Below are 72,089 nucleotides of genomic sequence, written 5' to 3' on the forward strand. Positions count from 1 at the left end.
TCCTTCCTCCGATATGGTGCCCAAAACTGCTCACAATGCTCCAAATGCGGTCTGACTAGCACCTTATAAAGCTTCACATTACATTCCTATTTTTATATTTGAGTTCTTTCAAAATAAATACTAGGTGTGTACTCCTGCACTCACTACACTCCCCGGGGATCCACTTTATCCTGACTGCCTAAACTTGATGTATGCCTCAATATCTCTCGACAACCAGAGTACCCTAAACTTGCCAGCCGTGGCCTTCATGCTTATGTGAACATGGTGTCCCTGAACTCTTGCTATTGCAGCTATATAAAATCTTCCCACTTGTCAGATCCATACTTGTGCAGAGCCATAAGAGATGGGTGAGATACAATTAACAATCAATCATATCGGCCCAGATAGATTAAAGATAATTAGTAAACTAGTCAATTTTCACACCAGTTAAATATTAAATGAATATTTCTCATTTATTTTAATGAGTAAAAGATAATAGAAGCAAAGGAAAGATACAAAACACTGAAGCACCTCAGCAGGTTCAGCAGCATCCCTGGAGAACACGGGTAGGTGACATATTGTGTTGGGACCCTTCTTTCATTCAGTTCAAGCCTTTCACACTCCCTGCACATCTCTTCCTGCATCAGCTCTTCCTGTCATCTCCCAACTTCTATTGTTTATCACCTTCTGACCCGTGTCCCCCCCCCCCCCCCCCCCACCACCACAACTCAATTTCATTACTAACTCTAATTTTCCCTTTCCGAAAACATCACAGTTGTTGTATTGTTGTATTGATCTTATTACTGGAAAATAAGGTGCTTTTGATATTTAAAACAGTTTAATAAATTTGTTCAGCTTATCTATTAATAGTCCATTCTTCAGATTAGTGCTCATAAATCTGTAGTTTTACATTTACCATCAATTCAAAACATTTCTCCACACTTCAGAATTTTTCTTCAATAAATAACAATTGATGTTCGGTCAGTTGCTATCCTAAGAATTGAGCTTTATAGATTTTCATTTACACTAGCTTGGTAAGGCTAGGAGATAAAGTATTTGAAATTAAATCAACCAAGACTAAGGGAATAATGGAACAATAGTCTATCTTCCGCCAAATGACTTGAACTGGATTATTAGTTCATGTTTAATGGCCCAGTATAGATTACTTTTGTATCTTTTATCCTATATTGCTCACTTTCTCAAGGAAGCCTTATTTGTTTTCAAAATTCAATTTCTTAAAAAGATAGATCAACTTAAAATGACATTAATAAATTGCCTTAGTGTATTTATGATAATCTCATCAGTCTTTTCCTGGTCTCTGTTACATTTGTTATATTAAAAGTGTGTCATTAACATTGATGTTTTCTAAATGTTTACACCAGCGGTTCATGAAGCCACAGACCCTATGAGCTCAGTCTAACAAGCTGTCTTTTAGTAACATTATTAGAAAAGCAAAATGCAGCAAATTTGCTATCTCGCTCTAGAGAACAGATATACAATGGGTTTAGCACTTAATCGCAAGTCTGTTTTAACAGGCTGGGTTATGTGAAAGCTGTTATACATGGCTTGTTTGCTAAAATCTAATGTATGTCTTTGAACAAGTGACAAATGTATGTAATTTTGGCCTTTTGATTTGCATGTTATCAAATATAGATTACACTTTCTTTGTACAGCTAACTCATAATCACTGCTACTGCTTCCAATGTTCCTTTCTACGTTACTAGGTCTGATGGATGGAATGACATTGTTATTTGGGGTAACAAATTGAAGAGATTACTAAATAATATTCATTATTGTAAGGTAAATGACTAGACATTACTCAATTCACAAAATATTCTCAGATATTGCATTGATCTGATCAGCCAGGCACATTCAATACAATTTTCTGACTATAAGCAACAAAGCATACTGACCAACAATTACCAAAAAACACTGGTCAGTGTGGTTGAGTTAGACCAAACGTCCTGTTCCATGTGGCAATGCTTATCCTACATAAAGTACACATTTTCTCATGAAGGACTGAGATCTTTCAAATATATCGAGGTGGGAATGTTGTGACTCAGTTGGATGGTAGTTCTGTTATAATTATCTGATGTCTTTTAGGTAGCATACAGTCTCAAGGGACTATCATCTCTTGTGATGTTTTGTTGCTTTTGGTGTTTCTCTTTCTCCTCTGTGGCTCTTCATATGCTCTTAGTTTTGATGCTCCCTTGATGCTCTTAGTTTTATTTAGTTTCCATCTCTGTTTTATTTTGATTTATTGGATGTCAGTGTCCCTGGCTTTAAGCTCTTTACAAAGCCTAAATGATGTGGGTAACTTTCTTGAGGTACTGGAAGCAGTTTGATGAGGCCAAATCAATGGTTTGCTCCAGCACCTCAAAGAACAATTAACAATTAATCATATAGGCCCAGATAGATTAAAGATAATTAGTGAACGAGTTAATTTTCACACCAGTTGAGTAGCTTAATAGACGCTTACTGATGAGTTTTAAACTGTTTTACTTCAGTTTAAAAAAAAATGTATTGTTCTCAAACTATTGTTTTCAGTACTGCTGAAGCTATCATGTGGGGTGGGGTGGGGGCAGCACAGTGGTGCAGCGGTAGAGTTGCTTCCATCCAGCGCCATATCCATTAAATCTATCATTAGGAGAATGTTCATGAACATTAGAGGGAAATATGGGTAAGTATTCTGTTTTGCTTAATATTGAAAAATTCAATTATGAAATAGAATTATGAAATAGTGGGGGATGAATGTTACCATTGGATCCATGCTGGTTGGAAAAGAACTCTTCAACCAAACCACAATGTCTAGCAATAGATGTGTTGCTCTGCAGGTCATATGCACATCTAAGTATTATATTAATGTATATTATAACTTAATCTTACAATTGTGCACTCCAGCTAAGAAAGGCGTGATCAATCGAATGCTGGTTAGACAATATCCATTTTAAGTCTGAAGAAGGGTTTTGGCCCGAAACGTTGCCTATTTCCTTCACTCCATAGATGCTGCTGCACCCACTGAGTTTCTCCAGCATTTTTGTGTACCTTAGACAATATCCATACCTTTTCTATATGGCATGCTATCTACAAAGAGGCGATAGCAAAGAAATGGGTAATGAATGAAACAGCACATCAAAAGTGATCATTATAATTGAAGAGCCAACTTTTAAAAAGTAAATTGAGTGAAGGGGGCTTGACGTGGCCTTATAGCTGGAATCGGCACATGTGTAGACTTGCCTAGATGTCCAGGTCTGGATGCGCCAACCCTATATGCCCATGTGTAGCAGGCTCCGAGACACAGTAGGCCTAGTATTTACTGCAGAGGTCCCACACCAGAGGTGGTGGGAGGGAAGGTGTAGGAACAAGTGTTGCAACTCTTACAGTTGCACAGAAGAGTGTTATAGTATGGACAGAGATGAGAGAACCAGGGAGTCATGGAGGGAGTAATCCTGGCAAAAAGCAAAAACGTTGAAAATGATGACTGATGGTGAAATTGCATTTGGAGCTGGCTGAACTGGCAAAGGATAATATGCTGGGCAGAGAGGCTAATGGGGTTAAAGGCGAAGGAATTCTACCTCTATTCTGTTTGGGGGAATTGTGGGGTGAGAGCAGCCACATGCCTTTAATTTGCACATGTATCACCGTTGCCACCATCCACCTCCTTGTCCCACATCCCCACCATTTACAGAAACATGACTGGATCAGCCACATAGGTACTGTGGCTTCTGTCAGCTACTCATGACCAGGCAGGAATGTGATGGAATAGTTTTCTCATGCCTGAATGAATGCAGCTCAACCAGGAAACTATATAGTTCAGTAGAAAGCAGCCTCTTTCATTAGCATTGGATTCCACCACCAAAAAGCTCTGCTCAATCTCTCTGTCACAGTGCACAATGGCTTCATTATCTCACTTGCAGACACTGAAGATTAACTTGCCATGGTGTTTTTGTGATAGCAACTCCCAAACAATTGCCTGAAGAACAAGAGCATGGGACTTAAAGGAACATCACTCCCAAAAATCCCTGCAAATTTTGCACAGATATTGCTGTTTCTTCTTCAAACCTGGGACAGGATCCTGGAATTCCCCAATCCAGTGACACTGTTGAAAGACTTGCTAATAGAATTTATAGCTGTGTAGGCAGGTGGAAAACCACCATTCTTGCTGCCTTCAGTGGTTTAACATAAAGGTTTGAAGGTTTTAAATTTCATTCGGACCAATGTATTAAAATCCTTCTCCAAATGTTTGTGTTACTACACAAATAATATTTAGCTTTGATTTTGGTGAATATGAGAATATGAATGAATGATACGTTATTATCACATGACAACAGCCGGCGTTCTGCTCTGTCTGGGGGGAGAGGGCGAGTGGGGGTGAAGGGGAGAGGAAGGGGAGGATGGGGGAGAGAGGTGAAGTGGGGGGAGGGTTCGGGCGGGCGGGAGTCGAGTTGCCGGAGGCGTGTCGCGAGCGTACTTGGCATGGTGCGGGCAGCGGGGGGGGGGGGTGGGGGGCGGAGGGGAGCCGGGCTGCCAAATGAAGAGAGAGAGAGAGAGAGAAGCGGCTTCTGACTCTGTAAACCCACAGCTGGAATGAGCACGCAAGGCTTCATGAGCTGTGCCAACAGTGATGATAAGGGTCAGCGCGTGAGAAGTTGCTGTCCCGAGATGTGTAGAACAAAGAAGCTACAGCGGAACGGAGCTGTAGAATGTTTATTCTGCAGAACTTTCTCGATCTCTCTGCACCTTTAGGGGGGGAGAAGGGGGGGGGGTGAAGGATTAGTGAATGTAAAAGTGAAATGGCTAGCGAAATGGAAAAAAACACGAAATTTCAGCATGTGGTTTTGGCCAACCAAGGAATCAAAGGCCAAAAACTAAATATCTGAAAATGGAATCTGACATACACACACACACACACACACACACACACACACACACACACACACACACACACACACACACACACACACACACACACACACACACACACACACACACACACACACACACACACACACACACAAAGTTTTAATATATAGAAAGATATATTATTCAGCTTTGTCCTTCAGATTAATCTAAACAAAGAAATTTACCACAATAAAGAAAGCGAGTCTAACAAGAGATAACGAGAGAACAACATCAGCTGGGATGCTGCTACTGATGTGATAGATATGTAACATAGTTATTTATGCGCAGACTTGGACTTACAGAAGCTACAGAATTGTAATCTGTGGACTGAGGGTTTATTATAAATCTTTGATAATTACATTATCTCAAATATTTTTACTTTAATAATTTACAAGAACAAGACTGTACTTGACCGCGCCAGCAAGATACAGAATGATATATTTAAATGTACCATCTGCAGGTTTGCAGTTAACACAAATTGATCACATGTTGAAGATATTAGATAAGAAAAACAAATGTCAGCAAGGTGTGCTTGAATATTTGTACTTGATGTATAAAGAGAATAGGATACTGACTCAATGCAGGGTTGTAAGTGTAGGATTATAGTTTGGTAGATATGGATGATGTATTGCAGAGAATCCTACTTAAACCTCTATTACTTTACAATGCTTTCCCACATTACAATCCCTGTCCTGCTGAGTTACTCCAGCATTTTGTGTCTATCTTTCATATCTTCAGTTGGAAGAATTAACAAAACTAAGCTTCAGTTTAAAGGGTTTTAGAAAGTTCAATGCATTGAACTTGTGGTGTGGCAATAATAAAGTTTTACTAGTTGCTGCTTTGAAGATATAATTGTGATCCTGAAGTATAATTGTGCTTCCTCCTTTAAGGGTTAATTGCATGTTCATTTAACAATAAGTCAATGTCATACCCTTAACCTGCCTTGAAGCATATGAAAAGAATATTCAAATTAGATGGGTTAGGAACGGCTGCAAGCTCCACAGAGAGCGCAATGTGTTGCTGAGAGCAGCAAACATGATCTCGTATTTAAAGGGTGAGGAATTTTCTCCATCTTTGGGACATTTCCAGACGTGTTCTTAAACTGATCAGAGTAAGTTTTTAATTTTTCCTTTAAGATGGAACAGATGTGATATGTAGTGCAGCAAATTTGTGCTGCGGCACTTCCTTGCAGACTTGTTGAATCATGTATTGTAGGCTAGTGCTGGCTATGTAATTCTGAGCTGCTGTCATTTAAATAGCATTAAGAGCTGGATTTACGTGCATACATTGTGAAACATGGAAATTCCTAAATCTACTGACTGATCCAGAGAACACAATTTGTCTGTTAGCTCTGCTATTGGATTGTATATTTTAATAGTGGAGCTTAGTCTTGATGAAACAGGTTCAGTATAATGAATGCTAGTGACTCATCCATTAGGTCCTGTTCTCAGGAACTTGCGAATTTGCATTGGAAATGATGAGGTTTTGGATTAGAAGGAAGAAACAAGGAACTGATGCTGGTTTATAAAAAAAAACACAGTGTAACTCAGCGGGTTGGGCAGCATTTCTGGAGAACAAGGATAGGTGAGGTTTTGATGTTGGGACCTCTTTTCAGACTTAATGTGAGGGGTGGGATAGAAAGCAGAACGAGCGGAGAGACGGGACATGGTCAGGCAGGTAATAGATGAGTGCATGTGGTGGGGGTGGGGGGGATTGATGGGCAGAAGTTTGGACAAAAGTCAGAGACGAAAAGGCTGATGGTGTGAGACAAAAGGATTGGAGAGTTGCGAATTGAGAGGCTAGAGAAAGGAATCTTGGTAGAGGTGGAGGAGAAGAAATAGGAGCGAGAGAGGTGAAGAAATAGGAGCGAGTCTGGGTGAGGAGGGAGAGAGGGAAGTGAGTTTCAATTACCTACAATTGGTAAATTTAACGTTCGTGCCATTGGGTTGTAAGCTACCCGTGGAATATGAGGCGCTGTTTTTCCAAAGGTAGAAGATGAATAGCTTTCATTATTTTCCCTTGAGATGACTGTTAAATTATTGTGTTTAATTGTTTATAAGAGACCTTAATTATTTTGTTTACAATGATTTTATTAATTCAATAGTTTTTCATTTCTGTTAATTAGAAAATTTTATTTGGCAACTTGTACTGCTACTAAAGCTTGAGAGTGACGTTTTGTTACGTCAGATTTTTCAGTGGCATTTTCGGGATATTGTTTCCTCACTGCCTTGCTGGCAAAGCTGAGCTTTTGTTGCTAAAGATAATATGAGTGGGGGAGGAAGGCCAGCATGATCTAGCCCTCGGTTTTGTACACCTCCACTGCTGGGATGTTTAAGCATTCAAGTGTTCAAGTGTTCAAGTGAGTTTATTGTCATGTGTCCCTGTATAGGACAATGAAATTCTTGCTTTGCTTAAGCACACAGAAAATAGTAGGCATTTACTACAAAACAGATAAATGTGTCCATATACCATGATATAAATATATACACACATGAATAAATAAACTGATAGTGCAAATAACAGAAAGTGGTTGGTAATAATCAGAGTTTTGTCCGAGTCCGAGTTTACTCATTCTGTTGGTTCTGAAGGTGAGATCTGCATTGAATAAAGCACCGAATGGACATCGTTCCTTAACTTAAGATGAAGCTAAACTGACTAAATTTTTTTTAACGGCAACGGAAGGCTGATCGATTTTTCTTCATCAACTAGCAGCCCGAGGAAATCCCTCTCCGACATGCAATACAAAACTGCATTTTAATCCCGCCCCCCACCCTCAAAGGCTCCGGAGCCGCACACACTGCCAGTGGCAGATCTGCAGTGCCGCTGATGCTGGGTTTTGTAACATCGCTATCTAATGCCTGATTAGCTCAGAAGTGAAAGTGAAATTCAAGTATTTGCTACCTGGTGATACAGGCAGATTACAAAGCTGCATATTAAATGATGAAGACATTTACCCTGCTATAGCTGAGCTGTTCTTTATTTTTAGAATTTGGAACTGTTTGCATGAATGTGGTTCTATAAGAGCCGGATCTGCTCTGCTACCACATTACCACCAATTAAGTGGAGAGCAATATTTATCGCAATTCTTATCACATTTATCACAGCTAAAGACTGCATCAATATAATTGAACCATACATTGCCTTTGTTTTTTTTAGTGGTAGGCTGGTGATGCTTTTACTTATCATTTGGTTTAACTAATATAATTTTGTTGGTTAATAAATTAGATCTATACTGTTGCATTTGCGTTGGCCATTTTAATACATCTGTGTCTGGGGACCAGCATTGATTAGTTATGATTTATGTAGGTAACAATGCAGGGATGAATAACATAGAAACATAGATGATAGGTGCAGGAGTAGGCCATTCGGCCCTTCTAGCCAGCAACGCCATTCAATGTGATTATGGCTGATCATCCACAATCAGGACCCCATTCCTGCCTTCTCCCCATACCCATTGATTCCACCAGCCCTAAGAGCTCTATCTAACTCTCTTTTGAATGCATCCAGTGAATCGGCCTCCATTGCCTTCTGAGGCAGAGAATTCCACAAATTCACAATTCTCTGTGTGAAAAACATTTTCCACATCTCAGCTCTAAATGGCCTACCCCTTATTCGTAAACTGTGGCCCCTGGTTCTGGTCTCCCACGACATCGGGAACATGTTTCCTGCATCTAGCATGTCCAATCCCTTAATAATTGTATATGTTTCCATAAGATCTCCTCTCTTCCTTCTAAATTCCTATGAATAAATGCCCAATCTCTCCAATTTTTCATCACATGACTGTCCTACCAGCCCGGGAATTAACCTTGTGAACATTCGCTGCACTCCCTCGACAGCAAGAATGTCCTTCCTCAAATTAGACCAAACTGCACACAATACTGCAGGTGTGGTCTTACCAGGGCCCTTTACAACTGCAGAAGTCCCTCTTTCTCCTATACTCAACTCCTCTCTTTATGAAGGCCAACATGCCATTAGCTTTCTTCACTGCCTATTGTACCTGCATGCTTACTTTCAGTAACTGATGAACTAGGACATTCAGGTCTCGCTGTACTCCCCCTTTTCCTAACCTGACACCATTCAGATAATAATCTGCCTTCCCGTTCTTGCCTCCAAAGTGGATCATCTCACATTTATCCACATTATACTGCATCTGCCATGCATCTGCCCACGCACCCAACCTGTCCAAGTCACTCTGCATCCTCATAGCATCCTCTTCACAGTTCACACTACCACCCAGCTTTGTATCATCTGCAAATTTTCTAATGTTACTTTTAATTCCTTCATCTAAATCATTAATGTGTATTGTAAATAGCTGTGGTCCCAGCTCTGAGCCTTGTGGCACTCCACTAGTCACAGCCTGCCATTCTGAAAGGGACTTGATAATCCTTACTCTTTGTTTCCTGTCTGCCAACCAATTTTCTAACCATGTCAATACTCTATCCCGATACCATGTGCTCTAATTTATTCCACTAACCTCCTGTGTGGGACCTTATCAAAGGCTTTTTGAAAGTCCAGGTACACTACATCCACTGGCTATCCCTTGTCCATTTTACTTGTTACATTCTCAAAAAATTCCAGAAGAGTTGTCAAGCATGATTTCCCTTTCGTAGATCCATGCTGACTTGGACTGAACCTGTTACTGCTATCCAAATGCGCCGCTATTACATCTTTGATAATCGACTCCAGCATCTTCACCACCACTGATGTCAGGCTAACTGGTCTATAATTCCCTGCTTTCTCTCTGCCTCCTTTCTTGAAAAGTGGGATAACATTAGCTACCCTCCAATCCACAGAAACTGATCCAGAATCTATGGAACATTGGAAAATGATTACCAATGCATCCACAATTTCTAGAGCCACCTCCTTGAGTACCCTGGGATGCAGACCATCAGGCCCTGGGGATTTATCAGCCTTCAGCTCCATCAGTCTACCCAACACCATTTCCCTTCATGGCTATGGAGACGTTTAAGAAAGTATCTTCATAACCACTTAAGTTTCACGTTTCAAACATGAACAGTTCTCATCGCAGCAGAACATTTCCAATAATGTACCCACAATTCTAATTATAACCCCTCACAAACCTTTGTTCCAAATTAATACGTATAGCTATTTCTAAAATATGGTGGTAATAATTACTAAAAGGGATTTTGGAAACAGAAAATTTCTGCTCCTTTTTGAGTCTGCTCTGCCATTCAGTGCAATCAGTGCTGATCCTCTTCCTTAATACCATATTCCTGCTTTCTCCTGCTGCATTGTTGTGTTGAACCAATTGCTCCTCATACCCAAGCTCTGCCACTTTAATTATTGATGTTTTATTCAATGAGTTACAGAAGAGGATATGTATTTGATTTTATATTTCGTAGTGAACATGGCCTAATCACTCATTTCCATGTAATGTGCTATCTAAGTATTATGTGGTGGCTTTGATTAATGCACTAATGCTACTAATTATTTACAATAGGCACTTTAAATTTAATTCAGAATAAGATCAAGTGTTTCTCTGAGGCATGTTCAGACTATAATAGACTATGACAATGAAGAGGTATTAGCCATTCTAGTCCAGGAGATTTAATGAGGGGTTTTAATATTGCAAGAACTGAACTAATGTCTTTGGATGATCCTTGCCAGGTGAAAAGTAAGGAGACTATAAATAGAACTCTGATGAATTCAATAGATAATTGAACAAAATGTTTATACTTTTAGTTGTGATCATTAGTACTGGATTGGAAATGCCTGATCTCCCATCATTACACATTTATATATCATTTAAGTGGTGCTTATGTTTTGGTTTTCTATAGAAATGTCTCCATTATCAGTTATTGTTTTCAGTTATTAAAGTAGTCCAGTGAAGATGCAAATACGTTTCAAGGGTAGGGCAGTCATTGCACCCAATTCAGTGGTTGTGATGGTGTTTAAAAAACACAAATGATTGTCATTCTCTTTGAAACGAGTGCAAGTCTAGTTTATTGGTTAACTGTTGTACAGTTGAGTATAGGATTAACCTGAAGTGGAACAATATAGTCCATTTCCAGTCCTCGTCGCTCCATGCATGAAATTAAACTCCTGACATTCTTGCTGGATCTTTTACACCAGAAATGTTTCTCTTGGGTAAATCCTCCTCAGATTATATCAACGGTAACAAAACACAAATTTCACCTCCAGTCTTGCTGGTCAAACACATCGGTCTTATTTACTCACTGAAAAATTAGCTTTTAAACGACTTCTATTCTTTTTCCTCTTTGAGGTCAATGAATCTCACACATATATGGGTTGCCTTGTACGTTGAGCAGGCTTACTCGTGCATTCATCTGCTGCTTTCTGGCCTTAACATTATTCCAGTCTACTGGCACACCTCTCATAGTTTACTGCCACATTAGGAATGTCATCCAAAATCCATGCTCAACCAGAGAAGAATGCACATAAGTTTCCTTCAGCCAATTCAGCAGACAGAGCAGACATTGGGATTTGCCAGGGCTGGAGGCTTTCCCAAAGTGTAGGCATTCACAGATTTAATTTGTAGTACATTCTTTACAGAGACCTGCATGGCACTTTGTTTCAGGAGAGCCTGAACTTTGGACCTAAAGGGTCTTGGATCCCTAGAAACCTGGTCATACGGCAAGAAAACAGGCCATTTGGCCCATCACATCAGTATTAACCAGTATTAACCAACTGAGCTACGACCACTTGTCTGCACCTGGCCCCCATCCTTCCAAATCATGTCTTTCTATGTCCTTGTCCAAGTGTCTTTATAATGTCATAATTGTACCATCCTCTACTGTTTCCCCCGGCAACTTATTCCACATATATGCACCACCCTTTGTGTGGAAAATGTTGCCCTTCAATTCCTTTAAATCTTTCCCCTCACCTTAAACCTATGCCCTCTAGCTTTAGAGTACAGTATCCTGTGGCTATCTAGGCTTTAGCTATGATTTAACAAGCCCCAGTCAGCCCTCAGCGGGGTGGAAGATTGCAACCTTCACGTGGTCCACCCTGTTTCAACGAATGCAATCAACCTGGCGTGCACAATCAAATAAGATCAAATAGAACAAGTTGTCCCACAACTTTAGGCTGTGCATGCCATACACAAGACGAAGAAGCCCTCAGCCTCCTACAATGGTGGGGAAAATAATCCTTTCCTATTGAGCCTCTACAATTCAAATCTTCCAGACCCGGCTACAGATTTGTAAAAAATTTTTGCACCCTTTCTAGTTTATTGGCATCCTTCCTACAGCAGGGCAACTTGGTGTACTCAATACTCCAAATGTAGCCTTACCATATTTGTTTCATGACATCCCAACTCTTATACTCCATATCCTGACTGATGAAAGTAAGCATCCTAAAGGACTTTTTAGATCCCAGCATCTGCGGTCTCCTGTGTTGTTGCTTCACCTTTCTGTCCGCCCCATAGCAGAAGCGTCCACGTTGTGGGGCTGGAAACTGGAAGTATCCTGAGCTAATTCTACTACCACCATCATCTATTGCGACAAGCGATGGCTTCCACTGATTGTCGCCGGAAGCTTGCGTCCTTTTCAGGACGGATGATAACAGCGAGGCCAACATTTGTAACAAGATGGACACGGAAAGAAGAAGACCTTTCTGTCTACCTGGGTACACAAAAATGCTGGAGAAACTCAGCGGGTGCAGCAGCATCTATGGAGCGAAGGAAATAGGCAACGTTTCGGGCCGAAACCCTTCTTCAGACCCTTCTTCTTTCTGTTTACCTGTGTTGCCACATTCATGTTCGACTACATTCCCCAGAAACCTACTATTTACTATGTAGATCCTTTACAGGGGGCAGTCTCTTACTTTAATACTTTGAATAGCAAGATCTGTCTGTTGAAAAATAGTTGGACATTACTTGTTTGCAGGGTTCCCCTTTGAGCTGGTTCTACATGTTATAATTATCAGGCTAAGTTGTGGCCATTGGGAGATCCGACAATTGATCAATATTGTATGTAATATTGTGGTGTTTCTGCTGAATGAAATAATTTCAAAGCTACATATTCTAGTAACACTGAGTAGGGGAAGGGAGGGAGAGTGCCTTCTCATAATTTTGTCCAGATTAAAGGAGGTGTGGACCACAAGTTGCTGGAAAATCAGTGGTGGACCTATATTTTATATTTCCACCCTGAGGTGGGGGGGAGGGGGGGATGTTCTGTCTACCCCACCTATGCCTCTCATAATTGTATGTACCTATCAGGTCTCCCCTCAACAAATGGCATTCCAGAGAAAATAATACAAATCTGTCCAGTCTCGCCCTGTGGCTAACACCCTTAATCTAGGCAGCATTCTGATAAACCACCTCTGCACCTTTTCCAAAGCCATCCTTCCAGTAATGGGGCAACTATGGAACTGCATGAAATAATCCAAATGCAGCCTAACCAAAGACCTATAATAGTTGAGCAAGTTGCTCAAAGGCAACAATTGTTGTCATCCCCAGAGACATCCACAATCTATGTACATTTTACAAAAATAATGGAATATCATTTTTGTCTGAAGGTGTTGAATTACAGGTGGTTCAGAAACAAATTTGGAATTGTTCTTGAAGAAACATTTAAACAGGGATGGCTGTTAGAATGGCTAATGAGATCTTGATTCAGTTTTATAAACAGTTGTAGACAGCACAAAAAACTATACTAGTTATGCCATGTCTGGAGTACTGCAAACATTTCTGGACTTTTTACTGTATTTACAACATTAAAAGTCAATAGACAGAAAGGACAAATTTAGGCAGCAAGATGTTATGATTTAAAATGGACTTTCTGAAAGGATGGTGAAACAAGTTCAAGTGAAAATAAGTAAAACAGTAGACAACATTTTGGAAGAGATACAGTGCTCTGTGTAGAGTATGCCAATAGAATTAATTGCATAACTAATTGAATGGGCCAGCAGAGGCCAAATGGGCTGAATGTTCCTCTGCTGATTGTTAATTATACAATTTACGTCCCTTTTGCCAGCTTCTGCTGCACCCTGTAGAAAAATGCCGAAGTTCGTTATCTCATGCAAAATTGTTACTCATTATCTCAAAATGGTGCCCCTTTCATTGGATATTTGTGCCTGTGAAAATGTCTTCTCAACATCTACTTGATCGGATATCCTTAGAATCTACTTTTCTTAAAAAAAAAATGATATGATGTCACACACAGGTTTGGCACACAACCAAACTAGTGGGGCGTGTGTGTGTGTTTGGGGGTGGGGAGGAAGTGCTCAGTGCTGGTTGTAATAAATTCCCTCTAACTCGTGGTTTCTGTGAATGCAGGCGTATCCCTTTGCAATCTGTCCTCTGAGGCAAGGACAAAGTCCAATGCAATTGTTACAAGGATTACATATTCTTGTACTTCATTCCCTTAAAATAAAGGCTTTTATACCATTAGTCTTCCTAATTGCTTGCAAAACCTGCACATTAAATTACTGCATTGAACTCTATCTGCCATTTATTTGCCCAATTGCTAAATATGTCCATATAGATTTGCAGATTATGTCCCCATCACAATTAACTTTTGCACTCAGCTTTGTATCAACAAATTGCTATTTATAAGTAATTCGTGTAGTTTGTAAATAGTAACAGCTTTATATCTGCTGTTGGGATTCGCGTGACAGTACACAGCCTGTCATTCTGAAAATAGTTTGTATTATTCCTGGTATCTTTATCTGTTATATTAGGTTCCTTGCAACATTTTGCATGACATTTCATTGAACGCCTTTGGAAAATCCATAAAGAACACATTCACTCTTTAACAACAAACAAATGGCTGGAAGAACTTGGCGAGTCAGGCAATATCAGTGGAGGGAAATGGACAGATGATATTTCAGGTCAGGACCCTTCTTCAGACTGAATAGTTCTGACCTGAAACGTCATATGTCCATTTCCCTCCACAGATGCTGCCTGACCTGCTGAGTTCCTCCAGCACTTTGTTTTTTCTCAAGTTTCCAGCATCTGCAGTATCCTGTGTCTACATTTCCCCCTCTACCTGTGTTGTTAGTTATATCCTTAATTTAAAAAATCTCACTCATAGCAAGTACTTTTTCATGGTGCCCTGTTGCTGTCTGCATGTGAATGCATTCCAGCATTTCCAGGTCAACTGCTAAGTAATTTGCTAATTTTTACTCTCCCCATAAACAATGAAGTTGTACTTGGAAGGTTCCAATGCATTTGAATTGTTACACACTCTAGCAAAGTGTGGAAGATCTCCAGTAATACATTCATACCAACCACTATTTGTTCTGGAAGTTTGCAAGGTGCCCATATGGAAGATGATACAATGGTCCTCAAACTTGCATTGAGCCTTGTTATTAACGGGCCCAGTCAAAAGGTCAGAGTGGGAGATAGATGGTGAACTAAAGTGCTAGGTAACTGGGAACTCAGGACCATTCCTGTGGACTGAATGCAGATGTTCCTCATAGTGATCGCTCAATTTGTGTTTGGTTTCTTCAATGCAGAAAATATTACATTCTGATGCAAATGAAAGAAGTGGAAATACATTGTGTTACTGCTTCACATAGAAGGACTGCTTGAGTTTCTGGATGATGGTAGTGGAAGAGGTGAAAGGATAGACGTGCATCTCCTTCTGTTGCATGGGTAAATGCCATAAGACAGGAAACATCTAGTGAGGTCAACTGTAGAGTCAGGTGGGAAGTGATCCCTTCGTAATTCTGAAAGATGAGGTGGTGGGGTTGGGAACTGGGCTGGCAGGGAGGGAAATAAGGATCAGAAGAACTCAGTTTCCCACCACTGCCTTTGTCCCTTCTTCTGGACAGAACAGTCTGTTCTATTCCAACCAGACACTTGGATAAAGCCCCTCTAAATTGAACTATTTGATCATGTGTTGTTAATGTGAGCACTGGTAAAGGGCCTCAGTGGATCGAATTCAGGAATTGTAAAGGTAAGAATGGGAGTTATCTACAGGCCTTCAAACAGTAGCCTGGATATAGGGTGCAAGTTGCAGCAGGAGTTAAAACTGGCATGTAACAAAGGTAATGCCACTGTGGTAATGGGAGATTTCAATATGCAGGTAGACTGGGAAAATCAGGTTGGTTCTGGATCCCAAGAAAGGTAGAGTGCTTCCGAGATGGATTCTTAGAGCAGCTTGTACTGGAGTCTACCAGAGAGAAGGCAATTCTGGATTTAGTGTTGTCCAATGAACCAGATTTACTAAGGGAACTCAAGGTAAAGGAACGGCTAAAACTTACCATAATATGATAAGTTTTAATCTACGAGAGGGAGTAGGTTAAATCAGAATTGTCGATGTTGCAGTTGAACAAAGGGGACTATGAAGGCATGAGAGAGGAACTGGCCAAGGTCGACTGGAAAAGGATCCTAGCGGGAATGACGGTGTAACAGTAATGGCAGGAATTTCTGGGCATAATCCAGAAGACGCAGGATCATTTCATTCCAAAGAGGAAGAACGATTCTAAGGGGAGTAAGAGGCAACCGTGGCTGATGGGAAATTTTGGATGGAATAAAACTGAAAGAAAAGGTGTATAACATCGCAAAGAGTAGTGGGAAGCCAGAGGATTGGGAAACTTTCAAAGGACAACAGAAGGTAACAAAAAGGGCAATATGGGGTGAAAAGATGAAGTACGAGGGTAAGCTGGCTAAGAATATAAAGAAGGATAGTAAAAGCTTAATTAGGTATGTTAAGAGAAAAAGATTAGTAAAGACAAATGTGGGTCCCTTGAAGGCAGAAACAGGTGAAATTATTATGGAGAACAAGGAAATGGCAGAAGAGTTGAACAGGTACTTTGGTTCTGTCTTCTCTGAGGAAGTCACAAACAATCTCCCAGATGTAGTAGAGGACAGAGGATCTAGGGAGACTGAAAGCAATTTGCATTTGACGAGAATAGTATTGGGTAGACTGATGGGACTGAAGGGTGATAAATCCTCAGGGCTTGATGGTCTGCATCCCAGGGCACTCAAGGATGTGGCTCTAGAAATCGTGGACGCATTGGTGATCATTTTCCAATGTTCTATAGATTCAGGATCAGTTCCTGTGAATTGTTATTCCACTTTTCAAGAGAGAGAGAGAGAGAAAATGGGTAATTATTGACCAGTTAGCCTGACATCGGTGGTGGGGAAGATGCTGGAGTCAATTATTAAAGAAGTAATAATGGCGCATTTGGATAGCAGTGAAAGGATTGGTCCAAGTCAGCATAGAGTCCTGCTTGACGAATCTTCTGGAATTTTTTGAGGATGTGACAAGTAAAATGGATGAAGGAGAGCCAGTGGATGTAGTGTATCTGGATTTTCAGAAAGCCTTTGATAAGGTCCCACACAGGAGATTAGTGGACAAAATGAGAGCACGTGGTATTGGGGGTAGGGTATTGACATGAATAGAGAATTGGGTGGCAGACAGGAAACAAAGAGTAGGGATTAACGTGTCCCTGTCAGAATGGCAGGCAGTGGCGAGTGGAGTGCCGCTGGGCTCGGTGCTGGGGTCGCAACTATTTACAATATATATTAATGATTTAGTTGATGGAATTAAAACTAACACTAGCAAATTTGCAGATGACACAAAGCTGGGTGGCAGTGTGAACTGCGAAGAGAATACTAGGAAGTTGCAGGGTGACTCGGGCAGGTTGAGTGAGTGGGCAGATGCATGGCAGATGCAGTATAATGTAGATAAATATGAGGTGATCCACTTTGGCGGCAAGAACAAGGAGGCAGATTATTATCTCAATGGTGTCAGATTAGGAAAAAGGGAAGTGCAACGAGATCTGGATGTCCTTGTACACCAGTCACTGAAAGTAAACATGCAGTTGCAGCAGGCAGTGAAGAAGCTAATGGCATGTTGGCCTTCATATTGAGAGGATTTGAGTATAGGAGTCAAGAGGTCCTTCTGCTGTTGTACAGGGCCCTGGTGAGATCACATCTGGAGTATTGTGTGCAGTTTTGGTCTCCTAATTTGAGGAAGGACATCCTTGCTATTGAGGCAGTGGGTTCATGAGGTTAATCCCCGGGATGACAGGACTGTCATGAGGAAAGATTGGAAAGACTGGGCTTGTATTCACTGCAATGTAGAAGGATTAGAGGGGATCTTATAGAAATTTATAAAAGGACTGGGCAAACTAGATGCAGGAAAAATGGTCCCAATGTTGGGGGGGGAGTCCAGAACTAGTGGCCACAGTCTAAGAATAAAGGGGAGGCCATTTAAAACTGAGATGAGAAACTTTTTCACCCAGAGAGTTGTGAATTTGTGGAATTCTCTGCCACAGAAGGCAGTGGAGGCCAACTCACTGGATGAATTTAAAAGAGAGTTAGATAGAGCTCTTGGGGCTGGCAGAATCAAGGGATATGGGGAGAAGGCAGGCACGGGTTACTGATTGTGGATGATCAGTCATAATCACAATGAATGACGGTGCTGGATCGAAGGGCCAAATGGCCTCCTCCTGCACCTATTTTCTATGTTTCTATGTTAATATGTTTAAGACACCATAAATAAATATAATTGGTTACGATAACTTTCTTTACTTGTTTTTCAAGGCATCAATTGGAACATCTGAATATCAGAACTGTAGCATTACAAAAGATCATAAAGAATATTACTGAGAAGGGAACAATCTGAATGCTTATTAGCACAAAACTTAAAAAAGAATTATCTAATTTTTTAATAAGTAAAGTGGGGCGGAATGTTAAATATTGACATAAAATTTAAAGCGGCTGTGTTTATAATTAATGTGTTTTATTTTCAGTTAGAAATCCAGTCACAGAATATATTTATATATATATTTGTTTATTAAAATATTTTAGAATGATTTTATCTTCCCAAATATCTCAAAATTAATGTTTGAATATTAAGCCTTAATATGAATAATTGCAGCCATTTTATTCTGATGTGTCTATTGTTACTTTGTTATAGGAGATACATGAACATGTAAGGAACTGGCAATCTGCTTCTCTGGAATAGAAGTGCTGGGACTGTAGATCACAATCATTTTCATAATGAAAAAAAGTAGAAGTGTCTTGGCAGTGACTGCGGAAGATGTAAGTTAATGATTTGAGTTATGTATCACCAATTTAACAGCGCAGGTTCAAGTTATATTTAAATTTGATTATTCTAGATACTCTCTTTTAGAATTCTTGGTTATTAAAGCTAAATTTAATGCTTGTATTTTCTCTGGATTGAAGATTCTGGACATCCTATAGGTTCGGATGTGAATTCTAGTTTTGCAAAATAATTTTCATCGTTTTTTGTTGTATTCTAATTTTGCCTTATTTAAAATAACTTGGGATCTTCTATCATGGTGGTCATTACCCAACAAATCCAAGCAAATAAAATGTCTGCAAGTATACCAATCAGATTCTTATTGTGTCATTCATGGTGTAGGGTGGGTGGAGGTTTCACCTGCCACAAGTATGTGCATATTGCCTGATTTCCAATATGATGAAACGTATAGAAACATATAAAATTCTTAAAGGATTGTACAGGCTAGATGCAGGAAGAATGTTTTCGATGTTGGGTGAGTCCAGAACCAGGAGTCACAGTTTCAGAATAAGGGGTAGGCCATTTAGGACTGAGATGAGGAAACACCTTTACACTCGGAGAGTTGTGAATCTGTGGAATTATCTGCCATAGAAGGCAGTGGAGACCAATTCACTGGATTTTTTCAAGAGGGAGTTAGATTTAGCTCTTAGGTTTAAAGGAATCAAGGGATTATGGGGGGGAAAAAGCAGGAACGGGGTACTGATTTTAGATGATCAGTCATGATCATATTGAATGGTGGTGCTGGCTCGAAGGGCCGAATGGCCTACTCCATCACCTATTTTTCTATGTTTCTATGCAGGATGCGGTCATTCGGTTCCTTTTCTGGGGATACCCGTTTAGAAATGGCAATGGTGGTGACGAATTATGTCCTTCAAGCTGCTTTTTGCAACATATCTCTCTGGGAACCTAATCTACCAGTCACACGAGGTGTAAAATATTTATAATGTTTTTACTTTTTTGAAATGACTAAGTTGGGAAGATTTATTTTCTTCTGGGAGATTTACCATTTAGATTCTTCCTCTGCTGTTCATTGAAAAGTGGTACTGTATGTTCATATATTCCATATGAACCAAATTATGAATAATTTGTCACAATTTATTCCTACACTTCTGTTTATCTATGTACGCCTCTATTTGCGCAGTTGCCTGAAGTTCATGTTATAGCTCCTATCTAATGTTCCATTTACATAAAAATCTTCTTAAACAACTTGTATGTTCTTTTCATGCATTACCACTCATGTTGCCCACGTAAGTTTCACATTATTGATGTTGAGCCCAAAATCCCATTTGCATGCCATTTTTGTTAGTGGGTAATGAAAAGTGCTAGCTGAAGAGCTATGTACACTACAATTTAATGGAACAACTCATTACCACTTCCCTGAGAGCAGTCGCAGCTGTTCACGATAATGAAGAAACAGTTCTGTATGAACAGACATTTAGTGGAGAGAGGGGAGAGGGGAAGAGAGAGGAAAGTGTTTGTAGAAGTTACCTAAAATTAGAGAATTCAACGTTCATACCGCTGGGTTATAAGCTGCCCAAGCGAGATACGAGGTGCCATTTTTCCAGTTTGTGTGAGGCCGCACTTTGGCATTGGAGGGGGCCCAGGACAGAAAGGTCAGAATGGGAAAGGGAGTTACTAACTGGGAGATCCAGAAGGCCTTGGCGGACAAAGCACAAGTGTTCGGCGAAACGGTCGCCGAGTCTACACTTTGTCTCGTTAATGTACAGGAGCCCACATTTGAACACCAGATCACACGCGCCTCCGCTAATCTCATCAACGAGGTTTAAACCTAGCTGTCGCAGATGGATCCCTCACCCACGTCTCTTCTGTGTCACAGAGTTTTGCTCTTGCTGCCTCCCCCTCTCCTCCCAAGATGCAACAAGGACAGAGTTCCTCAGGTCATCACCTTTTACCTGAACAGGCTCTGCGTCCAGTGCATCATCCTCTAACATTTCCATTCTCTCTAATGTGATCCCATCTTCCCACCTTCACCCTATTTCCACAGAGATCATTCCCTCCGCAACTCCTTGGTTTACTCATCCCTTCCCACCCAACCCATCCCCTCCCCAGGTACTTCTCCCTGCAACTGCAGGAGAAGCAACACCTGACCCTTGACCTCATCCAGGGACCTCGACAGTCGTTCCATGTGAGACTAAGGTTCACATGCACCTCCTCCAACCTTATCTACTGCATCCGGTGTTTCCTTGGCGACCATTTCACTGAACACTTATACTCTGTCTGCCAAGGCTTACTGGATCTCCCAGTTGCTCACCAATTTAACTCCCCTTCCCATTCCCATATCCTCCTTTCTGTCCTGGGCCTCCTCCATTGTCGGTGTGAGGCCACACGCAAATTAGAGGACCATCACCTCATTTTTCACTTGTGTATTTAAACAACCCAGCGGTATGCATGTTGAATTCTCCAATTTTTGCTAACTTCTAAAAACACGCCTCTCCATCTACCCTCCACCCCCTCCACCCCCCCCCCCTCTGAGTTAAGGGCCTGTCCCACTTGGCTGTCTTTCACGCGCCATTTACGCGACCTGCTATCGGGTGGGTAGCGCGGGGACAGTCGCATGGAGTGGCGTGGAGGAGTGTGGACTTCGTCCTGCACGAAATCTTCGCACGCCACCGGCCTGTTGCGGAACTGACGGCTAAAGTGGGACAGGCCCAAGACACTGGCGCCACACAATGTCTCACCTCCAACAGCAGCAGAAGCAGGCAAACGATCATCGAACTCAACCTGGGGCTCACGGCCATTGCGGATCTGGATCCGCCCCCACTCCTACTCCCAGAGCAGGGCCACGAAAATTGAAGATAGACAAAAAATGCAGGAGTATCTCAGCGGGACCAGCAGCATCTCCAGAGAGAAGCAATGGGTGACATAGAAACATAGAAAATAGGTGCAGGAGTAGGCCATTCGGCCCTTCGAGCCTGCACCGCCATTCAATATGATCATGGCTGATCATCCAACTCAGTATCCTGTACCTGCCTTCTCTCCATACCCCCTGATCCCTTTAGCCACAAGGGCCACATCTAACTCCCTCTTAAATATAGCCAATGAACTGGCCTCAACTACCTTCTGTGGCAGGGAATTCCAGATTCACCACTCTCTGTGTGAAAAATGTTTTCCTCATCTCGGTCCTAAAAGATTTTCCCCTTATCCTTAAACTGTGACCCCTTGTTCTGGACTTCCCCAACATCGGGAACAATCTTCCTGCATCTAGCCTGTCCAACCCCTTAAGAATTTTGTAAGTTTCTATAAGATCCCCCCTCAATCTTCTAAATTCTAGCGAGTACAAGGCGAGTCTATCCAGTCTTTCTTCATATGAAAGTCCTGACATCCCAGGAATCAGTCTGGTGAATCTTCTCTGTACTCCCTCTATGGCAAGAATGTCTTTCCTCAGATTAGGAGACCAAAATTAGGTCCTCAGATTAGGAGACGTGACGTCTCAGGTCAAGACCCTTCTTTCAGACTGAAGAAGAGTCTCGACCAGAAACATCATCCATTCCTTCTCTCCAGAGATGCTGCTGGTCCCGCTGATTTATTTCTGCATTTTGTATCCATTTTCAAATGACGTCACACGCTCCAGACGGCTGTGCGGGCGCATGATGACACGCGCGACTCTCACGGGAATGTCCAATTATGCAGAATCGAAGTAATTATTGAATATGATAAACTATGTGCTGAACACACCAAAAAATGCTGATATTTTCTATTGTTTGGTTGGATTTTTAAATGGTTTTCCATTCCTTAAAAAAAAAAAACATAGTTTTGGCTGGTATGTAAAATATGTCTTATTTTCCAAAAAGCATAGCATTGAGTTTCTGGCACTATTCTTTGTAGATAATTATTGAACAAGATAGCAAAAAATGATTCCAGGAAGATTTGATAAGTCACTGCTGAGGGAAGGGAACAAAAAATATGTTGAGGAAGTGAACAATTGGACTTATCCATGGCGGAAAAGAACTACTTCATGAGTTTAATTATTAATTTCATTATTAATTATCTTAAAGTTTTTGAGGCTCATTTTAAGTGCATCTTGATTGACTATTTAGATTGAAAAGTGGTTGCCGCCTACACAATGTTACCACCTACCACTTGAGCAGCTTCAAGAAGAGGAACTTTGATTAATAATTAGCTGTCTAATGGAATGAATGAGTTCAGCTGTGAAAATTCTGGTTTCCAGCGGATTATTTTTCTCTCACCGTGCCTTTGGGACTTACTTGCGTGTCTGCTGTCATGCTGCAGGTAATGGGTGGAATTTTTGCTTTGGAAGGAGAATGTTCACAGCATTTAGAATAATTTGAGTGCAATTTCAAATACAATTACATGCAAAACTGTAGAATTACACAGATGGTTGATCATTGTGAGAAATAGGGTTTCGGTCGAACAGAATCTGGTTTTAAAGTTTCTTTATGCGGTGCTGTACAAAGAAAAAACCCAAACAATGATTGTAAAGGCGTGATTGCTGACACACTGTAACCTTTACTGGTAGTTTATTATAGCACATGGCACACACGTCCCAGCACTGACTGCATCCAGCCTTCAGGCGTACTGGGACCTAGTGGGGGGAACAAAGGGAGGATACTACAGTTATACTAATATGATGGGGCGTGGTTAGTGGTGATGAGGTAACTACATTATAGGTTGCATGCATAACCCATCTACATCCTTCCCCTTACGATTTAAACAAGTTACAACAGTGGCAGGTTTATTATACAGAACCTGCAAAGCTAAGCATACTCTCCGTAGCGAGCCGGAGGTTTTACAATCCGACCCGAGCGAGTGCGCACAGCACCTTCACCCTCCCCACCTGAAAGAATAGGAGGAGGGACAGGAACAGAAACAGGAGGTGGAGAGAAGGTGGGCGGAGAACCCAGCTTGGAGGGGGAACGGAGAGGCACAGGTGAGCCAGGTGAAACAGTAGGGGTAGAACGAGAGGAAGTGGGAGAGAGAGAAGACCTTGCAGGGGACAACAGAGCCTGGGGAGCAAACCCGGGAGGAGCAGGGGGGGGGGGTACCCGAGGCAAAAGGATCGACCGTGGCATGCAGGGAGCAGAGGGTACGATAGTGGAGGAAGGCTCGACACGCGATGGAGGGGTATACGGAATCGCAGGAGGTGGTTTGGGCTCGTTAACCGCCAACAGGTGCTGGCGGCTGCGTCGGTATACGGTCCCTTCGAAATCCACGAGGTAGGACCGTGGCGCGCTGTCAAACCCGACAACGGTGGCAAGTCGGGAATAGCCGGTGGGCGTCTGCAAACGGACGACCTGTCCAGGCATCAGTGGCGAAAGAGGGCGGCAGGATTTGTCGTGCGAGCGGCGCTGGATCTCGTGCTTCTGGGCAATACGTTGTTTGACATCAGCAGGCTGCCGGACTTTGGGCATCAGGGACTGCTGGGCAATAGGCATCGGAGGGCGGACAACACGGGACATGAGTCGTTGGGCAGGGGACCCCATGGTACTGTCTCTGGAAATGTTCCGAAGATTCAGGAGACCCTGATAGAAATCCCCGTTCGAGAGGCGGGTCTGTTCAAGCAGGTGCTTTGCGCTGCGGACCGCCCGTTCAGCTAGACCGTTGCTCTGAGGGTACTCCGGGCTGCTGGTGAAATGATTAAAGTTCCACTTTGCAGCAAACGCTCGAAACTCGGCGCTGGTGAACTGGCGTCCGTTGTCTGTCTGCAGCCGGACAGGGGAACCAAACGTGGCAAAGTGACGGCGAAGCTTGCTGATCACCATCTCGGAGGTGATGGCAGGGAGGAGATCCACCTCGAACCAATTTGAGTAAGAGTCTACTAGCACAAGGTATTGCCTCCCTCGCCAGTCGAAAATATCGGCAGCCAGAGAGGACCAGGGCATGTCAGGGGCAGGCTGCTGCAAAAGCGGCTGTCTTTGCTGATGCGGGGCAAGAGAGTTACAGTCCGGACAGGAATCCACCCTGGCCTGGATGTACTTAGCCATGGCCGGCCAGTAGTACTGTTCCTGGGCATGCGAGATAGTGGCATCTGCCCCGGGATGCCCCATGTGGGCTGCGTCGAAATACAAGCCATGCAGCGAAGCAGGGACTACAACTTTGTGTCCTTTGATAATAATGCCGTCCCGGAGGACCAACTCATCGCGGACTAAAAAATAGGGGTGGACGCTGGCAGGCAACGAATTCCGTTTGGTGGGCCACCCGCGCTTGATGACAGCAGCAAGCTGCTGCAGGTCGGGATCGTTTGCGGTATGTGCAACCAAGCACTGCAGTTGCTGGGAAGGGACGAAGTTAACGTTTAGTACCTGTAAGTCCGACTGCTCGAAGGGGTGCCGGTCGCAGGAGGTCCGGGGGGCCCGGGACAGTGCATCAGCCACATGCATCTCGGTGCCCCTCTTATATACGATTTTAAAGTCAAAGCGCTGTAGCTGCAGCATCATCCGCTGTAGCCTGGCAGGGGCGCAGTGTATAGGTTTGTTCAGTATCGTTACCAGTGGCTGGTGATCCGTCTCAACGGTGAACCTGGTGCCAAATAGGAAGTCCTTAAACTTCGAACACGCGAAAACCACCGCCAGCAGCTCCTTCTCTATCTGTGCATAACGCTGCTCTGTGTCCGTCATGGTCCTAGAGGCATAGGAGATGGGCAGCAGCGAGTCATCAGCGTGGGGTTGCAGGCAGGCAGCACCCAGTCCAAACCGAGAGGCGTCGCAAGTGACCATGATCGGGCGCAGCAGATCAAAGAACTTCAGGGTAGGTGTGCTGACCAGCCTCGTCTTTAGCAGGTCGAACGCCTGCTGGTGGTGTGGAAACCATGCCCAGGCAATGTCCTTTTTAGTGAGCTGTCTCAGGGGTGCGCTCAATTCACTGAGGTCGGGGATAAACTTCCCCAGGTAGTTTACCATACCCAGGAAACGCTGCAGACTGACAACGTCTGTCGGGGCGGGCAGCTCTGAGATGGCGCTGGTCTTTTGCGGGTCTGGCTTTAACCCTTGGGCCGTGAAAATGTGGCCAACGTATGTGACCTCAGGCACCCGGAACTTGCACTTTGACCGATTAAGCTTCAAATTTATCTGCCGAGCACGGTCCAAAATCCGTCGGAGGTTGCGGTCATGTTCGGCCACATCCCTCCCATAGACCAGTATGTCGTCCACAATGATCGCGCAGGGCAGACCTGCAAACAATTGTTCCATAGAACGCTGAAATACCTCGCTGGCGGAGTTGATGCTGAACGGCATCCGCAAGAACTTAAACCTGCCGAAGGGCGTGCTGAACGTGGTCAGGTCCGTGGAGCGTTTGTCCAGGGGTATCTGCCAGAACGAACTTCTGGCATCGAGGACGGAGAACACTGTGGCTTGTCCCACCTGGGCGGCAACATCTTCGACAGTCCTCATGGGGTAGTGGGGCCGTTTAATCGCCATATTCAAGTCCTTGGGGTTGATGCATACCCGTATCTCATTTTTTCCTTTCTTCAACGTGGCGACCATGGTGGAGACCCATTCGGTTGGATCGCTGACAGCCTCCAGCACTCCCATGTTGACCATGTCTTTCAGCACACTCTCCACCTTGCCCTTCATGGCGAACGACACTCTATGGGGTGGACGGATCACAGGCACCACAGATGGGTCAGTCACAATCTTGTACACCAACGGCAGCTTCCCCAACTTGTCGTCAAACAAGTCTGGGTACTCGGATAGTGGATCCATCACAGCTTGCACCTCGTGGACCGTACGGTCAAACGACACCAGACCAAGATCCTGGCATGCCTGGTTGCTCAGCAACGTCACGCAGTCACGCAGTCACTGTCCAGAATAAAGAAAGACAGGTCCTGGGAAGATTTCTGCAGCACGCTGTGGAAGGTCGCCCTCCCCACAGGTGTTAGTTCCTCTCCCCCATAGGCACGCAAAACAGAGCGATCTGCAATCAGCAGCTCAGTCTTCCTTATCTGGTGGAACAGCTTTGTTGACATTACGTTCACTTTCGCTCCCGTGTCCAGCTTAGCACAGAAGGACTTGTTGTTTACAGTTATATTCACAGAAGGATCAGGGAGGCGAGATCGGCTGTGGAGGAGAGTGTAAATACTTACATCTCCCGTGGAAAAGCTGAGCTCAGAGTCGGGGGCAGCGTCAACAGAGGACTGAGAATCCATCTCGCTATCAACTTGCAGAAGGTTGTTTAGGAGTTGTCTGGGAGCTGAGGGCACTTTGCCACGGGACCGGCAGGCAGCTGCAAAATGGTTTCTTCTCCCGCAGAAATTGCAGGTCTTCCCAAGGGCTGGGCACTGTGATTCTGTGGAGTGCACGTAATTGCAGTTTGGACACTTTTTAGATCCCGGGTCCCGGGATGTACGAACGGGCCGCGGTGGAGCGCGAAAGTTGTCCCTCATACGACGTTGTCCAGCAACACCAGTTAGGTTTATGGCTCGGGTGTCGGACCCCCTCTGTCCATGAGGAGGGGTGACCACTTCGGCAATGCGGCACGCATGCATTGCCTGAGTCAGGGTTAGGTCAGGCCGTTGCAGCAGGTCGGCACGTAGCTTCTGATCAATCATGCCAGTGACGAGAATGTCTCTGGTGAGCTGGTCGCGCATGGTTTCAAATCGGCACCACTGGGCAAGGTGCCGCAGGTCGGCGATGAAGCACTCAACAGGTTCATCCGGCTGTTGCTTGCGTGAGAAGAACCTGGCCCGCTCCAGTATACGGTTGGAGGGCAGGTCACATATCTCCGCGAATTTGCGCAAAAGACATACCGGGTCGTTGGCCGATTCAGCTGGCTCGACCGGCTGCTCGTTGTCATCCAGGACTGCTGGTTCGTAGACAAAGGCTTGAGCTCTCTTCATTGCGTCGGGACCGGCCAGGTTGAGCAAGAGTGATGCTTTGACCGCGGCTGGGTCGTTCCGGTGCGCAATATTGACGTAGTGAGTGTAGTCCATCACAAAAGTCGACCATCGCTCCGCAATGTCAGCGTCGAAGACAAGGGGAGATGGCTTTCGGCATGAGGATGCCATGTCAAGGGAAACCCAACACTGGGCACTAACGGGGACAAAATAAATGAAAACCGGTAAACGGGAAACGCGAGTTTTAAACTTCTGACGCCATGTAAAGGCGTGATTGCTGACACACTGTAACCTTTACTGGTAGTTTATTATAGCACATGGCACACACGTCCCAGCACTGACTGCATCCAGCCTTCAGGCGTACTGGGACCTAGTGGGGGGAACAAAGGGAGGATACTACAGTTATACTAATATGATGGGGCGTGGTTAGTGGTGATGAGGTAACTACATTATAGGTTGCATGCATAACCCATCTACAATGATTATGTCTCTTGGAGTACTAGTAAAATTCAATTGTGGTAGGGCGGTGGGGCGAAAGAATAATTCTTTGCAAAATATTGATTTATTTGAGGTGAGAGGTATCCTGAGTTTGGACGCTGTTAGATAGGATTTCATTTCAACTGATGGGATATATAGCAGCAATACTTCAGCATATGGTCATGATTTCTTGCATTCTCCCAGTGATCTCAGTAGAAAATGACATTGAGGCGAGGGCCTGAGTCTTGATAGAATTTTTAATTCAGTATGTTACTTCTATTCGTCTGAAGATACTATGGAGAATCTAGTGCTGAACGTGAGAAATGTCATTCCCCCTAGTGAAAAAGGGACATGCACCCACTGCCTGGAACTCAGTCTGAAGAAGGGTCTCGACCCGAAACATCACTCATTCCTTCTCTCCAGAGATGCTGCCTGTCCCGCTGAGTTACTCCAGCATTTTGTGTCATGCACCACTGCCTCTTCCTTCATAGTCCTTTGTGACTGCACTTTCTGCAGACTACTAATAGATATTCAGTATGGATTTGTAGAGTGCTGCTGTCCCATGTGCCTCTCTCAATCTGCTAAATGCAGTAGTGTTTTTCCTACAGCTGCACTGTCAGGGTTTACAATGTTTTGTTGGTGATTTGCAGCAGTACTGTTCCATGAAAAGCAGATATGTTTGGCATTCCATTTTAGAAGTTTCTCAATTAAGCAATGAAATATCTGATTTCATTCTTGCCAAGAAAGAGAAATAAATAATTGAGTTTTCTGTTTGATATCGTAGGATTTTCTTAACAAAGATAGAAACATTCCAGTTTCTAGTTTGAAGCAAATTCTACTTGGGATAGGAGTGGTAGCATTGTAGAAGAAATCTCTGCCTATAGGATAGCAAAGTTTCAAATATATATATTTTTAACAAGGGGATTGCTGGTGATCGTGTATTGGTGCGTGTGTGGGACAAGGGGAATGTTAGTGATGGTGTATTGGTGCGTGTGTTGGACGAGGAGAATGTTAGTAATGGTGCATTGGCAAATGTGTGGGACCATTAGGTATCTTGCTGTGCTCCTCCTTCCATACTTTGCAATCAAATTGTCCAGATTCATCTTGCAAAAGCCCTGTCGAGGGAAAATTGTTGGGAATAATCATGGGTGGACTACAGTTTGATAATGCTGTGATTTATATTCTTGTTTTAAAATTAATTTGAGATTGAAGAGACTTAATTATGGTAGCTCAGCACAGTGCATGGTACAGCACATACTCTGGGTGGCAAATTATACACCACCAAATATGGCTTGATAGCAGAACTATTTATATTCGTCAAATCCTGAAGAATGTAGCAATTAAACTATATATGCAGCATGAGCAGAATTTAGAGAGATCTATTTGACCACCTCCCTAAGCAGTCAGTTGTATATATGCACTTGTAATTGAGTGCTATTCTGTTAAGGAAACCATATACGATCTTCTAACTGAGGGCACAATGTATTGACGTATTCGAAGTGGGGTGGAATCAGAATAAATTTAGCATCTGAAACTTAGATAGCCATGGAAATGTGAGTTATCATCAGGAAAGGGAAATAATCTGCCACCATGTTTAACCTCACAGCCAGACATATCATCAAGGTAGAAGACACCACCATGGTTAAATGAGGAATGTAGAAGAACATGTGTGGACAGCACCAGGCAGGCCTAAACGTATGATGCTCACCTGGTGGTATAGGATTGAACAGTGTGAATATTACACAGTTGAAGGAGCATGTTTTAGAGCTAAGTGACCCAACAACCAATGGATCAGAATGAAATCTGGAATGCTGTTTTATCACAGAAGTAATTATTCAGCCAATCTTTATTCATCATAATAATCATAATCCTACTTTAGTCAAGTATGTTTTGCAACATATGAGGAAATTGATTTGCCATACAATCATACCAAGAAAAAGTAACAAAACACACAAAATACATTTTAACATAAACACCCACCACAGTGACTCCTCTGCATTCCTCACTGTGATTGAAAGAGAAGAAAAAAGTTACATCTCTTCCCTTCTTTGTTCACCCGCGGTCGGTCGTGGGCCTCGAGCCTTCCATTACGGGATGATCTTGGCTCCTGTAGCCGGCGGTTGAACCCTCCGCATCGGGGCTCTCAAGCTCCCACATCGAGGGGATCTCAGCTCCCCAGTGCCGGGCGATCGGACCCCGGGTCGGGGCTAGTCAAACCTCCTACGACTTTGGAGCTTCCCGACGTAAGTCACTACCCGAGACTGCGAGCTCAGATGGTAAGTCCACGGCCCCATCGGTCTCGAGCAAGGCCTCCAGCTCCATGATGTTAGGTCGCAGAGTGACTGGAGATACAATCCGGAAATCAATCGCATCACTATTTGACAGAAGCTTAACTAGACCAACCACATATGCACTTGGGGATACTGTATATGAGCAGGTCAGAGGCATGGCATTCAGTCTGCCCTGTTTTTCAATATCTACATGAGAAAGTCTGGATTGTGGTGGAACATTGTCCACTCATGGCACACAATCTGTCCTTGCAAATTTATCGTTCTTCAGGTTCAGATTTCCCTTCCAGCAGATCTGTGGTGGCACCTTCACCACATGGACTACAGTGACGAAAGAAGAAAACTTTCCACCCCGCAAGGGAAAATGGAGATGGCCATTAAACTCTGGCCTTCCTGGCAAAACTCACATTTTTTCCAAATTTAAATATGTCTGGTAACAAGATTTGCATTGGATCTCCTAGATATAATGTTTGTTGACCTCCTCGACTAATATTAAATAGCAATGAATGAGTGTGTTTTGCCGCACCTCATCTCCAATAACCTCCACCAGCTTCTTCTTTATTTCTTCAATCATCTCTTGGTTATGAATAGGTGGCTGTTACTTTTGTCATTGATGTGGCAAAGAAGATTATATAGGGATGACAGGAGAGATTATTACACAAGTTATTCTGGCTATGTTGTGGCAGGCAGGGATGAAAACACAGTAGAGTGATGTCATTGTGATAGATTACACAAAAGGCAGTGAGGAAAGGAGCCCTAGTTGATTGAAGAACAAATGTATTTATTCTCTGCTTGAGCTTTCTCCCACCTGAGCCAGCCAATATATATTACGACAACACCATTCCTTGTTCATTTGTTATCCAGCTTTCCCTTTTATACATCTGTGCTGCTCACTTCAATCAATCCGCTTGGTAATAGGTTATACATTCTCATTAAGCTCCAAGTAAAATTTCTTCTGGGCGCATATTTACTATATTTTCGATCTTTAGTTTCCGTTTAATTGACAGATGAAACGTGTTCTCTCTGTACCTTTGCCAGTCGCAATGATTTACAAGTGCAACTCACAATCTTTTCTCTCTTGGGAAAAACAGCCCTGACTTGTTCTCCCTCCAATAATTAACCATATAACCATATAACAATTACAGCACGGAAACAGGCCATCTCGGCCCTACAAGTCCGCGCCGAACAATTTTTTTCCCTTAGTCCCACCTGCCTGCACTCATACCATAACCCTCCATTCCCTTCTCATCCATATGCCTATCCAATTGTACCCATTCAGTTCTGGTAACTGTTTTGTTAAATCTTCTTGCACTTGATGAGTCATTCAAGTTCACTATTATATCTGCCACATCCCAGCTCTATCTTGAAGACTCTTCCCAGGGAGCAGTTTTCCACTGGGAATTTTTATCAAGTTCATTGTACATGGCCTCTCTGAATAACAGTAGATTCTATCCTTTGGGTTGCCTTGACAACCAAAGAGACCCAGCCCCCAGACGTGGTGGTTGTCAAAATTATTTAGCATCTAAATTACTCCAACAATAAATTAAATTAAAACCTATTCAAAATTAAGAGGCAATAAAGATTAAATGCAACTAAGAACAATTAAATATTTTTTAATTGGCCCAATTAAATTGAAGGAAATTTTCTCTCCATACAAAACTGCTGTTATTTTAGTGGAAGCTGTGCTATTTTTAATTGGAGACTAGAATTGCTTCATCAGGTAACAGAGGGCATTAGAAATACTAGAATGGAGGTCTTCCAGAAGGTTTAAAAAAATTTAGATCTTGCATCAATTTCAAGGCCATGAGATTGTAGTCTTTAAATTATGCACAATGTCATAGAAAACTGTCACTTGAGTTTGCCTTGCACATCTTAGATCATGTTTTTTTGTGTTTATTCATGTAATTGTATTATCGCTGACCAAAACAACATCTGTTCGTCATTCCTGATCGACCTTGAGAAGATGGCAAATGATTAGCTGGTGAAAATACTATTAGGTAGGAGGTGCCAGGGCTGTTGGAGGTACTTGGCGGGTTGGGCAGCATCTGTACAGGAAATGACTGGATGACATTTTGGGTTGGGACTCTTCTTCAGACTGATTCAGCAGGGAGGAGAAGGCTGAAACAAAAAAAGTGGTGGGGATGGGGCAAAGGCTGATATTTGATGGGTAGATCCAGATGAGGGGGTGATTGGTAGATGGGTGGAGCAATTGATGAAGTTATGACAAAAGGGTGTCAGATAAGGAAAGGAGAGGAGACGTGAAATGTAAAGCTGGAAGGATGATATAGGTGTAATGGGACAGGGAGGAGGGTAAAGACGGGAAAGGGAGGGAGATTAGGGATGACTGCATGGAGAAGGGGAAGGTGCAGGGTGGAGGGAGTTGGTGGAATGGGCTGGGGACAGGGAAAGAGAAGGGGGTTTTTAAACTGGAGAATTCAATGTACATTCTATTAGGATGTAATCAATCCAAATGGAATATGAATTGCTGCTGTTTCAGTTTGCGTGTGACCTCACTCTGGCAATGGCTGGCAATGGAGGAGTCCAAGAACAGTAAGGGAATGGGAGGGGGAGTTAAAATGGTTAGCAACCTGGACTCCAGCAGGCCAGGGGAGACTGAGGGCATGTATTCAGTTAAAGGTCGCCTAGTCTATGCTTGGTTTTGCTGATGTGAAGGAGACATCATTGGGAGCACTGAATGCGATAGATAAGGTTGGAAGAGGTGCACATAAACCACTCTCTCACCTGGAAGTGCTGCTGGAAGGAACTGAAAGAGAAAGTGTAAAGATGGGTGTCAGAGGTTGCATATAGGGGGCGCTGTCCTGTGCACGGCTGCCCAGCCAGCAGCTGTCTGTCTCTTCATATTTTTATTTTAAGTTAGTTAAAGTGTTTTGTTGGAGGTTTTTTATGTGGGGGGGGGGGGGGGGGGGGGGAAGGGGGAAGGGGGAAGGGGGAAGGGGGAAACTACCTTTCAGGGTCCCTACCTGGTCGGAGAGGCGGCTTTTCTCCGGGCTGCAGCTTCAACCCGTCCTCGCGGCCTACCAGCGGGCCTGGAGCGGCGTTTCCTGAGGGGACCGACCAGAACCACGGCTTTCGGCGGCGGCACAGCGCTGGAGCGCTATCGCGGAGCGGGCGATGCCTTGCCTGGGTCGCCGCGCTAGAGCTCCGGTGAGCTGAGACCGCCGGGAACAACATCGCGGAGCTGCGGGTCTGTGGAGCGGCCAGCTGCGGGTGGCGGCGCTGAACTTTACACCGGGAGCCTGGGATCTCGCGACGAGATCGTCAGTTGTGGAGCTCCAACCGGCGCGGCCTTGTTGGCTTCGGAAGCCGCGGCCTCCAGTGCGGAAGCGGCCGTTCCAGGGTTCCCAGGCCGCTGGGAGGACTCTCCCGACGCCGGAGCAACATCACCCGGCAAGAACGGCCAGGAACATCGGGCCTCCGTAGAGGCAACTGTGGAGGCCTCAATAGGCCCGACTATGGGTGAACTGGGGTTGGGGACTGGACTTTGTGCCTTCCCTCATGGTGGGAGCCATTGTGGGGGGATGTTCTATGTGTTTAAGACTCTCATTGGTGTTATGTCTGTATTCTTTTTTTTGTGTGCTGCCAAATGGCAAAAAGCATTTCACTTCACTACACCTAGGTGTATGTGAATGTGACTAATAAAATACCTTTGATACCTTTGATACCTTTGATATGGAATGTGCCTGGATTTGTTAGGTGGGAAAGAATGAGTGAAACAAGGAGATGTGAAGGGAGTGGTCTCCATGGAAAATGAAAGTGGTGGGAATGGGAGGATATGTCTAGTGGGATGGTGGGACCATGTTGAAGAGCAACTTGGTGTATGGGAAGTGAGAATGGAACTAAACTGGCACAATAATCAGCAAAATCCTCACCTCTGACTTTATAATGTAGCAACAATGAAGAAGGGCCAGAACGTGTAAGATGAAGAATCTGAAAACGATTGAGGATACTGATTTGGCAGAGATTGTGTTGTGTAGATATGTTGTTGTGCTGGCTCTCAGAAACGGCGTGGATGAGATCATTAGCCTCTAATAACCATGGGTATTAATACTTGTGTGCTACAAATAACTCCAACTAGTGAGTATTCTTCCCTCATTCTCTTAGACTTCAAGTTGCCTGGACAGACTAGCGTTATGAGGGTAGTCACTCTTGCCTTTTCTTTGTAATCCAGCTTTTTGGCCTTCAGACTTGTAAAAGTTTGGGGATGAGGTTGGGAAGAACTGGAGGTGAGAAAAGACCAGGACAAACTGGAGCTGGCAACCGATAACCTCAGATAGAGTGGTACTCTGGCTAGGGAAGCTGTGATCTCAAAAGGGATACATTATTGCAAATTGTGAAACTGGTTAAATGATTAGGGTGGGGGAAGAGGGGGTGGGGGAAGAGGGGATGGGGGAGGGGAGGAGGAGGTTACTTGAAAGGTTATTCAACATTTAGACCACTGGATTGTAAGCTACCCAAGTGAAATATGTCATTCTACTTACATTTGTACTATATTTTACAGCAATTTGGTACAATTGTCGCTCAAGGCCATGTAAAAGGCAGATAAAAATCAGCCGCATTTCTGTGAAAGTCTAGTGGCAGTTTCATTAATGACCCTTCCTCTTCAATCCAGTGTTCGTTAACTAATTGAATTTGTATTTCCATCCTGGCCTGCCTTTTCTAATCCAGTAATATGGCACTATCATATTCTTCCACATAGCTTGCAGTAAATTATATTTTCCTCTCTATAGAAACATAGAAACATAGAAAATAGGTGCAGGAGTAGGCCATTCGGCCCTTCGAGCCTGCACCGCCATTCAATATGATCATGGCTGATCATCCAACTCGGTATCCTGTACCTGCCTTCTCTCCATACCCCCTGATCCCTTTAGCCACAAGGACCACATCTAACTCCCTCTTAAATATAGCCAATGAACTGGCCTCAACTACCTTCTGCGGGAGAGAATTCCAGAGATTCACCACTCTCTGTGTGAAAAACGTTTTCCTCATCTCGGTCCTAAAAGATTTCCCCCTTATCCTTAAACTGTGACCCCTTGTTCTGGACTTCCCCAACATCGGGAACAATCTTCCTGCATCTAGCCTGTCCAACCCCTTAAGAATTTTGTAAGTTTCTATAAGATCCCCCCTCAATCTTCTAAATTCTAGCGAGTACAAACCGAGTCTATCCAGTCTTTCTTCATATGAAAGTCCTGACATCCCAGGAATCAGTCTGGTGAACCTTCTCTGTACTCCCTCTATGGCAAGAATGTCTTTCCTCAGATTAGGAGACCAAAACTGTACGCAATACTCCAGGTGTGGTCTCACCAAGACCCTGTACAACTGCAGTAGAACCTCCCTGCTCCTATACTCAAATCCTTTTGCTATGAATGCTAACATACCATTCGCCTTCTTCACTGCCTGCTGCACCTGCATGCCTACTTTTAATGACTGGTGTACCATGACACCCAGGTCTCGTTGCATCTCCCCCTTTCTTAATCGACCACCATTCAGATAATAATCTACTTTCCTGTTTTTGCCACCAAAGTGGATAACCTCACATTTATCCAAATTATACTGCATCTGCCATGTATTTGCCCACTCACCCAGCCTTTCCAAGTCACCTTGCAGCCTCCTAGCATCCTCCTCACAGCTAACACTGCCCCCCAGCTTCGTGTCATCCGCAAACTATGCTTCATATTCAAGCAAGTGTAAGGTGCTGCACTTTGGGAGGTCAAATATAGGGGGAAAAGCATATGTATAATGGCAAGACTTTCACAGCATAAATGTACAGAGGGATCTTCTGGTGGTCCAGGTCCATAGCTTTTCATAGCAATGGCAACACAAGTAGAGAGAGTGATAAAGAAGGTGTACGGTCATCTGGCCTTCATTTGTTTGGCCAATGTGTATAAGAGTCAGGAAGTTGTGTTGCAGCTTCGTAAAACTTTAGTGTGTCCACTTTTGAGGCATTTTGTGTAGCTATGGCTGCCCTATTACAGGAAAGATGTGGATGCTTTGTAGAGGCTGCATAAATTTACTGGAATGTTACCTGGATTAGAGGGCATTAGCAATTAGTGGTTGTCCAGATTGGGATAGATAGGGTAGCGTCAGACCCTTTTTCCCAGGTTGGAAATGTCAAAGACCCGAGGGCAAAGCTTTACGATAACAGGGGTAAAGTTTAAAGCAGATGAATGGAGCAGGGTTTTTTTTTTACACGGAGTGGTTGGTGCTTGGAACATGCTCCCAAGAATGGTGGTAGAGACAGTTATGATAGTGGCATTTAAGATGCTTTTGTATAGATATAGGGATAGGAGGGATATGGATCATGTGCAGACAGATGAGATCAGTTTATCTTCGTATCATGTTCAACGCAATATTGTGGGCCGATGGACCTGTTCCTGTGCTCTACTGTTTTATGTTCTACATTATTATTATTATTAATAAAAATTGCTTACTTTATAATATCTAGCTGAATATCTTCTTGGCAATGAGTTCTGCATTACCTGTGTAGAAAATCTCTCCAAATTTAGTTAAAGCTCCATGGTGCAGCTGTGACTATAAATTATGGCTGATGGTTCTGGATTCTTTAACCAGATCAAGCAGATTTTCTATATCCACACTACTGAAACTCTTTATCATTTTAAACATCTCCATTTGATCAGTATCCTACTATCTAAATTTAATGTAATGCAAACCAAATTTATGAAATGTGTTTTCATAATTTAAGGCTCCAAGCCTGATCCACAGTATTATTTTTTAACTACATTCATTGGAAGGCCAATATATCGTACTAGACTAAGTGGGACCCGTTGGGTCCCAGCATCACACAGGAGGGCTGGTCATCCAACGCAATATTCCACCTCTCCACCAATTCTAATATTGGTGGCCAGTTGGGGGGGGGGGGCTTTCTGGAGCGCTAGTATGGGTGTTGTGGGCTGAAGGGACTGGTTTCCAGAGGGCTAGTATGCAAATTGTGCGCCAAATGGATTCTTTTGCTGGCTTCTCAGTCAATCAAGCCTGTTGTGCTGGCAACTCAATCACTCACGGCTGGTGGGCTGGTAGTTGACTCACGGCTAGTCCTTGAAATTCTATTTCAAGCAGGGTATAAGGCCACCAAATTCAAGTGCAGTTTCTTACCACTTCTAGCAGGGTGCAAGGCCACCAAATTCAAGTGCAGTTTTATACCATTTGAAGTAGGTTGCAAAGCCACTAAAGACAGCGAGTCGTGACCTCTCCCTCCTCCATCTTGCAGATTCTGAGCCACACCCACATTTCCGGGTTTTATAACCCCTCCCCCCGCCCCCACCGGAAAAGGTGTGGCTTTCATGGAGTGATTGACAGGAGAGAGATTCTCAACATTTAAAAAAAAAATAATAACACTTTTATTTTTCATTGATGGGAAGAATTCTCTGCATCTGCTCAGCGGAGGGGGGACTGAGTAAGATGGCCAAAAATCACAGCCGTAAGTGGTAGCGTTTTATCTAAAATCAATATACAGTGCTAACAGGAAGTAAGTGCATTTACAGTAGTGCCTTTTAACTTCAAGCCAAAGCACCCAAGCCACCATTTGCAGTAAGTAGTGCCTTTCAACTTCATGCCACCATTTGCAGTAAGTGGTGCCTTTCAACTTCAAGCCAATGCACCCACGCCCCCCATTTGCAGTAAGTAGTGGCTTTCAACTTCAAACCACACCCAAGCCACCATTTGCAGTAAGTAATGCCTTTCAACTTCAAACCACACCCAAGCCACACCCAAGCCACCATTAGCAGTAAGAGGTGCCTTTCAACTTTGTTAAAGCAACCAAGCCACCATTTTTAGTAAGTAGTGCCTTTCAACTTCAAGCCAATGCTCCCATGCCACCATTTGCAGTAAGTAGTGCCTTTCAACTTCAAACCAAAGCTCCCAAGCCACCACTTGCAGTAAGTAGTGCCTTTCAACTTCATGCCACTATTTGCAGTGCCTTTCAACTTAATGCCAAAGCACCCAAGCTACAATTTGCAGTAAGTAGTGTCTTTCAACTTCAAGCCATTGCACCCAAGCCACCATCTGCAATAAGTAGTGCCTTTCAACTTCAAGCCAAAACTCCCAAGCCACCATTTGCAGTAATAGTGCCTTTCAACTTCATGCCACCATTTGCAGTAAGTAGTGCCTTTCAATTTCAAGACACACCCAAGCCAAGCCAAGCAGGGGAGGGCGCTTTCTGGAGCGCTAGTATGAACCATTTTAGAACCAATAGACATTTTTTGCAAGCTTTAGAACCAATAGACATTTTTTTGCAAGCTTTAGAACCAATAGACGTTGTTTTGCAAGCTTTAGAACCAATAGACATTGTTTTGCAAGCTTTAGAAGCAATAGAGACACTTTTTTGCAAGCTTTAGAAGCAATAGAGAAACTTTTTGCAAGCTTTAGAACCAATAGACATTTTTTTGCAAGGTTTAGAACCAATAGACATTTTTTGCAAGCTTTATAACCAATAGAGACACATTTTGCAAGCTTTAGAACCAATAGAGACACATTTTGCAAGCTTTAGAACCAATAGAGACACTTTTTGCTAGCTTTAGAACCAATAGACATTTTTTGCAAGCTTTAGAACCAATAGACATTTTTTTGCAAGCTTTAGAACCAATAGACATTTTTTGCATGCTTTAGAACCAATAGAGACACGTTTCGCAAGCTTTAGAACCAATAGACATTTTTTGCAAGCTTTAGAACCAATAGACATGTTTTTGCAAGCTTTAGAACCAATAGACATTTTTTTTGCAAGCTTTAGAACCAATAGACATTTTTTGCAAGCTTTAGAACCAATAGAGACACTTTTTGCCAGCTTTAGAACCAATAGACACATTCTGCAAGCATTTTAGAACCACTAAGGGCACTTACATTTGAGTTGACATGTGTTCAGTGTTATTCACAGCTCAGAGAAACGTGACCCTCTGCCTTCCTCCATCTTGAAGAGACTGTGTGGCACACCACTTCCTGGTTTTATAGTCCCTCCCCCCTGCCGCCAGCGGGGGCAGCAGAGAAAATGGGGAATTTTGTCAAAACATTAATATCTCTGTCATTTTTAATCGATGGGAAAAATCCTCGGCACACATGTGGCGGAGCGGGGCTCTGAGCAAGGTGGCCAAAAATTACGGCCGTAGGTGGCGGCGTTCTCTCGGAAATCGCAGCACAGATGGCCAAAACCGGTCAAGAACAGACCTTTAGTAATATAGATTATTAGTGTCCAAAAGTAAATGAAAATCTCCAGATAAGATGTGATGAAGGTTCTGTATTCTGAAGAACTGCTTCACCTCATTTTACATTATATTTCTCTGGGGATATAAGTTAGGATTCCATTAACATTTTGGATTACATTTTGTTCAAGTATTTATTGATTTGTATCGATAGAGATCTTATTCCTTTAGCTTTTCCAAAACCCCATGTCTCGATAAGGAAAATAAAATCAATTTCCTTTTATTTATTATATATTTTATCATTTTACTGGGGATTCATTGCAGATTAAAGAGATTTGTATTCCTTGGATATTGTGACTATTTCAGGCCTGGGAACAGAGTGAGTTTGTCAGTATTAGATCCAGCTCTGAACCCCACTCTCTTATATAGTTCCATCATTCACATGGGTGCTGGAGCAATATCATACGCCTATTTGATCCTGTGCTGAGCTTCCCATATCCTCTGCACCGCAAAAATGTTGTCTGTGTCTGCCTGTTTTAACCATCTGTAACTAGAATTCTCACTCGTGTAGTATTATCTTCTGACTGAACTGTTTGTGTTCTGTTTGTCAGCACTGATACCCCAACCCTGCCGGATAGAAACACCACTCGCCCTTGTTTTATCTGCATTGGCTCCTAGGTGCAAATGTGATATTTAGATATTTAAATATTTAATTATTTCATCCTTGTTTAAACCCCTTTGTAGCTTTATTGTCCCCATGTCTGTCACCTTTAGTCAAGAGCTTTTTGGGAACACTGCATCTTGGATGGTCTAGAGTGGGTAGCTGTTAACCTGCCTTGTATAATCCTATTCCTTCAATTGCCTCTGTAAGATCGATGATATAATGTTTGAAACAATACAAATGGTGGCCCTGCAGGGAGATTGTATTGGATATAGGTCTCAGTTCTACCACTTTAAAAGGATCAATTCATAGAATTAAAATTTAAAGAGATTGAATGTGAAATAGCACTCCAGTATTAATATTTAAAGGCCTACAAATGTGGAGAAACCAATTAACATTTTCATTTAACAATATCAATGATGTTTTGTGTGAATATGATACATTAAAAAAGTTGAGCTAGATTTTTAAATTTAAATAATTCTAATCTTTGTGCTCTTCAATTTTAAATTATCAGTTTTATAACGAAAAGATTACTGAAGTTTTAAAAAGAAAAGTGGTCAAGCCCTTAAACAATTAAAGACACAAAGTGCTGGAATAGCTCAGTGGGTCAGGCATCATCTTTGGAGAACATGGACATTCTGGGTCGGGTTATTTCTTCCGATCAGACACATTGCAGCGGCGTGGAGCAATGCTGGAGGACACCAACAACATTGCCTGACCAGGCCAACCTTGCAACTCCAACTCAGTGCCACTGCCAGGCCAATGGGCTTTTATGGCCGAGTTAAGAAACTCCATTTTTAACAACTTTGGACTTGAATCATGAATGCTGGAAACATAGCAGCTCTTGGGTACTGTTTCAGTGTAATCTACTATTCCTATACATTAGTACTTACATATGATTGTATCTATGCATAGGAAGATTTTTACTGAATGCAAAAACGGAATTTCACTGTAGCTAGGTACATGTGACAATAGAGTGCCATTGAACCATTGGGTGGCGCAGCGGTGGCGTTGCTGCCTTACAGCGCCAGAGACCCGGGTTCGATCCTGACTACGGGTGCTTTCTGTGTGGAGTTTGTACGTTCTTCTCGTGACCGTGTGGCTTTTCTATGGGTGTCAGGGTTTGTCCCACAAACATACAGATTTGTAGGTTAATTGGCTTCTGTAAAATTGCAAATTGTCCCTAGTGTGTAGCATAGTACCAGATTGCTGGTCGGTGCCCAAGGGCCCGTTTCAATGCTGTATCTAAAGTCTAAAGTTAGTTATTGAGGAAGTTTCTGAATTTCAAAGGTGATTTCATGAGATTCAATACCAGCTCCTAAAAGGGGAATAGATATCGAAACTTTGTGTCACCCCACATGAGTTCTGTTCTATGTTCTATCCTAAAGATGTGTGGGTTAGTAGATTAATTGGCCTCTAAATTGACCCTGGCATGCAGGGACTGGATGCGAAAGTAGAATAGCATAAAACTAGTGTGAACGGGTGATCGACTTATTGGGCCGAAGGGCCTATTTCATGGAGTATCTTTAAATCAATGAGGAGCTGGTTCAATGGTACTTTATTGTCACATGTAATAAAATACAGTAAAATTCTTTGGCATAAAATTTAGTAAAATCATACTGTACCTAAGCACAATCATACACAAGTACTAATGTGCAATGATTGTAGTGTAAGGATAGTAGGCCGCACTGAGGCAGTACATAAACAGTTGCCATGTTTCTGGCACCATGTGCTCAAGTTTCAAGTTCTTAAAAGCATATCTTATCTTGTCCTTAGTCAAGAATCAAAAGTGTTTAATTGTCGTCATATGTACTGAAAATGGACCAATGAAATTCTTACAATGGGCCTTAAAGGCCCTTTGTCCTGGCAGTAGCACTGGGTGGTGTGCAGGCTTTGCTGGAGGTTTCCTCCACAGCTGCTGCAAGCCAGGTATGACCCACACATTCAACATCGGCACGGCCTCCAGTGGCACCCGATCTCCACGTGTCCCCTGCCAGCTGCATGGTCTCCAGTGGCCCACTGCATCAACACTTCAACCTGTGAATGTGTCATCCCCTCACCTCCCGCAACCATCGCTCGGCCTCTGTGCTCGGCTCTGGGCACCTTCCGCAGCCAACTTTGGAACTCCCAGATAGCCTCCGAGATGTGGGAGGTGAGACCCAGCCCGCTCGGCGGCACCGATCCTCCCCTCTGTTCGTCAGCTCTGCATTTGTGAAGCTGTCATTGTAGCTGGTTTTGTAAATATAGGGTGAATGGAATGGTGATTAGGAATTTAGCCGTCTATAGAATCCCATCATATAATGCCAACAAGGGCGGACATAATATCTGTTGTAATAACAGCTGGACTATGTTTGCTACTTGGCAAAGCAGTTTTACAGAAATTAATTCTGAAAGTCCTCCTGGTAATTTTCACTTTATATTACTAGCTATAGCAAATGATGCTTCAACCAGGAATAAGCTAGGGATGAAGTTGACATCTCACAGAGGACTTCATCAATTAACTTAATATTGGCCAACACCAGGTCAAATTTATTCACTGCAGTGATTTATGTAGTCAGGTGAAGACATTAATTGATACACAATGGACATTAAATAGAGGAAGTGCTTAAGAAGGAACTGCAGATGCTGGAAAATAGAGGAAATTGTAAAGAACCGATGAGACAACTGGCTATGGAGGAAAGTTATTTATTTCTAATCCAAAATGTTCAGATTACACTTTGCAATGCCTGCAGTCGCCCAAGATCACATTTGGAAACGTCAGCTAAAGTGGGCATAGGCTGGCAGGCATGAGAGGCTGCAGATGCTGGAATCATGAGCATGAAAAGGAGATCTGTTGGAGGAACTCAGTGCGTCAGACAGCATCGGTGAAGGGAAAGAGACAGTTGACATGGATTGACATGGATTGAGGTAATTCATCTGGACTGGAAGATGCACATGTCATGTTGTTGGTACTCAACTGTGCCTGGAAGTAACATTCCACTGACATTACAGATCCTATTGAATTAATCCTGGACATTATCATCAGGTCTCATTTAATTGTATGGACAATGATTTTATTCCAACTAATTTAAAGATATTTCTTGTGTTACTTGGATTTTCACAATATTTGATACAGAATATGTCTCCAAGCAGTTTGTGAGAAGCAGGACCTGTTTGGTGTTTTCGTGTGTGTTGCAAAGAGATGCATGTCATGATAATGCCCTCTAGTGTGCTAAATAAAAAATCTAAAAGTGAAACAACAAATCTTTTGTGTCCAGGTCTTATGATAATATTATAGGAACTAATTGCCTTTAAGATCCTCTGCAATTTATTTATCAGGCATGGAATTGTTTTATCCATGAATGGAAAGGCAGCCAAAGCTTTGAGATTGGTTTGTGTTAAAGCTCAACATTAACTTAGCACGTCTTACAGCTGCTTTGATTAATGGCTTTCTCGTAGATACTATTTCTATTTGCCTCAAATCAGCTGTTTGCACTTCTCTTGTAAACTATTGACCCACCACTTCTATTGTCCTTTCCCATCTGTAATCCTACATTGTTCTGTGATCTCCTACATTTGTACCCAGTTTCCTCAGCAGCTTTCTTTGAATCTCCCTGCGTTTCCACAGTCAGTAACATTCGAGCAAAGGTTATATTATTCATGAAAGACCTGCAATTTCTCCACAATGTTTGTTTCAAAACATTTTCAATTAATTTCACTGTTAAAGAATTAGCATTTAATGTGACAATTATCTATACCATTGCTAGATAATAAATCATTATTAACTAGATGGGGAACAAAACAGGAAGAGAGAAGGGGCAGGTCAAAGCCTGGCAAGATATAGATGGATACAGGTGAGGGGAGATAGGTAGCTGTTGATAAGCAGGTGGTTGGACAAAGGACAGAGATAGAATGACAAAGGTTATGTGATAAGGATTGAATTGTGAAGCTAGAGGAAGGAATGTAGATGGAGGGGAAGGGATAAATAGGTGTGAGGCCAAGTGGGGCACAGGGGAGAGAGGGGGTAAAGGAAAGCGGAGGTGTGGGGGGGGCTGGGGGTTTGTATAGATTTCCTAAAACTGGGGAATTCAATATTCATACGGTTGGGTTGTGTCATAAGCAGATACAAGGTGATGTTCATCCAGTTTGTGTATTTGGCCACGCTCTGGTAATGCAGGTGGCCCAGGTAAGAATAGGAAGAGTTAAAATGGTTAGCAAAATAGAAATCCAGAAGGCCTTGGTGGACCGAGTGCAAGTGTTCGGGGAAACGGTCGCCAAGTCTATGCTTGGTTGCGCCAGTGTAAAGGTGGCCACATCGGGTAAAACAGATGCAGTAGATGAGGTTAAAAGAAGTGCAAGTGAACCTCGTGGAAAAAAAGCTGTTTTTATGTCTGGTTGTGGCAGCTTTGACAGTCCGGAGTCACCTTCCAGACGGAAGTGTTTCAAAGAGATTGTGGCCAGGGTGAGAGGGCTCAGATATTATCTTACCGGCTCGTTTCCTGGCCCCTTGCAGTGTACAGTTCATCAATGGAGAGAAGGTTGCAGCAAATAACCTTCTCAGCTGATCGAACGATTCACTGCAGCCTCTAGGTGTCGTGCGATGGCCGTATAGCATTGGACCACCATTGCCTGTGGCAGATTGTGCTTCCTCAGCTGCCGTAGGAAGTACATTTTCTGTTGTGCCTTTTTGACTGTGGAGTCGATGGTAGCCCCCTCACTTAAGGTCCTTGGAGATGATGGTTCCCAGGAACTTAAAATACTCCACAGATGTGAGTGGGGCGTTGTTGATGGTGGGTGGGGTGAGGGAAGGGATATCTCTCCTAAAGTCTACAATCAATTCCACTGTCTTAAGAGCATTGAGCTTCAGGTTGTTGCGATGGCACCAGATGCCAGCTGTGACACTTCCTGTCTGTAGGTAGATTCTTCCCAATCCCGGATCAGTCCAATCAGGGTTGTGTCATCCGCAAACTTGATAAGCTTGACAGAGGAGTCAGTAGAGGTGCAGTCATCGGTGTGGAGAGGGGAGAGTAATCGGCCTTGCGGTGCTCCTATGCTGAGGGTTTGCGGGTCTGAGATGTGCTTTCCCAGCCTCACATGATGCTTCCTGCCTGTCAGGAAGCTGGTGATCCACCGACAGAGGGGTTCAGGCACAGTCGACTCAGAAAGTTTGGAGCGTAGTAGCTCTGGCACAATGGTGTTGAATGCAGAACTAAAATCAACAAACAAAATCCTCGCATAGGTCCCCTGGCGATCTAGGTGCTGGAGGATGAAGTGCAGGCTCTGGTTGACTGCATCATCCACAGATCTATTGGCCCGATATGCAAACTGCAGAGGGTCCAAGCAGGGGGTTCGTTATATTCTTCAGCTTGGCCAGCACAAGTCTTTCAAGGGTCTTCATGACTACAGAGGTTAGTGCAACAGGCCTGTAGTCGTTAAGACCAGTAATCCTTGCCTTTTTGGGTACAGGGATGATAGTGGAGACTTTGAAGCACAGGCAGGGACAGTATGGGTTTGCAGGGAGTGGTTGAAAATGTCTGTGCCAGTTGTTCAGCACAGCTTGAGCGTAGAGGGGCAAACATTGTCCGGTACTGGAGATTTCCGACTTTTCTGTCTTCTAAATAGCCTCTCCACCTCCTCTATTTTTATTGTTGATGATGGAGAAGTGGTGTGGTGCAGCATGGAGGGGGTGGGTAATTTGGGTGTGGTGGTGATTGGAGAGGGGTGGGTGGGCAAGGTCCAGTCTTTTCAGACTGGAGTCTTGCTTTAAGTAGGTGAAGTGGTGAATGGGGAGGAGTGGGTGTAGAAGGGTCCAGTCTTTGCAGACTTTGATCTGGCTGTGTTTGTTGGGGAGGGGGTGCCAGGGTTACGTTTCTGCCTGCCAAACCTGCAGTGGAACTCATTCTCGTCGTTGGTCAGCTGACGATTGTCCAAAGACGGTTGCACATTCTATGGCGTGACTCCTGCCCTGATTTTCCCCAAAGCTTTTTCACCATATATAATATACGGTTTGTGAGTGTGATGGATTATTCTGCACAGCCTTGGATCCCTTGTAAATATCTCCGGTCTCACCTATTCTGCCCTCTAGTTTTAGTATCCTCCACCCTCAGAAATATTCTGTGAGTGTTCACTTTACCATTGCCACTCTTGATCTTGAATTACCTCCAAGGTCACCACTTGGCATCCTACACACTAAAAAATAAAGCCCCAGTCTCTCTCTATAACTCAAGTCCATAAGCTTGCATAACATCCTGGTGAACATAACATCCTGCACCCTTTCCAGCTTAATGACATCCTTCCTATGGTTTTGTGACCAGAACTGCACAGAGTACACCAGGTGAGGTCTCACCAATGACAGGACATCATGATGCAGCTGTACAAAATTTGTGCTCGACATCCTTCCCAATGAAGGCAAGTATGCCAATGGCCACCTTCACCACACTGTTTACCGAATGTCACTTTTAGTGAACCATGCACATGTACTTTCAGATCTCACTGTTCTGCAACACTCCCTGGGGTACTACCATTTTCTTGAGCAAATCCTGTCCAGGTTTGGCAAAACAAAGTGCAACACCTCGCACAAGTCAGAGATTTGCCATTCCGTGCCCATCCTTCCCATCTGATCTAGTTTTTATAAGTTTGGATATCCTTCCTCACTGTCTACTATATCTTCATCTAGTACAACTTTTGCTTCCCAACCCAACGACAGATGCTGTCTATGTAAAGTTTGTGCATTCTTCATGTGATTGCTCGGGTTTTCTCTGGATGTGCTAGCTTCTTCCCTTTTCCCAAAAATATGTAGGTTGGGAGGTCAATTGACCACGATAAATTACCTCTAATGTAGGTGGGTGATAGAATCTGTGGGAAATTGGTGAGATTGTGGGAAGAATAGATTGCAGGGAAAATGAGTGGGAGAATGGGATTGCTCTATGAGCTGGCATAGTCTCATAGAGATGAATGGTCTCCTATGTTGCAAAGAAAGAAAAAATAGAAACATCCTGCCTTAAAGTACACTCATGCACTCTTCTAAATTTGTCACTGCTAATTAGTGCTTCCTTGTGATTTCTTCTTTTCACATCTTTCTCTATTTGTATGCGTTTGTTTGGTGAATAAATGAATGAACGTTGTAATTTGTCATTTTACTGGTCGTATTGGTTGCAATCATCTCATGTCGCCATTGTGGATAGTTTTAAATGTCATGCATTTAATTTATGATTCAACAAAATCGATCCTTCAATGTGTCAGACTGTATTTCGTGCCAATATATTTATGTAGTTATATAATTTATAGCAGTGTCACATAAAGTTGGTCACAAGTTAGATTTGTGACTCAGTCTCATCTCAATACTGTAGGGGGTATTGCGTGGACTATAAATTACACACAGAACTAAAGGAGAAATTGGTTATTATACATTAACCTATCAGCAGAACTGTGTAACTGTAATCATCAATTGATCGAATGGACATAAATCATCATCAATCCATGGTTTTGAGAATCCCATGTTTTTGGCATTTCTCTGGCCTAATATTGCTAATTTGATTGGCTGCCCTCATTTGGGCATTGAAATTCTCCAATCATCTTCTTTAGAAGTGTGTAAATTTCTGCGATGTTATATTCTGTTTATCCAATGTATTCACCGACCTCCTTGCTGCAATTTCAATATATGATCATTTAGGCTGATGATTCTGCAGAATTCAGCTTTGTACTAACGTAGGGAAGACAATAGCACATCTTAGAATAAGAATTCCAAGTGCAGCAGCTGCTGGGGGAATAACTGGGGCAACATTTTCTTTGAGCCTACTTAGTTCTGAAAGTTTGGGTGGTTAAGTGTCAGGGAATGTCCATGCTGAGTGATTAATTTTTGTATGTAAAACATTGCCTTTAACTGTTGTTTATGGCTGCAGCGGTCCAATGCAACCTTATGCACAACAAGATCTATGGGTTGAGTACAGCATTCTCTAAGGCCATATTTTTGCATTCAACTTCACAGAGGATGAATCTCAGAAGAAGCGAGATAAATGTTTTTAACTGGATGTGCATTGTTTAGTATTATTGCTTCCCTATACTCCAGCTCAAACATTATATGGGATACATTTACTAGTTCAGGAAAATTCTGTCAAAGATTTATTTAAATGCAAAAATTAGGGCAATGACAATATTAAAAAAATGTCAAAAGAATGTTATCAGCATGAATTTTGCCAGTCTCAGCCACACAATTGTTTAATGGGGAACATGGACAAGGACGGGATGATAGGTAGCTTCAACAATTTTAGGTATCTTGTTCTATTATTGTTCTCGGTGTTCTTTTAATTATACTGTGAACTTGATTAAGCAGAAAGACAAAAAGTCACAAAGTGCTGTAGTAGCTCAGCAGGTTGGGCAGCATCTCTGAAGAATATGAGTAGGCACTTTTTCAGGTCAGGACGCTTCTCCAAGCAGTCCGAGAAGTGTCCCGATCTGAACAATTGCCTATCCATGTTCTCCAGAGATGCTGCCCAACCTGCTGAGTTACTCCAGCACTTTGTGTGCTTTTATCTTGTAAGCCAACATCTGTAGTTCCCTGTGTCTACGTAAGCAGAAAGAAAGATGGACCAGGGAGTAAAATGATTAAACATTTGGAAAAGTTAAGCTGAAAGCCAGACACCTTAAATATAATTAAAAACAGAAATGCTGGAGACACACTGCAGGTCAAAAAGGATCTGGAAAGAGAAACAGAGTGCACATTTTATAATGCATGTACCGTTGAAGTTTCTTTGATATGACTGTTTTTCTTGTCCCAGATGGTGCCTGACCTGCTGAGTGTGTTAAGAATTGACTGTATTTACGTCAGCGTTTTAGCATTTGCAGTTTTTTTTTTCCAATTATGGAGACATAAAAGTCTAGAAACAGACCATTTGGTCCAATAAATCCATTCAACCAGCAAGCACCCCTTTTTGCATTGATCCTACACTAATCTCATTTTATTCTTCTCACATCCTCATCAACTCTCCTTGGATTTTACCCCTTACCTCCACATTGATGCCGATTAATTTATCGATGTGATGTGGGAGGAAACCAAGAGCTCCAGGAGAAATGCATTTGGGAAAGCATGCAAACGCCACATGAGCAGCAGCAGAGGGCAGGGTTGAACTGGATCACTGGAACTGTGAGGCAGTTGCTCTATTAGCTATGGTACTGCTGCTGCCCAAATGATCATAAATGTACCAGAATGACAACATGAAAATAGACAGAATATATCAAGATTACCCTTGACCTCTGGTTCAATAATCTTTAAGATATCACAGGTAACCCTGCAACATCTGTGTTTCAGCCGTTCGGGCATATAAGAGATTTGTTTTTGCAGTGTTCGTAAATCACTCTAAAATAAATGTGAGAAATTGAATAAGATTCTCGTACAGAATTTATGTGGGAGTAATTGGTGTCATCTCCATATATATTGCTAACAACCCTGCATGGATCCTTTTGGAACTCCACTGGTCATAGACCTTCAGCCGGAATATTGTCCTTCCATCCCAACCTTCTGTCTTCTATCAGTGAAACAGTTCAGAGACTATGACCAAGTCACTATCAATCCCGTACATCTTAATCTTCTGAATCAGCCTCCCATGAGGGACTTTATCAAATGCCTTATTAAAATCCCTATAGACAACATCACAGACCGACCTTCATCGATCACTTTTGTTACCACCTCAAAAAAACTTGATCTGGTTTAGTTTAGTTTAGAGATACAGCGCGGAAACAGGCTCTTCGGCCCACCGAGTCCGCACCGGCCAGCGATCCCTGCACATTAACACCATCTTACACACAATTTGCACATACACCAAGCTAATTAACCTACAAACCTGTACGTCTTTGGAGTGTGGGAGGAAACCGAAGATCTCAGAGAAAACCCACGCGGTCACGGGGAGAACGTAAAACTCCGTACAGACAGCACCCGTACTCGGTTCAAGTGCTGTAATGCAGCACCTCTACCACTGCACCACCATACCACCCTAGTGTCGCCCGTTCGTGAGACACGACCGGCCATGTACAAAACCATGCTGATTGTCCTTAATGAACCCATTCTCTTCCAAATGGGAGTAAATTCCATTCCAAAGAATCCTTCCAATAGTGTCCCTGCCACTGACGTGAGGCTCACTGGCCTATAACTCCTTGGATTCTCTCCACTTCCCTTAAATAAACGAACAACATTTAGTTACTCTCCTGTACTCTGGGACGTCACCTATGCTTAGTGAAGACGCAAAGAACTTTGTCAAGGCTCTTGCAATCTTCTCTCTTCCCCCTCTCAATAACCCGGGATAAATCCCATCAGCTCCCAGGGATTTAGCACCTTAATGCTCTTCAGAAGCCCCAACATCACCTCCTCGTGACCTCAAACTCCCATTGTATGTTAGTATTCTTCACACTGATCTAACTATCCTCCATGTCCTTCTCCTTGGTGAAAACAGATACAAAGTACACATTTAGTACCTCAAGTACATCCCCAGACACCAAGCACAAATTTCCTCTATTATCCTTGAGCGGTCCACCCTTCTCCCTAGTTATCCTTTTGTGTATAACATAGGTATAAAACGCTGTGGGATTTTTTTTAACCCAACTTTCCAAAGCTACTTCATCATCCCTTTTGGTCCTTCTTATCGCCAGCTTGAGTTATTTCCTCCTTTCTTTATATTCCTCAAGGACCCCGTCTGATTCCATCATCTTAAACCTTGTGTTCTCTTCTTTGTGACCAAATTTACAACTTCTTTGGCCATTGAAGATTTCCTTACTTTGTGTTTTGATATCTGTCTGCTTACAAAATAAGTAAACTAGCACATAATATACAGAGAAAGATGGCTGCACACACACTCGTATTGGAATCCAAAACAGGAATTATTTATTTCCAAGTCAAAGGTCACTGACTGATTTACTGAGCATGTGCGAGAATGAGTACAGCTCGTATGTTATAAATTACATGGATATTGTCACATCCTTTCCTTTTTGACATTTTGGGATTACATTTCCAACGAACCCAAAACTTAAACACTTTTCAAAATATTACACTGTAGTAATATGGTTTAATTTAACAGAATAAAACAACTGTTCTGTCTTATTTCACAATTTCCATCATTGTCCCACTTGTGACATTTCAATAACATAAACTAATGTTCACATGCTTTCTTCTCCTAAGCATGTAGGTACATCACAACAAAACACATTACTTTGTGACATACTCGCCGTACTTTTCCGGCGGTCTGACAGCTCTACCTTCCCTAGTCTTTGTGATGGTGTTTCTTTCAGAAATGTCTTTCTTTTCAGTGTGTACATTCTGTGCATCACTTCTAGCTTCTTCTCTTATGTCACTTTGTTTTTGTTTGGATTTCTCTGTGTTAAAAGTTTCACGAGTTGCATCTTATTCCGGTGATGCATGTTGTGTTGGTTCTTTCCGTGTCAGCTGAGGTTGCAAAGGTGTCCCAGTCTTCTCCATGTCTGGTGGTTTCTCTGGAGTTATGTGTGGGGGTAGTTCTCTGGTCTTCTTCAGATCCACTCGAATACGTCGAATTAGAAGTCCTGACTGTCTCGACTTCGTATGATCTCTCATCCAGTCGTTTCTGAACTGTTGCTGTCTGCCATCCGATATCTCCTAGTTTGTAAGGTTTGAGTCTTACGACATCACCTTCTTCCAGGATTGGCAGATCCTTGGCATGTCGGTTGTAGATTTTTGATTGTTTTCCTTGCAAATCCTTTATCTTTTTTCTCTCTTCTGTGAGTATCTCAGCACCATGTGGTTTGAGGAGGTTAGATGTAGTTGGAAGTGTCGTCCTCATTCTCCTTCCATGTAGTCTTTGTGCAGGACTACTGTTCACTCCTTGCACAGCGGTGTTGCGAAATTCCAGTATTGCCAAAGAAACATCTGTCTTGGAGTGATTGGTTTTCTTCAGCACTCGCTTAACTGCCTTGACTGCCGATTCCACCTTACCGTTAGCTTGGCTATGTCTTGGAGAAATTGTGTAGTGCTCAAATTCCCATTTCCTGGCTAATTTGGCAAACTCCTCTAATGAGAACTGTGTTCCATTATCACTTACCATGGTGCTGGGAATTCCGTATCTTGCAAAGTGGCTCTTGAGTTTCACAATGATTGACCTGCTGTTCAGGTCGTACAGTCTATCTATTTCCCAGAGATTAGATAGATAGTCAACTGTGATTAAATAATGCTTTCCCTCAAGTTCAAACATATCGGTTCCCACTTTCTCCCATGGTCGATCTGGGAGGTCATTGGGCAACAGAATTTTGTTCTGATTCTGTTGTTCGTACGTCCTGCAGGCTTCACAGTTTGAAATTAACTGTTTGAAATTAACTTCGCAGCAGGCGAAGTGGTTTTGTCATCCGCATCTGTTGCAGTCCTTCCCATACGCTGGGCATTCCTCCATCCTACGCTTTTGCATCCTTGCACAAAATTCGCACTTTACTAGTCCCTGATTCTTCCTCTGCGTAGGAAAATCAACCACCTTTTCCCTTGGTTTGAATCGTTCCATCTTGTGTATTGTCGGCTCTTTGCCGATGACCTGCATTCTTGCCGCTGTTACCTCCGAGGATCTACATATGTCCACAGTCGCCTGCAGTGTCAGATTCCTCTTCTGAAGATGTGTCTTCCTAGTTGACCGGTCTGCAATACCAATAACGATGTGATCTTGAATGAGGCTTTCTCTCACAGAAGTTGCATGTTTTAGCAAGCTCCTTCAGCTCTGCAACATACGCTTCAATGCTTTCCCCTGATTTCTGGTCTCGTTTATTGAAAACAAATCTTTCATAGGTTTCATTCGTCCCATCTATGATGATGTTGGACATCTTGTCAATGATGACTTTCACACCCGTCTCATCTGCTACCATCTCGAACGTCAGGGTATTGTAGATTCGCACGCCCTCCAGTCCAACAGTATGCAGGAATACTGCTTTTTGATACTGTTTCTCCTTCTCCAGTTCTGTTATCACTGCATAATTATCATACATTTGTTTAAACATTTTCCACTCTTCCACCCTGTTGTCTTTGAGCTTTAGATTGGGTGGTGGAGCCACGTGGAAAGATGGACTGGTCTGCGCCATTTTGAAATATCAGCGTATTCCCTCGCTCATAAATAGCTTAATTTATCTTTAAGCAGACTCCCACAGCACATCGTTTTAAACTTCCACTCCCACAGCACTGATTTACCTGCAGCATCTTATCTTTGTGTGTTCACTGACCTGCATTCATTCATGCATGCAGCCAGTCCGGTTGCTGAGTGTTGAAACATTGATTCCTGAAAGTTTTTCAAAGCATTTTTGCTAATCATCATAGTTTCCATTTGATTCACAAATGTTCACTTTCACCGCTGCCACCATGTTTTGATATGTCTGCTTACGAAATAAGTAAACTAGTACATAATATACAGAGAAAGATGGCTGCACACACACTTGTGTTGGAATCCAAAACAGGAATTATTTATTTCCAAGTCAAAGGTCTCTGACTGATTTACTGAGCATGTGCAAGAATGAGTACAGCTCATTTGCATAAATTACATGGATATTGTCACACTTTGCCATCCTTATTCCTGCTCCTTACTGGAGCATGCTGGTTTTGAACATCGATCAGCTGGCCTTTAAACAGCTTGCACATGTCAGTTGTGGACATACCCAATGTGAATTGCTTCCAGTGTACCCTCATGAGCTATTGCCTAAAAATGATGTCATTTTTTATCCTACTCCAATTAATAATCTTCCTGTAAAGTTCAGCTTTCACCCTATTCAAAACAATCCTAAAACCTTTAGAAGGTACACAAAAATGCTGGAGAAACTCAGCGGGTGCAGCAGCATCTATGGAGCGAAGGAAATAGGTGACGTTTCGGGCCGAAACCCTTCTTCAGACTGATGGGGGGTGGGGGGGAGAAGGAAGGAAAAAGGGAGGAGGAGGAGCCCGAGGGCGGGGGGATGGGAGGAGACAGCTCGAGGGTTAAGGAAGGGGAGGAGACAGCAAGGGCTAGCAAAATTGGGAGAATTCAATGTTCATGCCCGCCGGATGCAGGCTCCCCAAGCGGAATATGAGGTGCTGTTCCTCCAATTTCCGGTGTTGCTCACTCTGGCAATGGAGGAGACCCAGGACAGAGAGGTTGGATTGGGAATGGGAGGGGGAGTTGAAGTGCTGAGCCACCGGGAGTTCAGGTAGGTTATTGCGGACTGAGCGGAGGTTTTCGGCGAAACGATCGCCCAACCTCCGCTTAGTCTCACCGATGTAAATCAGCTGACATCTAGAGCAGCGGATGCAGTAGATGAGGTTGGAGGAGATACAGGTGAACCTTTGTCGCACCAAAAACCTTTAGAGTTGTGATCACTATCCTCAAAACATACTTCCACTGAACCACTGGTAACTTGGCCAGGGTTTCAGTAATCTAATATGTTCCTCTATTTCCCATTTGCTATTGGGTGCATATAGTATAATCCCTTTCGAGTGCTTGCATCTTTCTTCTTTCTAAGCTGCTCCCATATGACCACAGTGAGCGACTCCTCATGTATGTCCTCTCTGAATGCCGCCGTAACATTCTCCTTGATTGGCAGTGCAACTCCTCCACCTCTTTTGCCTCCCTCTCGATCACATCTGAGACATCAAAACCCGGAACATTGAGCTGCCAGTTGTGTCCCTCCCACAACCATGTTTCCACTGTGGCCCCAACTTCATAATCCCATGCATTGATACACACTTTGCTCATCTGCTTTTTCCATAATGCTGAAGATAAACACAAAAAGCAGGAGTAACTCAGCAGGACAGGCAACATCTCTGGAGAGAAGGAATGGGTGACGTTTCGGGTCGAGACCATTCTTTAGACCAGTCTTCAGACCAGCTTTTTGTGTCTATCTCCGGTTTAAACTAGCATCTGAAGTTCCTTCCTGCACATTTCTCCATAATACTCTTTGCATTGAAATTACATAGTGAGCATTCTATTTGTCAAATGTTCTATACATTTATTTTGTCAATCCCATCATCTAATTATTTAATTATTTAACCCTCATAATTTAAATATTTAATCATTTCATTATTTAATTTTTTGTTGATTTAAGAAGGGTAAGAGATGATTAACATCATGTTGTGTATGTTAATGAAAGCATTTTGTTCAATTTGTTCATTTCTGACTATTTAAAAGGCCATGTGCCTATTGTCCGTCAAATTTCTTATTTGCTCGCCTGGAAATATTGATCAATATTTTAAATGTTCTTGTTTAGGTAAGATATCAAAGTTATACTTGTGCTTCCAGCACTTTTAATGCTGAGAACCAGTCATTTCAACAAGGTGCAGCCAATGAACGTGTCCATCACTACTGCCTCAGGCAGACTGTTTATCCTGGGATTCTTTGAGTTAAACTTCATTTAATTCAGCAATTTATTTAATATTTGATCATGGTAATAAAAATTACTTCAATAGTTTAACTGTCTAGATTGGAGAAGGTTCTTGCTGTAACCATAATAAAGCAATCAAAAGTAATAAAAATGACATTGAACAAAATACATGATCTTATGAAAATATTTTTTTAAGTACTGAATCAATTCAATTCAATTCAATTCAACTTTATTGTCATTGCACAGATACAAGTATAGGTACAACGAAATGCAGTTTAGCGTCTGATCATAGTCATAGTGCAAGATAGGAATTTTAAAAATAAAAATAAATAAATAAATCGTGAAGCCAATTGAATTGTATACATTATGTGAAATGTATCTTTGTATAAATGTTGTTGATGTGAATTGACACAGCTTTCTAAATGTGATGTGCATGTTTGGTGTTATGCTCTTTTAAAATAACAAATTGACACAGAATTATGAAAAGCCAAACCATGCTTTGTGGCTGTTTGATGTGAGATTAAAGCAAAAGTATATTCTGAAATGAAATTTAAAATCCTTTTATTATTGGATTTCTTTTATTCCTAAGATTTTCAAATGTTTATCTTTTCTTTAGAATGGTAATGATTCCCCGGAGCATGGTCTTAGCAAATCTTATACCTCCTCTGGAACCACGCTTGGAGTGGATTTACGAAGAGGAAGAAGACGTTTCTCTGGTAATCTTCAGTTGCCACCGTTGTCTTGGAGGCAGGGGGAAAGAGCGAAGACTCCAGAAAGAGACAGCATACCAAGACCTACTACATTGCCATTGCGAACACCACCACGGATAGCTATTACACCAGTGGACCAAGATTGGTAAGGCCGTAAACCGAGTTTAAGGCATGAGATGTTATTATGGTATGTTTTTATACTTGGAACACAATGGTGAAGATATTTCTTATTGATTATTGGAGTGATGAATTCATGATGGGGATGCAGGAAGGGGGAACTAACCATGGAGAACATGGGGTGGGTAATTATGGTAAAAACATTGCCCAAATTATCAAGGACTATAAGCTAGAATCATTTAATTATTCTTATCCTTGAGCTGCCTTCTGTGGCCAATATGATGAAGTGCTCATCCTGGTTGTCTGCAGCAAAATTCATGTGTGACATTGCTCTGCAGGAAATTGGGGCTGCAGAGATTCTTCCCGTTGGACCCTAGCCTAGTGTCTGTGCATTTGTTTCTACATCCTCAACACATGTAGATCGCAGCACTAAGCTATTTATTGAATTGTGAGCTTTGTTAATATCTGAGCTGAGGATGGGCTATAACAAATGGAAGATGACTTTGCTTCATTTTCCTATTTCTACTATTGCCATGCCACAGTGAGGCAGAGGCAACCACTGCATTAAGGGGTCTGGGGGTTGGGGGGGGGGTTGTTGCTTTCCGGAAAAATGTTCTGTACCACGATTAATGAAGCTGCACCATCTACATGAATCTACAAGCGTTGAAAACATCAATATGCAGGATGAAACACATATTTCAGACAATCTCCTTTCTTGGGCTCCAGCCCTGGAAACCGGTTCCCTTATCTCCTGGATGTACATTTTAACAGCTATCTTCTCATTTATCATTTATCCAGCAGTCCAGATTAATCACTCGTGGCGCTACAAACACAACCCACTTCTTGAAGGACTTTTATTGGGCAGCATTTCCAAAGCCCCTGTGCTACATTAATGAGACATGAGACACAAAACCTTGGAAATTATTGATCGATAATCTTTTGATTTCCAGTACACAACCTTTTTTATTTCCTGTCTTTTATACTAAACCTAACCACATTATGACCTTGGTTCTCTTGAACAAGCATCAGCTATTCATCGTTTTGTATCCATTGTCTGCATTTGTTAATTCGGGCCAAAGTAATCGCAGAACTTTTTTTTTTATTATCCTCTATTTCAATTATTTTTTTATAATTTTAAACCACACTTCTAACAGCCATCAGCATGTGATTTGGTGTTTATTGCAAGGATAAAACTAATCAAAATCAAACAGACTCACATCGTAACTCTATATATTTTTTTAAAGCATTTTGAGCAATCAATATGTTGCACAAGGTTTGTACAGTTTTATTATTCTGAAGCTGTTCCATGCAATTTCTTTCATTTATCTCTAAGATCCTTTCTCTAATGAAGGTCTGATCAGGGCTTGTTACAATCTGATCATATCTCTGCTCATCTGGCAGCCTCCTTTGGTGTGGTTATGATTCTTGGACACACACTGTTCAGTGTTTTATTGGTTTAATTAATTATTATTCTGCATTGGTCAGATTCATTGATTGCCATGTCTACTTAAACATTTGTTCCACTAAACGCATAGAATTTTCTCCATCCTTCTGGGAGAAGGTGTATCATTTTCTTTTGCTAAATATAGTACCTGTTTTTGATCTATTATGTACCATTATTTACTTGTATGTATTTTGTGGAACTTATTGGACAACTTGTAGTTTGCCTGCTGTAGTTCCACTATTGTGGAACTATAGAGACAGAAAATATGGGTAATATTTAGTGTATTTTTGAATGCAAATTATAGCATAACCTCTATCTTCCTTTATCTCACCTTGATAAAGTGTCTCTGTTATTTTCCATATTGAAGTATTTATGAAGTTAAGTATTTTTTATGATGCTCCCAGCAAGCTTGGTTGATCTTGGAGGACGTGCCCCAGTAGACCAGGCTCGCCCTCCGCAGTCTCCAACAGCATCGGGAACACGCCCAAAGATTCGACGGAGTCTGACCGAAGGCTCATGGTTGACAGGACCTCGCCCGAAGCCACCTGATCGGAGGGACCTTACAGTCGGCGGAACCCTGCCGGAAGAGTCGGTGAGACCAGGAACCCGCCGAAAGGCTCGGTTGTCGAAGGGATCGGGAATCCCCGCCGAGTCTTGGCGGACGGCTGGAGAGGGGCTGGAAAAGTCGGACACGAGGAGCACGGACTGGTACGAGGGTAAACTGGGGTAATGCTCCAGCACCTTCAGGTAGGCTGCAGGATGTGCCGCGGGCCACAAATACGAGGAGAGGAGAGGGACGTCGGTTCGTGGGAACTGCTCCAGTACATGAAGCACGCGGGCCGATAGGACTTTGGACTTTGGATAATGGCATCAAAAATGGCGGCACTCACATGTGTAATATATGCAAATAAGATGTCACTGTGCAGTTGCATATATGACAAATAAAGCACTATTGACTAAGTTATCATGTACAAATATTATACTTGGCTATATGAACAGAATCTACCGTATATATTTATGAGAAAAGTAAAACTGCATATGCTGGACAAATGGAAATGCCAAGTAGCTAGCTTTTAGCATCTGAATTCAGAACCCAATTACGAGTTTATCAGCTGTTTATTTTCAGGAGTTTATGTGAATGTATTTGCTACCTCTAGTGGTAGTAGCGGGTGCTGCAAATTGGATCACCTTTTCCAGCTGTCTTTTGAGATGTTCCCACCCCTTCCTCCCGCTAATCATGGCTTTCATAATTAACACGGCTCTCAGTTGCTCTTCTAATTTTGATCCCTTTGTTCCTAATGATAATAACATTCCAACTCACAGACCTCCACTAATTTTAGCCATCACTATTTCCCCTTCCCATTCCAAAGGAATAATTCCTGTGTCACTTACCTGGTTTGCTCTTCCATTTCTGCCAACTGCACCCATTCTCCTGCCAGCTAGAGGAGATACAACATTTGTCTTTTTAACCTCTTCGTTTCCCACAATCCAGGGACCCAGACAGTCATTGCAGGTGAAGCATCAATTCACTTTTGCACTTTCCGGTTTAGTATACTTTGGTGTTTACCACGTAGTTTTCTCTATGAAACCGTGCAAATTGGGTGATCATTTGTGCAGAACACCTCCATTCAGTATGCAAAGGTGATTCCGTGCTTCCAGTCATCTGTTACTTAAATTCTCCAACCCACTTCTATCCAAAGCTTGTAATTGCTGATGCTCTATTTTGACCAACAGGGGGCGCCGCACGATGGCAGCCTCGCCAACAGTCTGTCTGTCTTTTCGTCTTTTTTAAAATAATTATTAGTGCGTTTTAAAAGCTTGTGTTAATGTTCTCTGATTTGTTTTATGTGGGGGAGGGGGGATGGGGAAACTTTTTTTCAATCTCCTACCTTGCCGGAGAAGCGATTGTTTTCCGGATCGCATCTCCAGTCGCTCTGCGGCCTAACATCATGGAGCTGGAGGCCTTGCTCAGGACTGACTTTGAGCCCCAACCATAGAGCCGTGGACTTGCCATCGGAGAAGCTCCAAACGGCGCAGAAGATTCGACCAGCCCGATCCGGGGTTGATCGCCCGGCGCGGGGAGCTGACATCTCCCCCGATGCAGGAACATGATTGCCCCACTGGCTACGGTAGCCAAGATCGTTCCGCCAACGGAAGGCTCAAGGCCCCCGACTGCGGGAGAACAAAGAAGGAAGGAGATTGAACTTTTTTTTCGCCTTCCATCACAGTGAAGAATGTGGAGAAGTCACTGTGATGGATGTTTATGTTAAAATGTATTTTGTGTGTTGTTTTTTTAGTGGTATGACTGTATGGCAAATCAAATTCTTCATATGATGCAAAACATACTTGGCTAATAAAGTATGATTATCTATTTTGGAATAAAGGCAATAACCCATTAATGAAGATGATCAATCTCTAGTCGTCTAATACCCCAAGGCTGCCAAAACAAAGCATGACATTGAAAGGATATTGCTCTCTTCAATCTGTGACACTGTGTATTACAGTTCATGTTTGTGTTACTATGCATGATAGTAAAAAGTAAAACAGCTGCTGTATTGAAAACTGCTCTATTCAGCCATCACATGAGTCTGAGCAGTTGCCATTATTCGTTGATAATTATTTTATAATTTGAAAACTTTGATATTAAAGTGATGCTCATAATCCAAAATCCTGGTTTTTGTTACTGTTCAAGGTTAGGGATTCATCATTTAGAACGGAACCCTTAATGTGAGACACCTAGTGTTAGTATTGAGTTATGGCAACTTTAATTTAAAATTCTATTTCCTCTCCTTAAATAATTTATGTTCATCCCAACCTAAATTGAATTGGGACCAACTGGTAACAGTTTACTTATCAGCCAGGAGCCAATAATGTGGTAGATTTTACCACTTACAGTAGTTGGCACATTGCAGAGGAAAGTACAAACTCGTTTGTAGGTGTGATTAGGAGCTGAGTGAAGATGTTCTCCAGTTTTTTTCCCCTAGTATTTATTAAAGGAATTAATTCATTTTTGTAATTTACAGGAACTGTTCTCATTAATCACCCCACACACTGTCATGAAATGTTCAAAGGACCGGATGCACAAAGCAAGCAAAAATCATGAACGTGGTAGCTGAATATCCAGCTCTCGAAATGTTGGTAACTGACATTGATGAGATGCAGCAAATAAATGCATTGGTTTCTCTCCCATATTTCAGTTGCCTGCCCATGTTTCATATGCAAACCAGGTCGGTGAATGATAACGGGCCACTTGACAATGGAACAGAATTCGGCTAAGCTCATTTAAGAACAAAATTAAAATCGTTTACATTCTCTCTCTTCCCCCACCCCCCCCCCCCCCCACCCCCAACCACTAAGTGGGCTACTTTATATTTTTCCTTTCCTCTTTCCTCTAGAATTTTTTTTATTTTGATCTAAATTTTTATTACTTTGATTATGATCTCAATTTCCTGGAATGTTTATGTCTACATTTTTGAGAAATAGATTTCCACTGTCATATTTGTTTCAATGTACATGAAAGCTAGACTTTCGTTAGCTAGACAACAATTAGTTGCTATTTTCAATTATCTATCAAAATGAATTTATCTACCAAAATGAAAAGGAAACGTTGCCGATTTCCTTCGCTCCATAGATGCTGCTGCACCCGCTGAGTTTCTCCAGCACTTTTGTCTAAAATGAAATTGAGTCTTACCATTGATTCCATGTCGGAAATAAATAAGTGCTTCAAAAATACAGGTGGCTACAGGACAGGTGGAAACATTTAAATGTTTTTTTGTTTAAAAAAAAAAAAAGTCGATTGCTTCTGTCAGCCCAGAAAATTTCTAGAAATATTCTCATTTGTTTTTTTTTGGTGGTACAAATGATTTGGATATTACAATACACGGAATATTTATGACTAGACAAATTACATTGCAGCAAAATAACATTGTCTCCAACCCCATTGGAACATTCTTAAGAATTCTACTTTTCATTCTTATTGCATCTATCTCTGTGCTTCAAGGGAATGCTCAGCATGTAATGCTAATCATTGTCTGTAGGTGGCAGCAATTAGGTTTCCTGGTGAAGCGGGTAGTCACTCCTCAACCTGAGAGAAGGTTGGGACAGTGTATTGTCCCTGAGTGTTGTAGCAATAACTGCCTTGACCGCATTGTGATCCAAATCATTGTGAGCTTGCAGCATGAACTCCAAAACAAAAGTCGGAGGCCATCAGTGCTTGGACCAGAGTGAGGGAACCTGGTGAATCAAAATAAAGAGAGGGACATGTTATGTTAGGCAGAGGCTCCCTGAGGGCAGGGCTGGATTTAGATGAAGAGAGGCACTAAGCTATTTCACTTGTGAGGCTCCAAATCGCGGCGGGCGCGGTACTCATTGAGGTGGGGACGGAGGGGGACAAAGGTGAGGCCTCTGCTGAGGGCAGACTGTTCGGTATCTGAGAGGGGGAGGTCAGTGGGGGATGGTGAACACATGGCAGGGATGGGGGTTGGGGCCGGAGGAAGGCAGGTGAGTGGACTGAGGGCAAGGCGATGTCTGGTGGGGGGGTGGTGGGTGGTCAGGGGGTAGGGGGTTTGAGGACTGTAGTGTGGGTGGGGAAGAGCTGGGGTCACATGGTTTGAGGGGAATGGGGAAGACCCAGTGGAACAGCCACTGAGGTTACCAGGGTTGGGGGGGGGGCAGCACTAGGACCCAGCGCAGTCAAACTCAGGGGAGTTGGAGTCTGCAGCGTGGAAACAGCGCCACCGATGGTAGGTTTTGTAACAACGACACTATGTCAAAAGTTTTGTACACTTTGGTGGAGTGGGCTGAGGCCCCCCTAGATCTCGAGGCCCTAAGCTTAAGCTTGTCTAGCTTATATGTAAATCCGGCCCTGCCCGAGGGTCTGAACAGTTGCATTATGTTATTAGTGTCATTTTACTGTAGAGTTCAGGCACTGAAAGCCAAGATATTTTGTACAACCTTCTCGGGATATATGAAGAGCAAAATTAATATTTTGTTTTATTGGAAGAATGCTCCTGATGTACTAGTGACCTTTTCCTAACCAATTGATTGCATATTATCAAAGATTCACAATCTGAAAAAATAGCAACCCAAGCTCTTGCACCCTCAAATATATTTCATTTGACTGAAGTATATAAAAATTACAATATCTGTAAAACTAATTTACACCTTTCCAACTGCATGCATTGCATATGCAGCTGTCAAAATTCTGTGCAGTCATATCACTCAGACGTCCATTGACTGTAAGCCAATCATGGAGTGTAGAAACAAACCTTTCAGTCCAACTTGGCCTTGTGACCAAGTCCAGAACCAGGGGCCACAGTTTAGGAATAAGGGGTAAGCCATTTAGAATGGAGATGAGGGAAAACTTTTTCACACAGAGGGTTGTGAATCTGTGGAATTCTTTGCCTCAGAAGGCAGTGACAGGCAATTCTCTGGATGCTTTCAAGAGAGAGTTAGATAGAGCTCTTAAAGATAGCGGAGTCAGGGGATATAGGGAGAAGGCAGGAACGGGGTACTGATTGTGGATGATCAGCCATGATCACAGTGAATGGCGGTGCTGTCTCGAAGGGCCGAATGGCCTACTCCTGGAACTATTGTCTAAGATAGTCCCATTGGCCTGTGTTTGGCCCTTATCCCTCTAAATCTTTCCTATTCATGTACCTGTCCAGAGTGTTTTAAAGGCTGTTATACTGCATACCACAAATACCCAGCCTGCCCGAACTCTCCCGATAGCGCAGACCCCTCAAGTCCACGCAACATCCTCATAAATCTAATATGAACTCGTTCCAGTTGTGTGGTTTGGAGAGAAATTAAAATTCAGTACTGTGCTATCATGATAAATTTCAAGAAAACAGATTTCAATCTTTTTGGTACATTAAATGTGTATTGAGAATTCCACTACCCTAATAGGCCTTTCTCACGGGGCGACTTGACGCAAGATGTAACCAGAGTGAAGTGGTCGTGGTCTAGCACGATATCACACGATATAACGGGGGGGTAGATAAAGAGTTCCCACAGGTACTCGGCATTTCTGTTATTTGTGCGAGTGACTTGTCCGTCTCCCGAGCTTTCCCGTTAAATCTTGAATGAACATTGTGAACTGTGAAGTGTTGTTAAACCATCACGTGGCACAAATGATGTCACTTTTTTTTAGACAAGCATTACAAGTGCTTTGACACATTGACACATGTTCCATTGGCGATATTGAGACCACCTTTTTAAGAATGGATGTTTTACAGAGAGGTGTAAACATACTAGAAGCGATCGTTACCTTCACATACAGAGAAAGTTATATGGCATCGCTAAAATCAATATGCATTCCGAGTATTAAATATAATCGCTTATACTCAATGTTAAACGATTACAGATCATAGAAATGTAGTGAGTCCAACGTGATTGTAAACGGCTTATACGGTCCAAATGGGAAAAGCCGGTTTGTGCCAAGTGTATCTGAGTGAGCCGCATACAGAAAACCACTGAAATCTCGAATTCACGAGTTCAGAATTTATAAACAAAGTACTTAGAGAATCATAGGAACAGAAAATAGGTCACATAATTTATATAATAAGTAACCACCATTCCAAAATCAAATAGTATCGAATCAAATGAGTTCAAAAGAGATGGACAAAGCTTGAAAATAATCAGAGGAAATTCCCTGAAACACTCAAATGCACAAGTACCGGCAGTGGTTCCCTAACTGTAGATCTATGCGTTGACAGAGGAAAGTTCTACAAAAGAAAACGAGCTACTTTCTGGGGAATTCCTCCGTATTGGAAGGGCTTTGAAGAGTTTTTCTCACAATTAAACCAGCTTGTGCCAAATTACATTGGTATAACTCGTCAGACGCATTGTGGCAACTGCGAACCCTCACAGTTTACATAAAGATAATAGCATCGATATTCGCCAAGGCAGCAACTTTGTTTATCTAAATGCCACTTTTAGTCTCCCGTTGATTTAATGAGTATTAGAAAAAAATAGGACAAAATCACAGGTACATATTCTCTAAACGCTGGTGGCAATTCTACCGAAACTTACCAGATGTTGGAAATAAACACTTCATTTAAAAAGACCTCTTGAAGGCTGCAGATTGCTGGTGAGACACTTTTGGAATGCTCTTTTATATATAAACAGCCTGGAAGCTCCGTAGAGATCGTGTGGGCAGAGAACGACCAGCATGTTCATTCCAGATTACTCACCTTCTGTCCCCTCTGTCCAGCTTCCGGGTTCACCGTTCACAGGAGTTCCCACGGTAAACGCAAGAGTTATTACGGATATTGCACTGGCCACTACGTCCATATAATGTTTCAATGTTCAACCACAAGTGTACAAGTCACTCTTGGAGAAATTCAAGCTTGCTTGAATTTTCTCCCGAGTCAACAAGTTACACGAGTACCTGCCGTTAGCGCCACGGTGGTCCACGGTGGTCCACGAATGCCGTACGGTTATCGTACGAGGTTCCCACGATGTTCAACTCTGGTTACCTCTTGCGTCAAGTCGCCCCGTGAGAAAGGCCTATTACCCACTACTACCACTTTGATCTCACAAAAAATTGTAGGGCGAGTCAAAAATATATTTGAAACTGATTATTGTGGTTCATACCTGGAATAAAGAACTAAAGTAGATCTTGTGTGGTGTCCATTGAGTTTAATACAGCTGCTAATACTTTGCTGTGCACCAATCCGACGGGTTTATCAGCTTCTAAAGTCTCATCCCCCCATCAGATAGCAGCATCAAGCTCCCACCACTAAAAACTGTTGAAGCCATCCATTTCAATAAATGGATCAGGATTTAAATATGTGTTGGGAAGAACTGAGGATGTTGGTTTAAATCAAAGGTAGACACAAAATGCTGGAGTAAATCAGCGGGAAAGGCAGCATCTCTGGAGAGAAGGATATGTGTTGTGATCGGTACAGCATCCTTGCCAAGGAGGATGTGAGGGATTAGTGTGTCACCTGGGCTAATTACTGGTGAAATATTTAGTGATATAATATGAAGGGCGGGGAAGATCAGGATGGGGCTATGGTTCAGCAGATTCCTTTGGGAGAGATAAAAAGCCTCTCTGTTGGGGAGTTTCTTTATTGCCTGTGTCATCACCTCTCTCCTATCTGCTCAGCTGGGTAATGAAGCTGGAGATGTTCTGATAGGACTATCCCCTAAGTAGCCTCCACATCCTCTCCCTTTTGTTCTTGCTCTTCTTCGGCCTTTTCCTCGTATCCTTCAGGCTGTGGATTTGATTTCTGCTGTTTCTGTGTCACTAGTTACTGTATTGGGAGACCTGGGATGTGCAAGATATGTGCACGATGATGAAGTTTCCCAATCTGCAGTCTGCCTCCGGACTGATGCAGGCACTGCAATCTCATCTTCAAAATACTCACGGTATTTTCCACAACTGTTCCTGTCTGCCCGAGTCTGATATCGGTAGTGACGAGCTGGACGAGGTCTATGAATTGAAGTAAGGAGCATGAGAAGTAAAGAGTAACTCTGGTCCTTCAGGATCCATTTCTCCAGACAGTGTTAGCTGCAGAAAATGTCTCTCAGCTCAGTCTCCATGAGGCTAAATGCATCACATGTTCCTCCCAGAAATGAGCAACCACCTTGCATAAGTTGTATTTGGGATCTGCATCAGCCTGTATATTATTGGAGTGAAAATCTTTTCTGTACATTAAATTCCACATGAGTCTGATTGCAGTGAATGGCTGCCTACGTCCTGAAAAACCAACAATAATGGCTAGTTCCAGTGCCTGAGATCTAATTTGCTGTTCATTGAAGCACAGTTAAAATCCCTATAATCACAATCTGACTATTGGAAAAGAACATGATGTATTTCCTAGCTATTCATAGCTGCAGCAAAAACTGAGATTCTGAAATGCATGAACTTTACAAATTATTAGAAACTCGAGCAAGAAGATGCAGACACCTACACATCGATGGGCACAGGGAGCTCTTTAATTCACAGTACTTTGCTGCCTTGCCTTATCATTTCCTCTTTAGTTTATAGGTTAAAGCCAAAGGTTACAGGTTTGCATACTATTGTTTCACATTCTGTCAGTAAGGCAGTTGAATATTGCATGGATTGATTGCATTATTATATAACTAAATGTTGAATGAATTACTGTAGTTTAGATTATGGTCACATGTACCGAGGTGCAGTGAAAAGCTTTCGTTGCGCGCTAACCAGTCAGTGGAAAGACAATACATGATTACAATTGAGCCATCCACAGTGTGCAGATACATGATAAAGGGAATAACATTTAGTGCATGGTAAAGTCTGATAAGACATAGTCCGGAGGTCTCCAATAAGGTAGATAGTACATCAGGACCATTCTCTAGTTGTTGATAGAATGATAACAGCTGGGAAGAAACTGTCCATGAATCTGGAGGTGTGTATTTTCACACCTGTACCTTTTACCTGATGGGAGAGGGGAGACGAGGGAATGAGATTCATCCTTGATTATGCTGGTGGCCTTGCCGAGGCTGCATGAAGTGTAAATGGAGTCAATGGAAGGGAGGTTGTTTTATGTGATGATCTGGGCTACATCCAGGTTTCTCTGCAATTTCTTGCAGTCTTCAATGGAGCTGTTCCCAAACTATGCTTTGGTGCATCCTGCTTTCTATGGTGGGACTGTGGAAGTTGGTGAGAGTTGTTGAGGACTTGCTGTACTTCCTAGACCTAAAGGGAGTAGAGGCGTTGGTGTGCTTTCTTGGTCATTGCTTCAATATGGGTGGTCCAGGACAAGTTGCTGGTGATATTTACTCCAAGAAACTTGAAGCTTTCAACCACTTCTACTTCGGTATTGTCAATGCATACCAGGGTATATGTACCGTTCACTTCCTGAAGTCGATCATAATCTCCTTTGTTTTGCTAACATTGAGAAAGATTTTTGGCTTGACATCAGGTCATGAGGTTCTGAATCTCCCTACTGTATGTTGTCTCATCATTATTTGATATAGGGCGCACATCAGTGGTGTCGTAACTTGAATTGGATTTGCGCATGGCTGCACAGTCGTGGGTGTACAAGGAGTAAAAAAGGAGGCTGAGAACGCATCAATAAAAGATATTATTATTATTATTATTATTGCAGAGCACCAATGTTGAGGATTATCGTAGAGGATGATTTGAATGAAAGATACTTTATAGTTACATACATAGGTACAGTGAAATGCTTTGTTTTGCATACAACCTTGGCTGTACACATGTCGCAACGTTTTGGCGGTGACAAAGTTACAAAAATACCGATCAGTCCTACCTACTGCCTGCTGCAGCATGTAGAGGCAACAGGTCCCCCTCCCTCCCTCCCTCCCCCCCCCCCAACCGGTTTCCCTTTCCTTCTCGGCAGACATCTCCCCTCCCCGCTGAGTCCCCCATTGTTCTCCACCTCGCTCTTGATGTCCACCTCACTCTTGGCCCCCCTTCGTTCTTGCCGGCATGGTTCCCGTGGCTCGGGGGAGGGGGCGGTTTGGAGCCCGCGGTGGGTGAGCCAGATCCTCTGTCATTTGTTTGAGGATGATAGGAATGTGGATGTTATATATTCACATACAGAAAAAGGTGGAGACTAGTTTAGGAAGTGTATTTATTTACTTCAAACCGGTTGGGAGCAGGTATATGCACACACAGCCCATTAACATCCAATTATATAAACAAAGTTAATGGTATCAGATTCTCCACCACATCAGCAACCCCCCCCCCCCCCCCCCCCCCACCAAACACTTGTATACATCCTCACTGTCGCCCTCACCCATGCCCTTGCACTCCCAAACAAATTCAATGTTACATAAAGTCTTTCTAATGATGCTGGAGATCTTCTATCTTTGGTAGATCGTCTGACCTCCACCAGGCAGTGCAGGATCTATTGCTGTGCATAACTGACTTGCAAATTGCTCAGAGGCAAAAATAACCAGATGATCCCAGATTGGAACTGTTTTCTTTCTTCAACATTTGTATCTTGCACCAGACGATGAGCATACGTGTTTTTGTGGCTTTTCGTGGTTTTGAAAACAATAGTAAGTTCATATGTTGCAAAGGTTAAAGACCAGTTCTGAACATGTAGAGGAAACCACTTGAGATTCTGGCGGCTTAGAACAGGGAAATTGTGGGGCTGTGATCAATGTAAATGGTCCAAGCAAATTAATGCACCTGGAACCGCTGTGCTCCAAACATTGCAGATCTATCTATTTTATCCATCTGAGAGTACTTTCTCTTTGCTGCTATCAATACTCTAGTTATAAACCGTACAGCATTTCAGAGCCATTTTCCATCTAATCAGCCAACAGCACCAACTCCTTATTGTGATGCACAATAGGCTAAGATTAACTGTCAATCAGTTGATTGGTGGATTTAGTGCATCAGGAGACTACATTTCTTTAAAATGCACAAAATGTGAACTTCTGTCCATCTCCATTTCATATCCTTTCACAGCAATTGGTGCAATGGAGGGAAGAGCATTGCAATATTTGGCAAGAAATTAGGGCGGCACAGTGGCACAACAGTAGAGTAGCTGCCTTACATCACCAGAGGCCTGGGTAGCGACACTACAGAATTTGACGTTCTCCTTGCAGCCACGTGGAATTTCCCCGGGTGCTCTGGTTTCCTCCTATACGCCAAAGATGTACAGTTTGTAGATAAGTTGCAAAATTGTCTTTAGTATGTCGGATAGTATTAGTGCAAGCGTGGGTGGAAATCCCGGAGGGGACAGGGGGGACAAGCCCCCCCCCTGTTTTGAGAGGTGGTGGACTATCCGCCCCCCCCCCCCCCCCCCCCAGGTTTTGTAATCCGGATTTTGAAATTCTGTGAAAAAAAATCTATTAAAAATCTCCGCTTTCCGCGAGACATTGGGGATGGGACTGATGATCGAGGACGCAGATTGGATGTGAGAGATGTTGGTCAGCAGGCAGTGTGGGGGGGGGGGGGGGATGGGACTGATGATCGAGGACGCAGATTGGATGTGAGAGATGTCGGTCAGCAGGCAGTGTGGGGGGGGGGGGGGGGATGGGACTGATGATCGAGGACGCAGATTGGATGTGAGAGATGTTGGTCAGCAGGCAGTGTGGGGGGGGGGGGATGGGACATGATGATTCAGCACGATGATTGGAGGAGGGAAGTGTCGATCAGAGGTGGAAGCAGGAAGACGGTGGTTTGGCACTGCCAAACCTTAGATTCTACTATTGGGCAGTTAATGCTCATTATTTAACGTTTTGGACAAAAGATTTAGAAGATACCCAATGCCCAGGATGGATAAATCTTGAACGTGATTCTATGCAAGGGCTATCATTGACTTCTATTCTAGGGGCCTTGTTACCTTTTACAATTACGAGATTGAATAAATATACGACTAACCCAATAATAAGACATACATTCTGAATATGGTTTCAATTTCGTAAGGGTTTTGGATTGAATGATTTTATCTTATCGAGTCCTATCATATCTATTTTTTTTCTTCCAACCTTCTAGTACTAATCAAGCCTTTCAGTTATGGAAGAGGAAGGGATTAGTAGCTTTTCGTGATTTGTTTTTGGATGGTTGTTTTATGTCTTTTGAATAACTCTCCAATAAATATAATCTACCTAACTCGTACTTCTTTAGATATTTACAAATAAGACATTTTTTGAAGGCTACTCTACCCTTTTTTCCGTAACCACATCAAACTGAAATTTTGGAAACATTTTTACATTTGAACCCTTATCAGAAAGGCTTAGTAACGACTATTTATGAGTTATTTTGAAATTACAAATAGATACATTTGATAAAATTAAGAATGACTGGGAAAGAGAACAAATTTCTCTACATATAGAGAAATGGGAGAGGATTCTTCAATTAGTTAATACTTCCTTAATGTTTGCAAGACACGCTTTGATACAATTCAAGGTGGTTCACAGAGTTCATATGTCAAAAGATAAGTTAACTCGTTTTTATGGTCATATAAATCCTACCTATGACAGATATAACTCTGAAGTGGCCTCACTGACTCATATGTTTTGGTCCTGCCCATTTTTGGAAAAATATTGGAAAGAAATCTTTGATACTATCTCTGTAGTTTTAGGTATTGATTTACAACCTCATCCTATTACTGCAATTTTTGGGCTACCAATGTTAGATTCTATTCATTTGTCCCGTTCCGCCCATTGACTGATTGCTTTTACCACATTAATTGCCAGAAGATCTATTTTATTTAAATGGAAAGACTCTCATCTTCCGACCACACTCCATTGGTACTCTGACACAATATCATGTTTAAATTTAGAAAAAATTAGGAGTGACATTGTTGAACCCTTGGTTAAATTTGATAGGACTTGGGGAAGATTTATTCAACATTTTCACAAGACATAAATTGTCCCCTCTCCAACCGTTATAATAATTATTTTACCTTTATACAGTGGAATGGACTTGACGACAAATTGTTGAAATTCTATGCAGCCCAGATTCCGTTTTGCTTTTTTTTTCTAGTTTAGGGGGGGGTTTTAAATTCTTTTTTCTCTTTTTTTCTTTTTTTTCTTTTTAATCTTTTTGTTTTCTTATATATAAGTTCTCTTTTAAACACTTAACTATATTTACATAGAGACCGGGAGGTCTATATTCAATGTGTATTTTGACACTGGACTCATATTACATTATACCTGTTATTAATGTAATCCTGATCCCAATGTATCAATATCATTATTATGTTTATCATTTTTTTGATTTGTTTTTGTTTTTGAAAAAAAACAAGCGATTTTGAAAGAAAGAAAGGAAGTAGTGGGGGGTGGGACTGAGGATAGAGCGCGGTGATTGGAAGAGGGAGACGTCCTGGTGGAACAAAGATCATAGAGCGGAGCTTGAATCGACCCGTTCGTGGGGCCTTTCATTGCCCCGCGTGGCATAAATTCGGCCGCGGGATCTTCCACCGCCCGCTGTCAAATTGCTGCGTCGAGGCGATCAAGGCTCCCGATGTTGAAGCGTCCAAATTGATGCTGGGCGATGGAAGATCCCGCAGCCGATTTTAAGCCACGCCGGGCGATGAAAGGCCCCGCGAATGGGCCGATTGAAGCCCCACGATTTGGGTGGACGAAGCTGCTGTTTCTGGAGTTCGGAGTCGGTCACCATCCAGGTCAGCTCCCGATGTTATCGTCCACAGGGCCCACGGCTGAAGCCTCATGTGTGTGTGTGTGTGTGTGTGCACACATGTGCACTAAAAAAATTATGTCCCCCCCCCCATGTTTTGATAGCGATTTCCGCCCCTGGTGCAAGGGATGATCACT

At 42.7% G+C, this 72,089-nt stretch overlaps 1 long non-coding RNA gene across 1 annotated transcript; it reads left to right on the forward strand.

Moving 5' to 3' along the window:
- The first annotated feature begins 6,421 nt into the window (after window positions 1-6,421).
- LOC116977660 lies at window positions 6,422-56,438 on the forward strand. The gene is made up of 3 exons (XR_004413273.1): window positions 6,422-6,465; window positions 18,738-18,862; window positions 56,206-56,438. It is a non-coding gene; the product is annotated as an uncharacterized LOC116977660 (long non-coding RNA).
- Window positions 56,439-72,089: the final 15,651 nt, after the last annotated feature.

Source organism: Amblyraja radiata, chromosome 10 (genome assembly GCF_010909765.2).
Source record: "Amblyraja radiata isolate CabotCenter1 chromosome 10, sAmbRad1.1.pri, whole genome shotgun sequence".
Classification (NCBI taxonomy): Eukaryota; Metazoa; Chordata; class Chondrichthyes; order Rajiformes; family Rajidae; genus Amblyraja; species Amblyraja radiata.